The sequence below is a fragment of the Lactuca serriola genome, chromosome 7 (genome assembly GCF_051521515.1).
Source record: "Lactuca serriola cultivar US96UC23 chromosome 7, Lser_US96UC23_V15, whole genome shotgun sequence".
NCBI classification, from domain to species: Eukaryota; Viridiplantae; Streptophyta; class Magnoliopsida; order Asterales; family Asteraceae; genus Lactuca; species Lactuca serriola.
The window spans coordinates 196,224,776-196,296,864 of NC_136414.1; the positions used below are offsets into that span (position 1 = coordinate 196,224,776).

General features: G+C 35.1%; 5 protein-coding genes across 7 annotated transcripts; 3 read left to right on the forward strand and 2 right to left on the reverse strand.

Annotated features, from left to right (window-relative positions):
• Positions 1-2,765: 2,765 nt before the first annotated feature.
• HUA1 (floral homeotic protein (HUA1)) lies at positions 2,766-14,934 on the forward strand. 2 transcript variants are annotated; one of them, XM_079011124.1, is made up of 13 exons: positions 2,766-2,920; positions 3,005-3,198; positions 4,771-5,006; positions 5,872-5,925; positions 12,300-12,377; positions 12,454-12,516; positions 12,613-12,825; positions 12,923-12,960; positions 13,033-13,079; positions 13,161-13,276; positions 13,664-13,717; positions 13,809-13,949; positions 14,637-14,934. In XM_079011124.1, the coding sequence occupies exons 1-13, from the start codon at positions 2,829-2,831 to the stop codon at positions 14,775-14,777; spliced, it is 1,467 nt and encodes a 488-aa protein (XP_078867250.1). In that variant the 5' UTR covers positions 2,766-2,828; the 3' UTR covers positions 14,778-14,934. The 2 variants fall into 2 exon arrangements, with proteins under 2 accessions (XP_078867250.1, XP_078867249.1); XM_079011123.1 differs by having other exon boundaries at positions 2,770-3,198.
• A 6,135-nt stretch (positions 14,935-21,069) lies between these two features.
• Positions 21,070-28,130, forward strand: ABCD2 (ABC transporter family protein). 2 transcript variants are annotated; one of them, XM_079008841.1, is made up of 9 exons: positions 21,070-21,478; positions 21,583-21,778; positions 21,887-21,954; positions 22,192-22,518; positions 22,607-22,771; positions 22,885-23,113; positions 23,187-23,705; positions 23,779-24,020; positions 27,948-28,130. In XM_079008841.1, the coding sequence occupies exons 1-9, from the start codon at positions 21,188-21,190 to the stop codon at positions 28,005-28,007; spliced, it is 2,097 nt and encodes a 698-aa protein (XP_078864967.1). In that variant the 5' UTR covers positions 21,070-21,187; the 3' UTR covers positions 28,008-28,130. The 2 variants fall into 2 exon arrangements, with proteins under 2 accessions (XP_078864967.1, XP_078864966.1); XM_079008840.1 differs by lacking the exon at positions 27,948-28,130 and adding an exon at positions 24,117-24,405 and having other exon boundaries at positions 21,071-21,478.
• Positions 28,131-46,061: 17,931 nt separating this feature from the next.
• On the reverse strand, positions 46,062-47,873 carry LOC145063642 (Acid phosphatase/vanadium-dependent haloperoxidase-related protein). The gene is made up of 5 exons (XM_079011237.1): positions 47,544-47,873; positions 47,084-47,218; positions 46,951-46,988; positions 46,772-46,838; positions 46,062-46,527 (listed from the first exon to the last, which is right to left on the reverse strand). Exons 1-5 carry the CDS (start codon positions 47,727-47,729, stop codon positions 46,219-46,221), a joined length of 735 nt encoding a protein of 244 aa, XP_078867363.1. The 5' UTR covers positions 47,730-47,873; the 3' UTR covers positions 46,062-46,218.
• Positions 47,874-49,020: 1,147 nt separating this feature from the next.
• On the forward strand, positions 49,021-50,186 carry LOC145061419 (nitrobindin heme-binding domain protein). The gene is made up of 4 exons (XM_079008877.1): positions 49,021-49,260; positions 49,566-49,706; positions 49,792-49,860; positions 49,967-50,186. Exons 1-4 carry the CDS (start codon positions 49,099-49,101, stop codon positions 50,084-50,086), a joined length of 492 nt encoding a protein of 163 aa, XP_078865003.1. The 5' UTR covers positions 49,021-49,098; the 3' UTR covers positions 50,087-50,186.
• A 41-nt stretch (positions 50,187-50,227) lies between these two features.
• On the reverse strand, positions 50,228-54,782 carry ALDH5F1 (aldehyde dehydrogenase 5F1). Its single transcript, XM_079008876.1, has 19 exons — positions 54,428-54,782; positions 54,222-54,335; positions 54,025-54,124; positions 53,873-53,921; positions 53,700-53,787; positions 53,298-53,408; positions 53,045-53,218; positions 52,587-52,652; positions 52,428-52,505; positions 52,277-52,354; positions 51,936-52,002; positions 51,752-51,837; positions 51,537-51,569; positions 51,427-51,459; positions 51,182-51,282; positions 51,025-51,110; positions 50,830-50,936; positions 50,641-50,718; positions 50,228-50,541 (listed from the first exon to the last, which is right to left on the reverse strand). Exons 1-19 carry the CDS (start codon positions 54,557-54,559, stop codon positions 50,509-50,511), a joined length of 1,614 nt encoding a protein of 537 aa, XP_078865002.1. The 5' UTR covers positions 54,560-54,782; the 3' UTR covers positions 50,228-50,508.
• Positions 54,783-72,089: the final 17,307 nt, after the last annotated feature.

The window sequence follows — 72,089 nt, forward strand, 5'->3', positions numbered from 1 at the left end:
GTTTCCCAGAGCATACCCCACACAATCCAATAAACACATAATCATTTAACTATAAAAGCTACATATACCACATAAGCCATGTATACAACATATAGGGATGTCGTGGGCTCGTCCTCGGTGTCTTACTCCAGGATGCCATGGGCTCCCCACATGGTCTTACACCAAAGTGCCATTGGCTCTCCCATGGTCTTTAATAGGAAATCCATGGGCTCTCTACATGGTCTTACATCTGGGTGCCATGGGCTCTCCCATGGTCTTTAGTAGGAAAGCCATGGGCTCTCCACATGGTCTTACATCCAAGTGTCATGGGCTCTCCCATGGTTTTCCATACAAGCATACCACATATACAACTAGCATATTTCCTAGCACATAACCAACTATCATGTCTCATAATATAACTTCAGCTAGTGCACCATATATCATAAAATGGGTCGGCCTTGGTGCCTTCGACCCATTGGTATGGTGAGGAGACTCACTTCTCGTGAATGCTGAACTGACAAGATAAGATCATATAAGTCCCACGCACTGCTCCAACCTAACTACCTATAATCATCATGTAATTAACTTGTCACAATCCTGAAATACCATAAATACCCTCCTAGTCAACCTTGGTCAAAGTCAAGGTCAACAGTCCATGTTGACCTCAACTCGTCGAGTGCATCCAGTAACTCGCCGAGTTACCTGAGTAACCCGTCAACTCGCCAAGTTACCTAAGTAACTCGTCGAGTTCCTTAATGTCCAAAAGACCGAAAACTCATGAAGACCAAAAACCCTAATCCTTCACCGAAATCACTCAAAACCTTGAAAACGTGCAAACCCTACCCGACTCGTCAAGTTGGCTAAGGGACTCACCGAGTCCCTTCAGTCCTTTTTGTGTTCATACGTTTTTAAGCTACCCAAAGCTCTAAATTGTAGATCTACCCTCCTATGGCATGGTTTCCACATAAAGTTGCAAACTTTATGTGCATGCAAACTCTTAAATGCCAAAACCAAGCTAAGGGAGGGGTTTAAGCCAAAGGAAAGGGCCAAAGGTTGATAAATTCAGTAACTTTATAACTCTAATGACTTAGAGGAGTCCAGATTTGAACTTAGAACTCCAGATCACGCCCGATACCCGAAATGTTCCACAAATATACTAAAAATAGCCTTAAACCCAAGAAAAAGGGGATCCAATGCTAGAATGATCAAGGTAACAGCTTGTTACCTTCAAATGGAAGCCCAAACGATGTAGATGCTAGATCTACAAGTTCTTTCCCGTTCCAAACTTCTCAACCTTCACACTCCTTCAACAAAATGCACCAAAACACTCTCTTAACCTCACAAGCACAAGGAAGCAGCAAAGAACGACTAAGGTTTCTTCTATGGATAATGAAGCGGTAAGGAGGCCAAAAGAGGCGAATTAAGTCCTTTATATAGGGTGCAAACCTTAAAAATTAGGGTTTTTCCTTATAGCTCCTACTCGTCGAGTCGGGGCCTTTCGACTCGTCGAGTAGGATCTAAATCCCGCGTCCTCATAAATGATCTATACTCGACGAGTTGGAGCTCCCCAACTCGTCGAGTCATGGCATAAAACCCTAAAACTTAAAAAATTTAAATGATACTTGGAACATGTGTTACACCACCACCGCATCGTGACGAGTTTCCAAAAACAACTTAATTGATCAAGCCTTAACTCTTAACCAACAAGGCTCAAAAGCTCATATCTGATTCTTCTAAAGGTCTTAATGGATAAAGTTTCCAACTTTATCCATTAGGACACCCCAATAAGCCAAGATCTAAAACCCTAACTTAAGTCCATAAAATGCCCCAACATTCATTTCTTTTCAAGCATAGAGTAAAGAAAGCTCATATATGCTTTATAAAACCGACTAAAAGGCCATAACTGAAGTCCATTATAAATATAAGTTCATTGAGTTATCCAAAATCCCAAGATCAAACTATTAAAGAGACCAAAACACCAATATATGGACTAAAACACCATTATCTCATAAATCCAAAGATGAAATATAGAAAAACGAGGATCTTTTCAACTTACAAAGGTCCAAAAGGTAGATGAAAGTTAAGATCTTCCGATGCAAAGCTTCAATACTCAATCTTGCAAGAAACTTCATTATAAAAATCACCAAAATCACACAAAATGGATAAGAGGTTGAAAGTGGTGAAAGGGAGGCTAATGCTTGCTTCCAACGAGCTCTTGATGTGATGAAGGCTGAAAAATGACCTAAAACATGAAACCATTCCTTTTAAAAACGGTGAAAACCCTAAATTTATGGGCTTGGGCTGCACAACTCACCACGCCGTGATGACGAGTTTCACATATTTAAATCAAATTTCAAACAATCATAACTTCTTCATATTAGACTCGCTTTCAGTGATTTTTATATGCACACAAAAGTATTAACAAGCCTCACAATCCTATCCAATTAATTTTGACTTAATGAATACCGAACTTAATCTATTAATACATGCAAAGAGTCCAAAAATATAAATTTTCCCATTATACAATTTGACTCCAAATATCAACATGTATAAACTTTATTTCTTTGAAGTCCTAGACCTTACTCGATCAAATGATGGTTTGTTATTTCGAAATTAAAAACATCCCAAAACATGATATTATACTAAGTACCCGACACAAAATAAAAACAAACGAACCAAACATATTACTTTACCCAAACCATAGTCACTATTTAATATAGTTTGTTAAAAAACTAATGATTTATTTTATTTATTATTTTTTTTAAGACGTAGTCCTAATTTGGTTGGCACCTGGTAGTGACAAGATTATTGTGCGTGCATTCTAGGGTTTGTTCATTCAATCCTCTAGAATGGCGAATCAGCTGTACGGTTCCAGCTCCTACGGGTATGGGGGAGGATCCAATTCGTCCAGCATCTACACGTCCAAATCCATCGCCGAGCAGTACGTGCCTTCTGATCCCTCGTACCTTAGTTCGTCTAGGTTTTTCGGTTCAGATCCCCTGTCATCGTCTTCCAATCTGTTCAGCTATTCATCTATCAGCGACAGAGGTCCTTCCATGCTCTACAACCACAAGGACACCATCGGCACTGGTTACTCGGCGGCCGCTAGAATGACAGCGAGAGAAGCATTGTGGCCGGGACCGCCTGGAGTTGATGCAGGGGTTTCCTCAACCTCGATCGAATCTATATTAGCAGGCTATAAGCGTTCATCTACTGAAGGTATGGATCTTTTTAACTGTTTATATACATCGCTTCCGATAACCATTCTTACGCGCTCACAAGAAAAAATCCGTCTGTTTAAGTTCATATGACCCAAACATTAGTCCTGTTCCCCAGTTCCATAAACTGATGCCAACCTGTTGTTTTTAATTAAATACAAAATTCTATTGCAATCGTGTTCCACAATTTTGTAACTTTGATCACCTTATCTTGATTTTGGGGGTTTGCTAATGTACATTTAAATGGGATGAAAGAGCTTCTTGTTATCGTTGCATCTTCTGTTAGAAGCTGACTTATTGTTAATCACCCTTTCATGGTAGGATGAATGAGATATATTCTTGTAGATACTGTTTGAATGTTTAACAAGGATAAACATGATAAGTGTCATGTCAAGTACTATAATAGAATCCTATGGGTGACGAGATTATCTAAACGTGTCCACATACCTATGGTCATTTCTCTTCTGTCCCTACTACCTAATCTTATACCCTTTCCCAACCTTGACACGTTTTTAGCTTAATGTCATACATTTTATGATATTGAAGTGTAAGTGTGTAACTTCTAGAAGTATTATTTAGAAAAAAACAAAGGAGCTATGTAAGAATATAATGTATTTTAAATTTGGTCTAAAGTAGTATTTAAAGTTGGCGTCGGTTTTAATGGATGTATGCGTAGCTGTGGGTATATCTATTCAATGTATATGATTCTTAAATACTTTTGCAGTTATAAAGTAATGGATCTAATCATATTAATCTATAACTTGACCACAAATTGATGGTCTGATATGAGAATTGGGATATACATGTGGCAGTTATGGTATTTTTTTTACCAAAAAAAGGATAAGATATCATAATTTGCAAAATTAGAAACAAAAGCTAAAAGAAAAAAAAAACTAGAGGACAAAATGAATTATTCCTTTTTCAGTAGTTTGGACTCTTATAAAATCATGATAATAATCAGGTTCTAATGGTATTTATCTTACATATATAAAATCATGATATCCTACTTATGTTATTTTCTTTTTAGCGTTTTCCACCTATTGAGTGAAGATCAAATTTATGATATAATGTATTCGTTTCTATGCATATAAAATTAATTTCAAACAGTGCCTTTATATTCGCACACACCTGTTATCGTAACCTTCGAAATAAATTTGGAATTTTTTTTAACTAAATGTTAATTATTTTTATTTTTCTTTGTCGTATTAAACAGTAAATTCAGAACATAACGAACACACACCCATATATGTATATATAAAAGTATGCATGTATCCTTATGCATACATACACATATATGTGTTTATATTTATTTTGTTATGAGTCATGACAAATTTTGAGAAAATCTATAGATACTTTATTATAAATGAATCAACTGTATTTTATAAAACCAAAACCTTGACTGTGTTATTATACACTACCAAGATACATACATTACAAATTATTTCATTAACTTGGCATTTTGATTCTTTGGTAATATAAGTATATGCTAGTTTCTAATGATATATAATAAGTTATATGACATATGTTTACTTAATAACTTTTTTTCTTTATATATGTCTACTTATCTATCTAGCATTATATCATCAATCGCTTCTTGGTGCCCATAATACGCTTGGGTTTTCTAGCAACCCTTTAGTGAAGCGGCCTAGATTCGAGGCTACAACCAGTCTGCTGCCTGTGTATCCACAGAGGCCTGGAGAAAAGGACTGTGCCCATTATATGCTTACAAGAACTTGTAAGTTTGGAGATAGCTGCAAGTTTGACCATCCTATGTGGGTCCCTGAGGGTGGAATACCTGATTGGAAAGAGGTGACCTTTTATCGTTATTTTCACTATATCTATCTATCTAATTATACATACATTAATTATAAACAAACTATATTTTGCGTTTACAACGTATTTATATTTTTAATTCAATGCTGTATGCTGCTCTTATACTTACATATGTTTACACTCTACTATCTTATATTTATCTGCTGATAGTTTTATAATGTACTTACTACTTTTATCGGGAAACTTGGGATTTAAGCTAGGACTTTGTATAAATTTATACATATAAAGTAATGGGTTATTTTTATAACGAGTGATACTGGATTTTATTTATAAAATAATGGGTTATTCTGTAGTGTGGTTTATCTGGGTCAGGTTCTAATGTCCTTTACAGAAACTAAACTTACTGGCTATGTTATTATTATTATTATTATTATTATTATTATTATTATTATTATTGTCTAATATTTTATATAGGTATCTGTTTAGTATTTATGCATTCTCATGCTGTCAAGCTTTTATAAGACTTGTATAGGTGGACTTTTAGGTGCTCTTTCTAATATGGTTAGCTACCTAAATAGCCACATACTTTTGACTTTAACTTGTACAACTTTTACATTAACTCTTGTAATAATTTTAGCTTGAATAATAAGCTGAACATAACCCTTTAGTCGTTTACGTGTCAGTTTTATTTTCACTGTGTTCTTTTTGGTTAAATTTGATTGCATTGTTATTTCTTAATTGCTTATCATTGTTGGTTGAAACCCACCTTTTTACTTGTACTTGACACTATTTTGTTGATCATATGTTTTTCTTTTGTTCAAAGTAATATTTGTGTGGTATATGATCATGTTTTTTTTTTTTTTTTTTGCACATTCACATGATTTTTAGCTCTAAATGGCAGGTCCCGACTACAAGTGAAGCCCTTCCGGAGAGACCTGAAGCACCAGATTGTCCGGTATGTTGAACTTCTAGAAAGTTAACCCCATTTCCTTTTAACAGTGATCAGGAATCTTAAAACTATGATGAATAACAAGGAATTGAATGCTTGATTACTATGAACTTGAAATGGAAATAACAAAATAACAAATCAGAGAAGTTAATCAAATGATTATGACCTTCTGCCCAAGCTAATGCCTATGACTCCAAATGCAAAAGAATGAATGATCCAAACTTCTAGACTACGCTTATTTATACTAGCTTAGGGATAATACTAGATAGGGGGAAAATAGAAAGTATAAATATTACAATTAGGCCCTCCAAATTTGCCCTATGTTAATATATGACCCGTTCTTTATCAATAAAAACAGGCTTGTCCTCAAGCCTAGGGGTTGGAAAACAATGCAAACCATTTGCAACATTGACATATGGGCCTTGATTCACAGAAGATGCAGGTCCAGTATGCGGAGGAGGATTCGTCCTTTGAGTATGCATGAAGGACTCTCGTGTAAAACACCAGGATTCCCTCAGTGTTGTGTAATAGGCAACACAATATTTTTATTTTTCTTTTCACTCATCCCAAGGATTGCCTCTCTAAGTCCAGACGAAATCATCTAAATCACTTTTATTAAACTCAAAATCCTTCAAAATCTCAGTTACACAAGCCTCAGCAAAATCACTTTTTAAAGTAGTTTGAAAAAAGACTTAAGTGAGAGCTGTGATGATTGATTCTTTTTCGGTATTTTCTTCGATTTAAGACCAAAGTTAAGCATCTCTTTGCCAACAGCCACACTTGGTGAACCCTGGGAGCACTTCTCTCTCCCCAAAATACCATTTGTTTGTGTTAAACTTGAAGGCGTAAGATATTTATCCAACACTAAATCTATTTCACTACCGTCAAGAAATGGTCTTTTAACACCCTCTCTGATTTCTCCATTAAAAGAAATACCCATTAAAAGAAATACCTGATTGTTCATAGGCTTTAACTTTCTCAATAGATTGCCTTTGTGATATCATTGACACAAGAGTTTGTTGACATCCCCACACTCAAGGACAATATCTAGCGGATAAAGGTGGAATAGTATGCACTTGGATGTTGGAGATCTTTTTCAAAATCATAAACACACGGACATGATCCAAACCTTCTAACTTTGCTTTTTCCCCATCCTTCCCATTTGCAGCTTGGTGTGGTTCTTAGTTTCCAGTGTCTGTCTGAATGGTGTTAATATGTCACATTCACTTGTGCTTGTAGACAAGCATGTATAGGCTTCTTTTCTTTCAGGATGTTTTGCTTTGATCACATCAAAGAAAAAGCGTCCATTGTCCACGAGTAAAGATCTTATCTAACATTTGGGCGTATTATTTTCAAAATCAGATCCTGCACACGCCCATCTATAGAAAAAAAAGCAATGTTTGAATCACCAACACCAATTATCCTTCTTTCTTTAAGAACGGGATTCTCCCATCGTTTCTACAATATTTTGTTGGATGAGAGCTTGAACTTATTCTGTTATGTATCATCAAATGCACCTCAGAGGCCCATAAATATTGAAAAGAAGTAAATAACCATCATCTGTGATAAAACAACTCTCCCCAATGTCAATTTTAAGAAGCCCTTCTCTATAAAATCCCGTCAGAAAATCATGTTTTTAGGTGCAAGTCGTTTAGAATTCTCTAGGATGCCCGTAATACCCTTCTATATCAAGTGGTTTTGTAACGTCATTGCTTGAAAAAGTAGATTGTACCTTATAAAATATAGCAAAGTAGATTGATTTCACTTCACTGATAGATACCATGTGCTGATCTCAATAGAAGATGATAGTTTCATCTTACACCTGGGTTTATCAAAGTAGATTGAACCATCAAAGTAGATTAAAGCAGAATGAATTATCAATAGATCGCTAAGACATTGGACATACCAATAACACCCCCACGAATTGACCATATGATCGATCCGAAAGTAATCTTGATGATTGCTTTAGCGAGAGATCAGGTATGTACGTATCAAACGTTTTAATTGGAATCTGATTCAAATGGAAGTTGGGTCGTTTCTGATTAGTTGTTGGTATGGCGGGATTATACCTCCATTAAGAGTTAGAATTGGACTCATCTTTCATTCCTGTCATTTTATTGGAATGACTGGAACCACCACCTGAGAGGGATATGGCAATGACGACTTGTCTTGCTAAAGCCATTTGTGATCCTTGTGTAGTGATCCCGTCAGCATCATGTTCTTTCCCTTTGTTGTCTGACAACAATGATGATGCACTAAAGTTCCCAATTATAATTTTGTTAACCTTCGCTATGTTCTCGTTTAGTTATGAGAGATGAGAAAGAGGGTCGACGGGAATGTTAACTCCTGTATTTTTGGTTCCCTGTGGATGCATCGTCGAATCAAGTATGTGTTGTTTCCCTTCGTTTTTCTGGAACCCCAATATCATCTTCTCTAGGATTTTAGGAGACCGTTCATGAGATCCTTAATGGCGTGAATAGATCAAGTGAGATTCTTCATCTGTTTAGTTAGAACTTCAATTTTTCTAATCGTGAATATCCATTCTGGTTTGGAGATAGGTTTCCATTTTAGATTCAGTTGGTTGCACCATGATTCACGCAGGAAGAAGAGGTTTGAAGGGCAATGGAGCCAATTGATAGGAATCTTTTATTTATGATGAAGATCAGGGAATTGAATGCTTGATTACTATGAACTTGAAATGGAAATAACAAAATAGCAAATTGGAGAAGTTAATCAAATGATTATCCTTCCTACCCTAATTCAGAGAGGGTCTCAAAATACAAAAGACTGATTGATCCAAACTCCTAAGACTACATTTATTTATACTAGCTTAAGGATACTACTAGATAAGAAAATATAAATATTACAATCGGGTCCCTCCAGTTTTGCCCTATGTTAATATATGACTTGTTTTCTATCAAATAGCCTCATCGTTCTCCAAGACACAAATGTTGTCCTTAAAATATCTAATGATTTGTATGTCTATTTGTCATCTTTCTCTGAATTTTGCTAGCTTCAAAGGCACAAATCTCTTTTTTTTTTGTCTAATATCTTATACATCTCCTCGTATGTCATGGCTATAGCTATAACCGTCACTTTCTTTTCCCTTACGTATGGCCTCCGATCCTTCATGTATCTTTCTTTTGCCTATCTCTTTCATCGTCTTCACTACACTTTTAAAACTCCTTCAAGCAATTATATTTGCCTATAGTCACATAAATCGCTGGGTTAGGCGCGATCTACGCACCAATTCGCTAGTACCAAAACGCGGTACGAACGTGTTCCGGAGACGCTCGGGTTTGCGTTTCAAAGGTTGAAGTTGGCGTTTCCAAAGCGAAAAACACAAACCGTAGATGCTAAGTCTTTTATATGGAGTTACTTTCATTAGTGCTGGTGATAGTAAAAATCCAAGGGGTTCAAAAAAGTGGGTTGTAAACATTGTCATGGAACATTCACTAGCTCGTACACTCGAATTATACTCATTTTTTTGGTGCTTAACTCGGAAAAAAGCTGAAAATAAGAGGCCTCATAGTAATGAGAGACCGAGACATTTATGGAAGTTGCAAAAGAAGGTGAAAGAGGCTGAAAGATTTGGAGTCTCTAAATCCCTAAGAAGTTTTGTTTTGACAAAACCAAATTTGATCTCTAAAAAACCGATAAAGCAATCTTTTGCAATAATAAGTGCGGTTGATTTGAAAGTTGTGAGGGCTTTATGTGCAAATAGGATTCTATTTAATGTTTTGCGGAATCCTTAATTTTGTGAAATGGTAAATGCATTAAGAAAGGCACCCGAAGGTTATAAAGCGCCATCAAGTGAGAAACCAAGAGCTGTTCGACTAGATGAATGTGTTAGACTAGATGAATGTGGGAGAGATGTTGAGGACTTTGACACCGTTTAAAGATACATGGTATTCGCACGGTATTTCTATCGCATCTGAGGGTGGTCAAACATAAAACATAAACCATTGCTCGATGTTCTTGCTGTAGACAGTCGAGGTTTTATGTTCATGTATGCAATCGACTTTTCTAGAGTGGAGAAAACAGGTAAAGCAATTGATGAATTTCTAGGCCTAGTGATTGATTCTGTCGGCCCAACTAATGTTCTCTATGTTGTGATGGATAATGCCCGCCAGTTTGTAAAGCTGCGGGAAAGGAAAGCGAAAAGGTATACAAACATATTTCTTAAACTTGATTTTTAAAGATTTTGCAAATGAGTTTATTTGGTTAGAGGACATATAAAAAGGGGAAAATGATTGTCAAATATTTTTTGAATCATGGACTAGCTTTGTCCATTTATAAGGAGAATTCGAAGTTGGAGCTTTTGAAGGTTGCAAAAACCCGATTTACTTCTCACTACATTTTGTTGAAGCGGTTAATCGCTTGTAGAGAGGCCCTATCTACAACAATTGCTCGTAATTAGTGGAGTGATTAGGTGAAACATGACGATGAACACATTAGAACAATTGGACAAATTGTTGATCATATCAGAGATGATGACTTTTAGGTTGAAGCTGAAAATATTCTACATCATGAACCAATTTATCTGTTGATCAAAATTTGTGATGGTGAAGGCCCAAAAATGGGAGAAATATACGAGAAAATGGATAGTATGTTGGGGAAAATCCAAGATGTGATGAAGGAAAGTATATATGCATCGTATTTCCCTCAAGTACAACAAATTGTATTGAAAAGGTGTGAGAAAATGAGCATACCATTACATTGTTTAGGATTTGCTTTAACTCCATGATTTTACGTTACACGGTTATCTTGAAACGTTAGTACCGGGTGGAACGCGTAGAAAAGCATTAAACCTTGATAAAGAAGTTGTACAAGGTGTCATGGAAGCAAAGTATTGGTGGTCTACCTATGGCATGGAAACATCAAAGTTAGCCAGCCGAAGTGGCAAAAAAAGTATTGCCACAACCTATAAGCAACTCTTCAGCCGAAAGAAATTGGAGCACTTATTTCTATTTTCATAATGTGAAGAGAAATCGAGTGAGCTTTAAATGACAAACTTGTTTTTGTTCATTTAAATATTCGTTTGAGTTTAAGGTTTTTTGAAGAATATAAAGAAGGACCACACAAGAAGTGGGATATGGATCCCGAATCTACAAACTTAGAAGGATCAAGCTCAAGACTAAACGTTGGTCCCGAAGTGGGATATGGATCCCGTGGGACCAACGTTGGTCCCGAATCCCCGATGTACCACAATATTTGGTACATCGTCCCGAAGCGTACCGAAATGAAACCACCCCTCCCCCCTGCATCTCTCTCTCTCTAAGACTAAACGTTGGTCCCACGGGATGCTGCTTCTAACTATATCATCCAACGCATCTTGGAAATTCCTCTTTTCAAACTCACATAACGCACTATGGGGGACATAAGCACACACAACCCTTCACCACTCTTCCCATCACTACCTTGGTCACCGTATCTTCTAACTTTTACAATGTTGTCTTTTTGCTTAGGAGACAACACACACTCCATTTATCACCTACCCTAGACCACAATACCATATCTTAGTCTCCTAATACAAGTGATGTCTATATCTCTTTTCTTTAAAACCTTTGTTAGATCCAACAACTTCCTATTTTACACAACGTACATTCATGCCAGGTATATATTCTTAACCTAATATCCTCCACATTGCCACTCGCTCTACTCGTAGAAAACTAGTACATGTATAAATCAAATGGGTGAACCTACATTTTTAAATAAAATAGAAGATAATCGTATGTTAAGTAGGAATTTAAATCCAATTGTTCAAGCTAATTAATTGAATCTAGAGATGGATAAACCTACAACGATTTGTTAGCATGTATGGAATTTTTAATTGGAGAAAGAAACAAACCGTATTGATGTATAATGAAAAAGCAAGAATATATATAGTGTTTCAACATGTGAGCGGAAACTGGTAATATTATTTAATGATTTCAAAGCTGCAAGGAAATATCCTTATAAAAGGATGCTTCTATCTTTCTTTGGCAGGGGGGGGGGGGGGCAGAAGTTCCTAATTTGTTTTGTGATAAACTGATAATCATCACGTGATTGAAAGATTTCAATGAAATCGCAAGATTTACCTAATAAATTAAAATGAGTAAAAACCAACAACACTGGCCCTAAATGAATATGCATATATTGTTGGGCAATCTAAACAACTTTAATTATTGATGAAAGTGATGTATGTTAAAGATGTACAATGTTATGCAGTATATTTTGACGCCATGAGACCTTAAAATAGTCGATTATTATCATTGTGCAAAATGTATTCTTGGACCTCTTTTAGTTTTAATTCTGTTTTAGTGAATAGATAATCCATCCTGTATTGAAATATGAACAAGCATCTTAGTGGAATCCATTTGGTATTTAATGCAATGCAGTATTTCCTCAAGACTCAAAAATGCAAGTTTGGCCCCAGGTGCAAATTCAATCACCCAAAAGATAAAGCTGCTCCTTTGGTAAGTTGTGTGTGTCATTTTGATTTGCATTCATGTTCATATTATATTAATTTATATTGATTGATGCATTTTGCAGGCTGCTTTAGAAAACATTGATACTTCTGAATTACCAGAGAGACCATCTGAGCCCCCATGTGTGGTAAAATAATAATTTCTGCACTTGTAAAGACTCTTTGACTTTTTCCCATTTTACTCATCTATTTCTTTTTTTAACATGTTTATTATTTGTAAGCAGTTCTATATGAAGACTGGAAAATGTAAATTTGGCTCAACCTGCAAATTTCATCACCCAAAGGACATCATAATTACAGCAACCGAGGTAGAAGATGGTAATGGTGAAACTTTTATAGTTGGTGGTGGGACAAATGGCAATGGGAATTTGGAACTTTCAATTACCCCTTTTGCCCCTGCCATGTTGCATAACTCAAAAGGCCTCCCCATTAGACCGGTAAATACCTTTGCATACATTTCAATCATGATTCAGAAAATTTCTTACAAGCATAAATATGACGTCTTTACCCCTTGTTTCTTGATTGCTAAAATAGGGAGAAGCGGATTGTCCTTTCTACCTGAAAACTGGCAGGTTGGTAAATTTGGTTTGTTACTTTTAAGTTTCTGAATAATGCGTCCTAATTTTTTTTTTTTATATATATAGTTGCAAATATGGTGCCACCTGTCGCTATAATCATCCAGAGAGATATGGTAAGTATATAATATCAATATGGTTTCTTGAGGAAATTAAATATATCTTGCTTGATAATTGGTTTTGTATGTTTTATGCAGCAATCAATCCAGCTGGCGCCATTGTGTCAACTCCTGCTGCTCATTTGACTTTTGGTATGGTCAACCCAATTTCTGCTGTCATGCAAACTGTGGACCCACGACTTGCTCAAACAACGGTAAAGCAGAGATCATTTGTTTTTTTTCTGGTTTAGGTCCAAAACACAATTCTTTTACAATTTTGGTCCTTATGTTGTGGTTTCATAACACTTTTGGTCCCTCAATCAACTAAGACAATTTTGCCCTTGTATACTTTATCCCTTCTGTCTTTCATGGTCAAGGAGTATAATTAAACCCCTACAACAATCCATCTCTTTCCTAGAGAAGCCCTAACCAAATTCAACCAAATCCTATATAAATGAAGAACAGAAGCACAAGGACCAAAATTTTAATTTACTCTTTAAAAGAAATGAGAATAAACCAAGTTATTGGATGAAAATAAAAATAATAGTAAAATTTAGTTGGAAGTATTTCAAATTTCATTCTTTATTTAACTTTTGTTGCAGCTTGGTTTGGGTCCAACAGTCTACCCTCAGAGACCTGGTCAGATGGAGTGCGATGTGAGTATTTATATATAAATAATTTCATCTTCTATTCAATTTTTTTGTTTTATTTTTTCCTTATTTTTGTATTTTAATTTTGCTCTTGTAGTATTATATGAAAACTGGGATATGCATGTTTGGAGAGAGATGCAAATATCATCATCCTATTGACAGGTCAGCACATGCACAGTCAGCAAAAGAATCCCAACTCAGCATCAAACTTACTCTTGCTGGTCTTCCAAGGAGAGAGGTATACCTTGTTTTAGAGTAAATTACACGAATAGTCCCTATGGTTTAGGGTAATTTGCACGTTTAGTCCCTAACTTATTTTTTTAACTCGGAAGGTCCCTATTGTTTGTTTTTGTTACACGTTTGGTCCCTGTCTTACTTAAAAAGGCTATTTTTCCCTTGATTTTTTGACTTATTTAAATAAGCACACACCTCCAATCCCACCCCCTCACCTTACCGTACCTACATCACTATTTTTCCCTATTTAAATAATAGTCTTTTTACGTGAGATAGAGATCAAACGTGTAACAAAAATAAATAGTAGGGACCAAGCGCGTAACAAAAACAAACAGTAGGGACCTTCCGAGTTAAAAAAATTAGTTAGGGACCAAACGTGCAAATTACTCCAAACCATAGGGACCATTCGTGTAATTTACTCCTTGTTTTATTATTCATATTGCACTCAAATTTTTATAGAAAAAAATAACCACACCATCACAAGTGGTATTAATGGAAAAATGCATCAAGTTATATATATAATAAGATTCCTCATAATGCATATTTATAAAAAAAGTAAATACAATACTACTACCTACTTCATTTGATGATTATGACAAAAGTGTATTATTGGAAATGAAGTAAGTTGTGCATTGGATTTCTTGCGTGTGAAAAAGACATAAATGCCCTTGTTGTCTACATCATTGAACAGGGTGCAATACACTGCCCATACTACATGAAGACAGGGGCTTGCAAATATGGGGTGACATGCAGGTTTGATCATCCGACACCTGGCGAGGTTATGGCGGCTCCAACATCACAAGGACTATCCGATGATGTCAAAGAAGAATGAAATTCTGACTCTGCCCCTTTTGACTTTTCATCTTGGATGTTTTAAAATGTTTATGGTTTGATTTGATAATCACTTTTTTCTTTTTTCTTATTTTGAGAAGCTTTTAGGTTTGAATTTTAATTTATATGATCAAGAAAAATGTTACCATCTGCTAAAACTTTTGTTGATCGATGCTTGATGTTGTTTTGATGTTCAATTTTTATTTGCTTAGAATCAATGCATGATTAGATTATGTCAAAACCAGATGAGAATTAATATAGATAACATTATCATGTAAATGTTGAAAGCATGCATGTATAATGTTCTTCAAACGGGATGAGAGAATTAATCAACACACTTAACAACTAAAGCTAAGAATTATGATTGATATAATTATTGGGATTTTTTTTTTCTTTTAGAACCACATGCTATTACAAAGTTGTAATGTTTTAGAATTTTCATGTTTTTTTTTCATACACAAGTTTAAATATTAAAAATACACATAAAAACATATTGCAGTTCACTCCAAATAGTTAAACAAACACATAATAACCAAAAGCTTTACATCACATACATCAAAAAAAATAATGTATAATACAAAAAAAAAATATTTACACTTCAAAAAGCTTCATAACATTTACCATTAGTATTTAATTCAATTTAAGAGAAGTCTATTATATAGTTGTGAAAATACCATCAAAGTTTGTTACGGAAAATGTTTCATTTTTGTGTGTTTTTATTTAATTTAATCGGCTCAACCGATTTTTTAAAAACCGGCTGGTTCGTTCTAGTCAAGGAATAGATATAAAACCAATTTTAGTTGAGCTGTTTACTTCCTCGGTTCCTGATCCAAACGAAGGATTCAAACCGGTTTTTAAAATGTTGTGTTTTGGATTTAAACTCGGGAAACTCTTTTTTGGAAGTTTAATTCTTAAATGATCAACATTAAACATCCTTGATGGTGGTTGGGAAACATATTTTTTGAAGTGTCTTTATTTTCACAACATTAAATTTTATATAAATTATTCATGTAATCTGATAGATATTATTTATTTATTTATTTATTGAACATGCATTTTTGTGACAGAAAACAACTCATATTAACAATGTAATTAAAATTGCAAGCTATATGCATTTAGCACAATTTGGTACTTTTATTATTGTCAACTAATTCAATTCCATCATTTGTCATTTCTTACCTATCATATAATATGAACTAGTGACTCGTTTTATTCCAACAAAGTAATCAAATATGACCGTGAAATGATAATGTTGCATTCCATTACTCCCGGTACATTTCACTTTCTTATCATTCCATTTTCTCTAATAATTCCAAATCTAAATTTTCTCATGCTTATTACTATAACAAAGGGTTTTTCATATGAACCCAAAATACTCACACAAACACATACAAAATGACATTATTGACATAAATTAGATCTCATATAGCTACGTAACCAAGGTGTTTAAATATAAATGCCGATAAAAATGAGGTGGAGAAGATGATAAACATTTTCTCCCATCCCACATTTCTTTTGTGTGGAGAAATGGGTACTTGTTTTGCTTAATAAAATATGTTTTTTCTTCATTTTTTCCCGGAAAATAATAATTTTAACATTAAATTTTTGTTTTTGAAGGGCGACGGCATAATCTTAATTCTTATGAAATATAGCAATCGATGAGAATAAATCACAACATTAACGCCTTTTATTATTATCATTGTTTTTATAAATGTTGGCAAAGAAACATCGACATTATTCATGTTATTTCCGTAAAATCCCGACAAAGTAACACATATGTTCAAATAATAAATGCTGAAACTACCCACTAATGGAGACTAATATCAAGTTAATCATATATTTTATATGTTTTTAAGCCGAGTCTAAATTGGTTTTTTTTTATTTAAAGATTTTTTGAGCTAAGGTAGCTAATACGAAGAATGATGAGTTAGACATAAAACATAAAATGATGATCACAAACATCACATAACAAATTAAATCAAAGAAACACTTACTTGAAATCCAAGTTTGATAGGAGTAGGAGGGTTTGTCGATGAAGATAATGCCATAAATTTTCTTGTTGACTATTCTCGATTGAATGTAGTTCCTTAAAGCACCACGCCCAATAGATGGATTCAGATAACAAAATCAATGTTTTTCTTATAATCTTCAATTGTATTAGGGATAGGGAAGAAAGATAGAAAGTGAGATTATGAGAGTAAAATTTGATTGAAATCCCTTTACTTGTTTTGTTATATACATAGGAGGTGCATAGAGAAATCACCATTTAGCCTTTATTATGTTATGTCCATAAATCAAGTTATGTAAATTTTTTGTTTGTTGTGTATACATTAAAATGAAATTCGATTAAGACTAAATTACATTTTTGGTTCTTGACTTTAAATAGTTTTTTTAATCGGTCAAATAAAAAATATCTTTGTAGTTATGGTCCTTATTGAAAGTTGTAATAACGTTTTATGTCCTCTACTCATTTAAAATGACTACTTTGTCCTTTATGTTATTTTTAAATGTCTTCTTATCATTTACTTATATAATTATGTCATTACTCCATTAAACTATATGAGCCAACTATCTCAACCATATCCCTCTCTCATTGTCTTTCTGCTAATATTCTCTCCTCACATCATAGATGTGGAGGTCTCATAAGAAAAGAAGACCTTTACACATTTATTCTACAATCTCTACAAACAAACACTATACCAAATAAATAGTTCATATTTAGAATGAATAGAGAGTCGTGAGAGGACAATGATACACAATGAAAACTCGATAAATAGAAAAGGAAAGGTTTATGATTGAGACCGACAGGATTCGAGTGTATACATATATATAAGAAATCCCTACAAGCGCCCATAAAATGAAAACAGACGAGATCTCAGGCTAGAACAAACACATCTAAGAAATCTCTAAAAGCGCCCCACGTATGAGGCTTCTTCACAAGGCGAGACTACTTAATATCTTAAGTCAAAACCCTAAACTTTAAGATCCAAGCCTTATCAATGTCTTAATGAATAAAATTTCCAACTTTACTTATTAAGACATTCCAATGAAGCAAACTCTAAATTTTTTTGCTTAAAATGACCTAATTAACCTACATAACTTGCATGACTTAATGGGAAGGAAAAAGATCCCAACATTCTTAGTTTAAAAGATCCAAGGGACATTTCCAAGAGCTCAAATGGTTCTAGAGTTTCTTCATCTCCAAGATCACCAACAAAATGGACTAAAATGTGCCAAAAACAACAAATAACAAGATCTAGCAATCTAAAAAGCAAGTTAGGAACTTTATACTCACAATGTTCTAGAAATGAAGTAACTTTGATCGATCTATACTTTCTTCTTCCATCAATGACATTATGAGAACTTCAATATCTTCATTCTTTACTAAAAAAATAGTGGAATAAGCTCCCAATTCAACCACAAGCTAAAAAATGAGAGGAATAGAGATAGAGAGAGTTTAGGTTTCTGGAAACTCCCCCAAAGGGTCATAAAGGCTGAGATTGGTCGAACCCTTAAATACTCCAAAAACCCTAATAAAATGATCAACGTGTCGGAAGCGCGTTACACTTCTTAAGAGGCGCTTCCCGCTTAGATTTTTCAGCAAATACGATAAATGGCTTCCTGCTTCGCCCCATCATTTTACTTCCTTATGGACTATAAAATCATCGATTAAAGAGTGAAAAAACATAATCGAAATTCGGATGTTACACCAAGACCACAATTAGTCTTCAAATGTTGCTTCTAAGCCATATCTAGGCTAAATATACATATAGGTGCATGTATGCACATTTTATATTTCTTCATAAATTTTCAAAACAAATACAACAATAAGACTCTAATATCAATGTTTAAAATAATTGCAACTCTAAATTGTAAAAAACACAAAAAAAAGAAATGTGTGTATATGTACATTTGATGCATATTCAAATATATATATATATATATATATATATATATATATATATATATATATATATATATATATATATATATATATATATATATATATGCACATTTCAACAAAAAAAAAGTTGGTTATTTTTTTTGATTGGATCTAACTTACAAAAAAATAAGGTTTTAAATAACCATCTTTTTTATTTGATGATAACAATTGGTTTTAAGGATGTTTATTATTTGAATAAAACCGGATTGTCTAATTGGACAATTTGGTTCGAATATTCGGATTTTTAGATTGGTTATCAACACAACTGAATTATTATTTTGGATTTCAGATTGCTTTTGGTTTATAAAATAGGAATGTTAGAGTCCAAAAAAATGGAATAACAATTTATTATTTGTTTATTTTTAATAAATATCTATAATTATTTATTAATTTATTTTTTCTAATAGATTTAAAAAGTTTCACATAATAAAAAATCTTAATATGTATTTTTAAATTTTTTTTTATCTATAAAATATTAAACTATAATATATATTTGTATTGTTGTTGTTTATAAATTTTAAACAACAACTAAATAATTTTTTTTTCTTTTGTAAAACCCGAAATGAGTTATGATTCACTTGATTATTGTATTAAGGAAAAATGAATTGTAAGGGTAACGAAGTATTAGACTTGTACAAAAAATACCAATGAATTTTTTTTGTATACATATCACCAATCAACTATAGCTTTTGTACACATATGACCATTAAACTTCACATTTGTTCAAAAAATACCATTATGTTACCGGTAATAGTAGGTCACCAGCCACGTGGCATGCCATGCGGCTGCTGACGTGGATTTTATTGTATATTATGTACACATTATACCATTAAACTATTTTTTGTACACATTATACCATTAAACTTTTTTTTGTGTATATTTTACCGTTAAACTTTTTGTACACATTTTACCATTAATCTTATATAATTTATTCAAAAAATATAATTTCAAAAAATACATATTTTTACATAAAATGGGTTTTTCATCACCTATTGTGACTCCCTGATTTTGTAAGGTTTTAGGGAAACGATTTGTTTTTTACAATGATACTAAGGACTTTCTTTTACCACTACATTGTGAATTTATGTTGGTTATACATCAATTGAAACCCACAAGGTTTGAACTTGAGACTTTTATTTGGAGCGGCGAAGAAATACTCAGTTGTTCATTATTTTAGCTAATGTCTAGTAAACATATTCTTATAAGTCATTTTCTTAGGAAACTACGTTTGAGGCACACTTATAAACTCATGAAACATTTTGTACATGTTATCTTATTATAATCCCCCCTTTTCTTGATTATGGTTAGATGATTAAAAAAGTGCATTGAAATTATGTCGTTGTTTACCGATAAGAAAAATGACTTATAATGATTAGTTTACTAAAATTTAGAAAATCAGTAAAATCCATATCAGGTGATGGAAAACCTACTTTTATGTAATGATATATATTTTTTGAAATGATATTTTTTTCAATAAATTATATAACATTAATGGTAAAATATGTAAAAAAAAGTTTAATGGTAAAATGTGTACAAAAAAAAGTTTAATGTTATATTGTGTACAAAAAATAGTTTAATGGTATAATATGTACATAATAAATAGTAAAATCCACGTCAGCAGCCACATGGCATGCCATGTGGCATGCTACGTGGCTAATGACCTATTATTATCGGTAATATAATGATATTTTTTGAATACAGATGAAGTTTAATGGTCATATATATATATACAAAAACTATAGTTGATTGGTGATATATATATAAAAAAATATTCAATGATATTTTTTGTACAAGTCTAATCCTTTATTACCCTTTATATATATATATATATATATATATATATATATATATATATATATATATATATATATATAGTCCCTAGTATTAACCGATCCATGAAAGCCTATTATGGGTTCATTCCCAACTTCAATAACAGTATCAAACAATCTTCTCTAATAAATGAAGGTTTTTTTGCCACTTGTCACACTCTCATTCATTTTGCCACATGTCATTTTGTGGTTATTTTAAATTAATTTTATTCCATATGTAATTTTGTGGTTTTCCTATTTCATATGGTATTTAAATTTAATAATAAATGCATATCAATTTCATTAATGGACTTTCCTTATAATTTTAAAATTTTAAAATAAAATGTGATTAATTTGCTTTGATTATTTTATTTAAATGATTTGTTTAAATTTAAAAAAAAACATCTTAATTTTAATAATTCAATATTTTTTTCATTTTTCTTATAAATTTAAATTTCTCAAATATTTATAAATATTTAATTATTTTAAATACCCATGTAATACATGGGCTTACGACTAGTATCTTAATATTGCAAATTCATTACACGTTTAAGATGATGTGGCGTTGAAGCAAACCGTATGTTTCGATGAGTTTGTGGATAATTTGATTTCAAAACTCTAAGAAACCAAACCCTCAACAACCGCAAATCTTCAGCAGAAATGGGAGACTTGAATGCTCTCTCCCATGGCTACAACGTAACGGCAGTCACATTTAACCCTATCGGTTTCAACCATAATCGTATTTCCTTCAATAATGTCGCAATTCGTAGTTGTATCCCGTTTGAATCGCGTAAATCTACCAATATTGCTCCATTATCTGTTTGGACGCCCAAGTTTCTCGGGATGAAACGGAGGAAGAAATCCATACCTCGTTCGTCGTCTTCAACAACGTCTCCGGCAGATCCACCGGTTACTCCACCTCCTCCACAACAATCGACCAAAACAGAGGAGGTAACGCTTTATTATGATTTTCTGCTCTGTGAATGCGTGGAAGTTGTTTACAGTTTGTTCAGTAGTTTGGATCTGACACTTAGAGTTGCTCTCGTTTTTATCAGAATGTGCCAAGAAAGGGCCCCGATCTGCCCACGCTTTTCAGGAGATTCTACAAAGTTGCTGCTCCATATTGGTATTCAGATGATAAAGTTCAAGCCAGAATACAACTGGCGTCGGTGTTTGCCCTGACTTTAGGAACCACCGGCATCAGTGTTGGTTTCAATTTCCTCGGTCGCGACTTCTATAATGCCCTTTCTAGTAAGGATTGCGCACTACATTTTCATTATTCTTTAATTTCTTATTGATGAATGATGACACAGTATGTATTTGAGTATGCTAATCCATAATATCCCTAAATTGTGCTAGACAAAGATCAAGCACAGTTCACCACGCAACTTACATACTACCTTGCTGCTTTTGCTGGTGGAATTCCGGTGAGCACATTGCTGCATTCTTTTAGGTATTGCTCATCTGTCATCTTGAATTTTATTACCACTGTTGCTACCATAGGGTGTTACGCTTCTTTTGGCTCTTTGTATGTGATGTAACTCTGCATATGTTGGTGGAATTGCTGCGTTTCTATTTCATCGAATTGTATTTGATATGATTACTGTTGGTATGATTTTGTTTAGGTTTTCGTCTTACTCATACACATCTTGTGGTTTTTGCAGATTTTTGTGTTAAGAGATTATGCAAGAGAAACTCTAGCTTTAAGGTGGAGATCCTGGATGACAAACTATTACATGGAGCGCTATCTCAAGAACCAAACTTTTTACCAAATACAGTCCCAATCAATCATTGATAATCCAGATCAACGAATTGTTGATGATCTAAGTTCTTTCACAGGAACATCACTTTCATTCTCTTTAACACTCTTCAATGCCATAATAGACCTGATATCTTTCAGCAACATACTGTTTGGCATATATCCACCTCTTTTTATTGTTCTTATAGTATATTCACTTGGTGGAACAGCCATCAGCATTTTCCTTGGGAAGGTAAAGATTTCCATCCTCATAAAACCTTTAAAAAGCATCTCCCATTTTTTCTGTTCTAACTTATGATATTCATCAAATTCTGTACCAGGGTCTTGTCAACTTGAATTTCATGCAAGAGAAAATGGAAGCAGATTTTCGTTATGGTCTTGTACGTGTTCGAGAAAATGCCGAATCAATTGCATTTTATGGTGGCGAGGAAAATGAAATCAAACTCCTTTTGCAGAGGTTCCGAAGTGCTTTTGAGAATCTAACTGTATGAAAACGAAATCCCTACTATACTACTTTTGTGCTTACATTGAGATATCTGTTTTTTTTTTTTTTTCTTTTTTTAAAAAAAAAAAATGTTTCATTTATGTCATTGTGCAGCAACTGTTGATATCTTCAAGAAATCTTGAGTTTTTCACGAGTGGGTATCGCTACCTGATTCAGATTCTTCCTGCTGCTGTTGTTGCACCCATGTATTTCTCTGGAAAGATTGAATTTGGTGTCATAAATCAGTCTGTTTCCGCCTTCAATCATATTCTTGGAGATTTTTCCCTCATTGTGTTTCAATTTCAATCCATCAGTGCCTTTTCAGCTGTCATTGATCGACTAGGTACATCTATATCATTTAATTCCTCCAACATCGAGATCCAAGCCCTAAAATTTACATAATCAATCATTTGCAGGGGAATTCGATGATGTTTTGGGCTCAACAAGTTCTAATGGTACTTTGGAAGCCATGGATGAAATTCAACTAACATATTGCAACGTGAAGGATTTATCCGAGTCCATGAAAGCTTCAGACACCCAAAACTTGTTGGAACTCGAGAATTTAAGTGTACAAACTCCCACAAATAAAGCGCTTCTTATCAGAGATTTATCACTTGAAATCCACGAGAATGAACATTTACTGATAACCGGACCAAGTGGGAGTGGCAAAACCTCTTTATTAAGAGCTATTGCTGGTCTTTGGAGAACTGGAAGTGGAAAGATTACATTTTATGCTAAATACAACACAAATCTTAATCAGACCATAATAACAGATGAAAATAAAGATGATAAAAAATCAAAATACCGGGATTTTAAAGGCGTATTTTTCCTTCCCCAAAGACCATACATGGTTTTAGGAACCCTCAGACAACAGTTGCTTTATCCAACATGGCCCGATGTTTTAGATTCCACACCACACGACTCTCAGTCAAAAGGTATGCAGTCATGACATCCAAACTTGTGATTACAAACCAACACTAATAATAAAAAAAAAAATTATTTTTACAGATTCGGAGCGTGTTAGCGAACGGGCCCCACAGCCTACTACAGATGAATTGATCCGAGCTTTAGAAGATGTACATCTTGGGTACTTGGTGTCACGTTTTAGTGGTCTTGATACAACCAATGAATGGTCGAGTGTTCTTTCACTCGGTGAGCAACAACGTCTTGCATTTGCACGTTTGTTGCTTTCAAAACCAGATCTTGTTCTCTTGGATGAATCCACCAGTGCACTTGATGAACCCAACGAGGTAATTATTATCAAATACCATCCTACTTTTATTTTATTTTATTATTATATTTATAGCAACTTACTTTTAAATTCTATTTTTTTTTTTAAAATGAAGGCTCATTTGTATGAAAAAATAAATGAAGCGGGTGTGACATATATAAGTATTGGCCACAGGAGTAGCCTTACCAAATTCCATAAAAAGGCGTTACGTATCTCCCCCATGCCTCTCCACTCTAACCACCCAAATTGGTGTGTAGAATCCTTGTAACAAGTTGTTTTCAGTTTCATAAAGCTAATAATATAATAACAACATAACATTCATGCCTTTATTGATTTCATGTCATATATTTGTATAATATAATAATACATGATGATAAGGACAAGGAGAGATAAAAATTAAAACATGCATCATTGCTATACAATCAAACCATGCATTTATTTATTTAAAAGACATTAAATAGGGTTAGCAAAGGTGTTTGCTCCCAAATTATTGTTAAAGTTGCGGCATTCGTGTACTTTGATGATCATCATTTTTCACCATGTCCACCTCCAGACACCGTTTACTGTTTCAAGAGCTCCACCTTTTACACCCCAAACTTGTTGTGGAGCGTTTGCAACTGGTGGCATTACCGGTGGTGCAGCTTCTGGTGGTACAGCAATAGTTGTAGCAACTACAAACGATGTAGTTACTGGTGATTGCATACAGATTTGTTGATGAACCATTGGAAGTTGAAAACACATGCCTGCTTCAAGGGAGGGCTTCTCCTCTCCAAGAAGCTTTCTGCCACCAACAATGTCAATTCTGCAAATCAAAAACCCAAAAAACATAACAATAAAAACCTTAGCAACCATCATATAATCTAAGCCTTTTAACCTAATTTATTACTAATCAATTGCAAATTTGCATGTATATATATATATAGGGATTTATGTAGACACCAATTTAATACGACAGTTGAAATGTAACCTCATCAACCAATCTTTGCGTCCTAAATTATACGTATATATTAATAGTTCAAAATTGACAAAACCATCTACGCTCTTTTTCTTTTACTAAAATTGTTTATTTATATCCATCCATCTTCTTTCAATATTTCTCAAAACTATACCATGTTTTTGCCAACTATTTACAAAATTAAAAACATCAGTCGAAGGCCATAAAATCACCAATTGTGAAGGATATCTCATTAGGTATTTTTATAATGCAACGATTGTACATAACAACGAATCAAATAATATCCTCAGTTTATAATTTGGTTTGATATATATCCTTAATATCTTCTAGGTTGAACAAAAACCAAACTGCAAATCGAAAAATCAAACATAAAGCAAAAGTTTTTTTTTTTTTTTTTTTTTTTTTTTTTTTTTTTCTATTTTTGAAAACCGAAAATTTCGTTTATGAATTCTGTTTTTAGTATGAGAACGGAACAAAACCAATTTGTATGAAGTCTTTAAGAAAATATATTTTGTATGCATGCATGATTTATAAATGAACTCTGCGTAATAGAAATAAGGGATAAAGTTGTCAAATGGTTAGCACTTTGGACCTTCAAACTTGAGCTCTGAAGTTCGATCGTATTTTTTCCAGCCACATTCAAGCAGTCCCACATCGATCATAAAATGGAATCCACTCCCAATCTCATACATTACATAGTAGCTCATTACCTTTCAACTATGAGGAGTCCTACATCGGATATTACAATATTTGTCTTCCTCCTCCTCTATACATGGATTTATCAAAGTTAATGAAGTTAGTTTAAAGGTTTGTGGTCTAAAATTGTTAAACCCTAAAGTGAACAAAAAAAAAAGTGAAAGCCTCAGACCTGAAGCGATCGGTTTGGGTTTTGTTTTAGATTTTGAAAACCAATACTATTATGTTTGGGGTTAAAATTGACTCATGCTCACCCCAAACATGTAACACCCAAGATTTTGAAAGCCAAGAAAGTAAAGGAAACCCTAAATTTAGGAGGGACTCGACGAGTCCAAGGAGGAACTCGGCGAGTCCGAGCGGGATCCGAGTCGAGGAATAAGTGACCAACTCGGCGAGTCGGCCAAGGTGACTCGGCGAGTAAGGTCTGTGCGAGGAAAACCCTAAATCCGGGGCTTGGAGCCTATTTAATCGCCTCATTCTTCTTCCTAGTGCTCCTTTACTGTCTCTCACACCCAGAACGCCGCACCCTAAGCCTCCATTGTGCTCATTCATGCTTTTGGCCATTTTTGAGTGATTTAAAGGAAGAAGAAGTGGGAATCTTTGAAGCATCAAGGAGTGGCATTGGATCCGAAGTTTGGGGATCATTTCAAAGCATTTGAAGGTATTAAGTCGTTTCTCTCCTCCAGATTTTCCTTGGTTATGAGTTTTGGGGCTTTTAAGCCATGTTTAAGATCAATCTCGAGCTTGAGGTGCAGATTTGAGGTTGCTACCTCAGATCCATGCTTGTTTTGGTTTAGAATCCCGTAAAGTATCAGTCATGGAGTGGATTATGGAGCCTCTTGGTCTTAAACCTTAGTTTATGGTGCATTTTGCCTAGATCTCCTTCTCTACACGTAAAGTTTGCAACTTTACGTGAGGAGTAGGCTTGGGAAGGGTAGATCTACGGTTTGGAGTCCCTGCATGACTCGAAAGTCCTCTGCATGTATGTGGAACCGAATAGACTCGGCGAGTCCTTCGAGTGGACTCGGCGAGTAGCTTGAAGATGAGGAGGAACTCGACGAGTGGGATGAACAGCTCATCGAGTCGGATGAAGATGGGCATGAACTCGGCGAGTTAGATGAACAACTCGGCGAGTTGGTTGGAGATTTCCTTGTGCTCGACGAGTCTGTTCTTGGACTCGACGAGTCAGGTCGCGTGGTCCCAAACCCTTCGAGTTAAGACTCGAGTCAGCGAGTCGAGCCAGGACTCAATGAGTTGATCAGGTCGGATTCGAGAGTCAGTAGACTCGGCTAGTCAGGGGCTGACTCGGCGAGTCAAGTCGCGATTAGAAGGACTTTGAGCATAAGAACTCGGCGAGTCAATAGGTGGACTCGGCGAGTAGGGTTGACCTGGAAGGTTGACTTTGACCAGGACTTTGACCTGAACTAGGGTTGACTTGGTTGACTGTCGTGGGTCAGTTATACTAAGTGTTGCATTGATATTGATAGCTCGGGAAGCTAGTAGAGTCGGAGTTCAGTGAGTGGTCAGGCAACAGCTAGTGGGATCATCAGCAAGTTCAGCCAGTGCAGGTGAGTTTCCCTTTGTATGAATGGGTCTACGACCACAATGCCGGCCCATTTAGTTATGAGTAGAAGACCTGGGGGTTAGCCCTAGGCACAGTATGCTAGTATGATATTCGGGCGAGGTCCAATGATAGAGGGCGGGTGCCCATGAGATGGTTTATGTGATAGTTTATACTTGTTGTCTGTATGATACTTGTATGTGCCTGGTAGGGAGGTGAGTGTGGGCGAGGTCCCGTATCTCACCAATATCAGAGTGTGGATGGTGTTCCACATCTCAGTAGCAGCAGCCCAGGGGCGAGGCCCAAGTTAGGAAAGGAGTGAGAGTGGGCTGGGCCCGTATCTCACTATCAGCAAGAGTATGGACGAGGTTCCATGACTCATCAGTAGCAGGACACGGGCGGGGCCCAGAGATAGGCGAGGCCTTAGAGCAAGAGCTGTTAGCATACGTTTAGCTTATGTGATGTTATGTGATATGTGTATGTGCTGTTATATGTTAGTGGGCGGGGCCTTGTGACAGACGAGGCCTAAGTGAAACAGATCTGTATCCGAGCGGGGCTCGAAGCCAGGCGGGTTTGGAGCGGCGGGGCCGTTGTAGCGGGCGAGGCCCGAAGTAGGGGGCGAGGCCCCGGATAGCGGGCGTGCCCAGTATGTGCAGTATGTGGTTATGCATGGTATGTGGTAAAGTGGGGAACTCACTAAACTTCGTGCTTACGGTTTTCAGTTTTGTTTTCAGGTACTTCCGGTAGCGGAGGGAGGAGCTCGGGGTGATCGCATGGCACACACCATAGATTAGTCAGCCTGGGAATGTTTACTCTGATAATGAACATGTGTTTTGAAAACTTATACTCAGATTATGTTTTGGAATAATGTCTTTGCTTAAAGTAATGTTTTATTAAAAGAATTTTTTGGTCTTGAATTTTGGGACGTTACAAAACAACTCCCCTCAAGCAGATATGATATCAAGACGATCAGGTTGAATGACAAAGAACAAAAAGATAACTTCGAAACAGATTCTTACTGATAATCGAAAAAACTCCCTAACAAAAAGGAAAACAAAATACGTATAAGGCGAAGGTAAGCTTCATTCCTTAACCCTTGAAGATAAGAATTTATTAGGATAAGATTCTTAATCAGTTATCTACATAAAATTCAAAAAAATAAAGTCGTTGGAAATGAAAAAAATTAGAAAACACATTTTTGAGACCCTAGACGATCCCCAATGGCCGTAAAGCATGGCATTTCATAGCAAAGAGAAAAGTTTTCTTAATCGGCCTATTTTACATGTCGTGTACAAATTTCGTCCAATTCCGTACTATTAGACCACTTCGACATATTTATTGTTAATGTTATCATATTTTTATTCCTACTAGTTTTGACATCATCAATCAATCCATGCATCAACATTTGTTCCACCTGCGTCAGAATAGGTAGAGATCCAACTGTAATTTAGAACAAAATTGCTCGAAGATGACTTTTAGTGAAGATGTCTGCTAATTGAAGTTTTGTTGGAATAAATTGAGTGTATAACTTTCCTAATGATACAAACTCACGAGCAAGTGATAATCAATGTCAATATGCTTGGCTCGTTTATGAGATATGAGTTTGACTAAGAAATAGAGCAATCCAATTGTCGCATAGTATGGTTGGTCGATCCGGGGGTTACACATGAAGTTCACGAAGTAAGTGAGTGACCAAGACTATCTCAACAACAATGTTAGCCATTGCATGATATTCCGACTCATAGTTGGAACGAGAGATAATAGGTTATTTCTTGGTAAACTTTTCTCCAAAAGATTAAAATAACCATAAATGGACCACTTAGTTTCTAGACTCTGACTCTAATCTGAGAGTAATCAAGAATTATGGGATCGGTTAATCGACTAATCTCAAAAAGGATAAACAGAAGGAAAGCGTTTTGTGTCAAAAAATAAATAAATAAATTAAACACTGTTGTTTTCAAAACCAAAACCATTGCCAAGATTACCAATTCATGAATCCTTTCTTGTTCTTCTTCTATGTTTTCATTCACTCATTATTCAAGTTTATTGTTGGCAGTGTTCTAAAAGGCGCGCGATGGCGTGAGGCGTGACTCCGCCGTTACGAAAAGCCTCATAACGTTGCTGTTAGGTGTGGCGTGTGGCAAGGCGTGATATGGCGTGTTATGGCGCGTGTTTTTTCGTTTGAGACACAATTTTTTGCTCTTTGTTATGTCTTTTCTAATCCGAGATACAGGTATTGTGGTTTTCGTTAAATTTTTGTTACTAGCTATTGATATAACACTTCTAACAAGTGGTTATATTGAATATAAATTTATATTTATGTGGGAATATAATTTTAAATTAATACAAAATCGCCGCCTTACATCACGCCTTGAAAAACGTCATGGCTCGCCATGACTCGTTAAGCTTGAGGCTTGACCTTGCCGCCACGCCACGCCTCATGCCATTTAGAACCTTGTATATATATATATATATATATATATATATATATATATATATATATATATATATATATTATGAGGAAATAATTATTAGATTTTATTATTAGTTATTATGTAATAAAGAAAATATTATTTTTAAATAAAATATTTATGTTTATATCTTATATTTATATTGTTTGTTTATACTATTGATGTAAATTAATTAGATTAAATTACGGAAATCGTCCATATAGTTTGGTCAAAGTTGTAAGTTTGGTCCTTAACTTTTTTTTTTTGCACTCGGATCGTCTCTATGGTTTGATTTTGTTGCGTTTTTCGTCCCTTACGTACATAAAGTTAGGGACCAAACGTGCAATTTTGACCAAACCATAGGGAGGAAAAACACAACAAAATCAAACCATAGGGACGATCTGAGTGCAAAAAAAAAAACAAAACGTTAGGAACCAAACATGTAATTTTTACCAAACCATAGGGACGATTTTAGTAATTTACTCAATTAATTAGTATGAATGTCTAGTTTTAAAAAATATAAATTAATTTATATACATGGATTTAATATTTTAAAATTTTCATTTTGCTCCAAATGTAACATTATAGTATTTTAATTGTCATCGTATAATGAGTGAAATGGCAAACAAACAATAAACTCCAAATTGAATTTCTTAATTACTTTCCTTAATTCAAGTCTTGAAATTTTTGACAAGTATTAATTAATTATTTATGCATAACTGATTTGTATAAAAGACTTTGTAACTTATACCTCTTAAAATTCAAAACATGACTAATATATTTTATAATATAGTATAAGATATATATATATATATATATATATATATATATATATATATATATATATATATATATATATATATATATAGGTTCATGTGAGACGGCCTAATTTTGTGAGACCGTGAGACGCATTTTTTTTAGTTAATTCAAGTTTCGAAAATAATATTTAAAAAAAGAATTTTTTGATTTTTCCATTTATTTTGCATTTTAAAATTATTTTTAGAATATGTACAGTGTAATATTCTATTTAGAATATTTCACGTATTTTTTTTAAAAAATAGGATTTTTTTTTTAATTTTTTAATTTTTTTTAGTTAATTCAAGTTCCGAAAATAATATTTAAAAAAAGAATTTTTAGATTTTTCCATTTATTTTGCATTTTAAAATTATTTTTTAGAATATGTCAGTGTAATATTCTATTTAGAATATTTCACGTATTTTTTAAAAAAAAAAAACGGGATTTTTTTTTATTTTTATTTTTTTTAGTTAATTCATGTTCCGAAAATAATATTTAAAAAAAAGAATTTTTGGATTTTTCCATTTATTTTGCATTTTAAAATTATTTTTAGATTTGGTCTCATGGTCTCACAAAATTAGAATGTTCTCAAATTAACCTGAACCTATATATATATATATATATATATATATATATATATATATATATATATATATATATATATATATATATATATATAGGTTTAGGTTCTATGGAAAACAAAAAACCCTAAAAATCATAAAATGCATAAAAAAAATACTTAGAGATCACAAAACTTTTTTTTTAATTTTTTTTATAAAAAATCGCAGCTTTTTATAAAAATTCGCTGAAAAAAAAATAGTTTTTTTTTTTTTTAATAAAAAAAAAGTTTTTTTTTCAAATTTTTTTTTTCAGCGATTTTCTTTAAAAAACTGCGATTTTTTCTTAAAAAATGTCAAAAAAAGTTTTGTGATCTCTAGGTATTTTTTTTATGCATTTTTATGATTTTTAGGGTTTTTTTGTTTTCCAAATAACCTTTTATATATATATATATATATATATATATATATATATATATATATATATATATATATATATATATATATATGGGTAAAGTGAATATATCTAACAACCTTATATAAGCTTAGGTACCTAACCATATCATACTACATAATTTTGTATCATATTTGCATTGTAATCACCCAAAGTTCTTAAAATTCAACCTCATAACTCAATTGCTTCCAAAATCTTTGGACTTTCACCATTATCTTCCTTCAAATGACGTCTTTCTGTCGGAGACCCCCTGGTGGGCTTTATATATACTACCGTTACAAATCAAATGGTGTAGGAGGAATATTATGGTGAATGTCTGAAAATTTTGGAAGTAAATCAAGTTAAGGTTTGAAGTTTAAGAACCTTAGACGATTGCAATGGAAATATAATGCAAAACAATGTAGTATAATGTGGTTAGGTACCTAAGCTTATATAAGGTTGTTAGGTATATTCACTATATATATATATATATATATATATATATATATATATATATATATATATATATATATATATATATATATATATATATATATATATATATAAAGGAGATATAAGAATTAATAAAAACCATGCATTTTTACTTAAAAGCAAATAAGGTAAGCAAGCTATTTGCTCCCAAATCATTGAATATTTCATTCCATCGACCACCTCTCAATATATAACAAATTCAATACTCATAACTTGGTAAGTAACCTATTTAAATTAGGGAAAGGATTACCATGATAAATACAATATATTTTACATAGAATATACATGTCTATCACAATTATAACTAGCGGAATTAGTGGTGGTGGAAAGAGTGGAAGACACAGTGGTGGAAGATCAGTTTCCGGTGGAAGTGAAAAACACATGCGTGGTTCAAGGCAAGGCTTCTCCTTTTCAACAAGCTTTCTACCACCAACAAAGTCAACTGTGCAAATCGAAAAACCAAAAAATATAAAAACAAAAAGCTTAGTAACCATCATTCATGTAACCTTTTCTTGATGTTCTACTAGTGACTTGATATAAGAGATAACCAGATCATGTGTTGTACATATAGGGACTCATGTAGACCGTAATTTAACATGACAATTGAGATGTAATTACATTAAACAATCATTGCGTCCAAAATTATACATAAATATTAATTATGCCTATTCTATGTAACCAATATGATTTAACAAAACATCCAAGAATTTCTTTTTATTTTTCTTTAATAAAAATTGTTAAATGTACGCTTATACCCATTTTTTTTTTAATTGTAGTGCCATGATATATTGAATTCTACCAAAATCATCAAAAATTATGCCATATTTTTGTGACCTTTTGAAAAATCATAAACCTAATTTTTTTTTTAATTGAAGTATACACGTAATTAGTGTATTTTATTGCAAATTATTACAGGTAAGTTTGGTTGTGTAAAATTTTCTAGTTTTCCAAATAAAAAATTCTAAAGAAAACGAAAATTAGTGTGTTTTATTGCAAACTATGCCACACCCACACTCATTTTCGTTTTCTTTGGAATTTTTTTGCAAAACCCACACCCTAATCCTCATATCCATATCACTTTATATCCTTGCAAACACCCATCTCCACAAAATCATGAAAGGTGTTTGTAATCTTAATATCATAATAGTAATAAAAATTGTCTAATTTGAAAATGCAAAATCATGAAAGGTGTTTGCAATCTTAATATCATCAGAGTAATAAAAAAATGTCTAATTTGAAAATGCTTTTTTTTATGTTTATTTGTAATTATACATTAAAGTTTATGTTGATAATCTTATATTAAAACGTTGTTTTATTTTTTGCTAAAATATGTTACAACCAAAAACGTTATCTAATTTTCTAAAATGGAAATTGAAAACTCCATTAGTTTCGACCAAACATGTTTTCTAAAATTTTCTTTAAAAACTAAAAATGAAAATTCAATTCGATTTTTTAAAAATGTATTTTAGTAAGATGAAAACAGTTTTCCACAGCCACATTCTAAACTATTATATTTTTAAGAAAAGAAAACAATCTTTTTGTCTGTAGTTTTTCTACAATTATTTGTTAGCGAATCATAACTCGAATATGAAAGATTATAGCAATTCATTTCATACGCGCTTTTATTCTAACTATTAACTAAGTTTGTGTATTTTACATCCTCTCTAATAATTGACGGTTTTTTTGTCACTTGTCAATCTCTTATGAGTTTTGACACTTGTCATTTTGTAGTATTTTTGAACTAAATATTACCCATTTGTCCATTTTTGGTTTGTTTCAATTTTTAAAATTAAAATCATATATTTATATATGTAAAGTACTAAATATAATATATATGAAATTAAATTGCTATGAATATGTTTCTGCATTTCTTATTTTAAGCAGTAAATGTTTTTAATTTCATATATATTATATTTAAAATAAAAAATGAAGAAACATATTCATTGTAATTTAATTTCATATATATTATATTTAATACTTTATATGTATAAATATATGATTTTAATTTTAAAAATTGAAAGAAACCAGAAATCGACAAATGGATAATATTTATTTCAAAAATACCATAAAATGATACGTGCCAAAACTCATGAGAGATTGACAAGTGGAAAAAAAAAATATTCATTTATTAGAGACGATATTTACTGATTACATCTTAATGTTTAATTTTTTTAAAATTAACCTATATAATATACGGGTTTCACACCTAATTTATATATTATAGTGAAATAAACGTCACAAAAACAAATATAAATGTATTGTCGCATATCAAACATCACAATATGAATTTCGTTGATATGTCATCTATCATAACTCGTAAATACTTTTCAAAGTACTAACATGTTGGTTAAATGTTCAACAAAAATCATTGTTTTATCTTCTGTTTACTAAATAAAGTATGTATGATTAAATTAATATATTCCTTTATAACTTTATGAGTAAATTACAAATCTGGCCCTGAGTATATTGTTCTGTTTTTCAGGTTTAGCCAAAACAAAATAATCATTTAAAACAGGAAAAGGTGAATCGGACCCGAAAGTTTATAGGGCTCTACATGCGACTCTGCCTATCATCGGTGATAGTCAATTGACTTATTCTTTTACATAGCATCCTTAATAAAAAAGATCATTAAGCAATCAGTAGTTGCAAATAAATTCTGAGTTCCTATATACCCATAGGTTTTCGGGTTGTTGTTTTATTAAGCAATCACACAGACAAAATTAAACCCATGATTTTCCTAAAACTAAACCATTACGTTTTCAAAATCAAAACCGTTACCACATTTTAGTTCATGAATCTTGTTCTTGTTTTTCTTTATTGTCTTTATTCATCATCATCCCTAATAAATAAAGAACTTTTTGCCACATTTCTTCTTTTTTTTCGTTTGGACACATGACATTTTCTAGAATTTTTGAATTTTCTATTTTCCACATGTCATTTTATTGTATTTTTCATTTTATTAAATTAAAATTCAACATTTAATATATAAGGTAATATATATGTATGATATTTATTAGAAAGGGTTTAGGTTTATATATATAATGTATTCAATACATTAAATCCTCATTAATTTTAATAATTCAAAAATTTTCTTATTTTTCTTATAAATTCAAACTTTTCAAATTGTTAAAATTTCATATTTAATTTTTTTTAAAATAAACCCATGTAATACATGAGTCTTACACTTAACATATTATGTAAGAATATTTGTGTTAGTTCATAAGTCTTGCTTCCTTTTGCTATTTTATGTTCTTTAGTTTACATTGAACCATAACTCATTATTAGTTTTGTATGGATAATCCATATCTGTTTGTACCGATGCTGTTGGAGATCTAAAATATTTATGACTTGTTAACAATGGTGGCAAGCTTATAGTTTGAGTTGATAAAGAGTAAATAAATATAGATGTTACCATGGATGGAGATATTGCAAATGCCTTTATTGATTTCATGGTATATATATACTAAATAAGAAGATATAAACATGCATAGTTGATACAAAGTCAAACTATGCATTTTTACTTAAGAGTAGATCGGGACTTAGCAACCTGTTTGCTCCCCTCTTATTCTATAAAGTTGCCTTTACATTATAAGATCATTTGTCACCATCGATGCTGCTGCTGCTACCACCGCCACCGCCGCCACTGTTGCCGCCTCCTCCACCACCACCGCCGTTGCCGCCTCCTCCACCACCACCGCCGTTTCCGCCTCCTCCACCACCGCCATTGCCTCCGCCGCCGCCGTTACCGCCGCCGCCACCTCCTCCATTTCCGCCACCACCACCGCCGCCTCCGTTTCCGCCACCACCACCGCCACCGCCTCCGTTGGTTCCATTAGTTCCATCATCGCCACTGCTGTTGCTACCGACGCCTTTGTTGATAACATTGTTAACATTGTTAATAATTACGGGAGGATCAGTTCTCCGTCCAAGAGAAGTCTTCTCATCTCCATCAAACTTTCTACCATCAACAATATCAATCGTGCAAATTAAAAAACCAAAAAATACAAATACAAAAAGCAGCTTAGGAGCCATATCATATAGAGTATAGAGTATAGACAATTCTTAATGTTCTACTATTGACTTGAAATAACATGTATATATAGGGATTTGAGTAGACACTAATTTAAGAGGACACTTGAAATATAATTACAGCTAGCCAATCTTTGCGTCCAAACTATACATAAATATTGATATTATACGACCTATATCAAACAAATTTCTCTTTATTTTTCTTTTACTAAAAATGTTAATTATATCCGTATTTTTTCTATTATTGTAATCAAATGATGTCATGATATATCATTTTTTACCAAAGTCACAAAAACTGTACCATATATTTGTGACCCAAAGAAAAATAAAAAACCTACAATGAAAAATGAACAAACCATGCGGCAAAGCTACTTATTGATTCATTATTGATTTAACTATTCTTGTAATTTACAAAATAATTCACTAGTTTGAACTAATGAAAGAACATGAAGATTTAGGAGTTGTTTGATATGTCTCTTACTGAATCTAGTAAGAGACTGTGTCTAACTCGGTCAGTCAGACTGTTTGATACCCCTTATAGAAACCTTTAACTCATTTCATTTTGACCCATCTGATACGTCTCTTACGGTTAAATTTAGGGATGTGCCTTACTCAGTCAGACATCGACTCAATCAACAAATATTAAACAACCATTGCACTCTTCATAGTCTAACCAAATGAAATTATACTTCGCTCGTCCTTTTATAAGAAAAAAAATCATTTAAATACATGAAGAAATCAAGCATACGTCTATACCATGTCCTTACTTGATGAGTCTCAAGGTGATATGATATGGAACACAAATAGCACTGATCTCGTATTCAATAACAAGCTACTAATTTATAGCCATTACATCTAACGGTAACAAAAGAAGAAATAGAAAACAGGAGCTAAGAACGGAACAAGCTAGACTCAAACGAAAAACCAAGACTGAACAGATAAGCTCCAAAATTCAATGACCAGGTTACGAGGCCCAAACATAAAATTAAACTGGACTAAAAAAACGCTAGCCCAAAAACTGATGGGATTTATAGGATATAAAAATTAAATATGAGCGGAAAAACACTTAATCCTTAAGTTCACATACAACCTAGATTGGATTTATGTTTTCTCTATTGATAACAATTATCTATGAACATTAAGAAACCCTAAAGGAAGGCTATGAAAATCGAAATTCATATTAGATTATTCCCATCACCACTTACTTGAAAGAAGCTTGCATATGCAAGGGTTTTGGTTCAACCCTCACAGGATCAGCTTTAAAATGGCTTCTTAACGTTCCTCCTTACTCTATTACCTAGTTTTCTCACTTAGTTAATTTATTTAACAATCAATTTTCTTGTAGCAGAACATTTGAAAAAATCATTAGTGATCTCTACTAAGTGGTCTAGGGTCCTAAGGAATCCCTTAGGACTTTTGTGAACAAGTTTGGTAGGGAAGCTCTGAGTATCCCCAACATCGACATAGCGACTGCAGTTGAAGCCTTTAAAATGGGCTTAAAGAAGGATTTTCCTTTCTATGAAGACCTCGTAATGACTCCATGCAAAAGGATGGACGAAGTTAAAAACAGAACATTAAGGTTCATAAGGCCTGAAGAAGACAAGGAGTAGGGATGTCAAAAAGTCCCGTGGGGGTCTCGTCCCGTATGGGGGTATTTGTTGAAAAAAATCGGGGGCGGGGGCGGGGGCAAGGTTAATCCCCGTTTTAATTTTGGGGGCGGGGGCTGGTAGTCCCGTCCCAAAACCCCCGTGGGGCCCCTGTTAATAAATTATATAAATTGACATATATTAATTATATAAATATAATAAATAATAAAATGATTTTTACAAACAAAAATTCAATAAAAAACATGTTTTTAAGTTGTTTGTAACATGTAAAATTATGTTATAAATATCTATTTATTACCCAAAAAAATAGTTTCTTTTAGCCCAAACAAGAACTTCTTTTAGCCCAAATAAGGTAACCCAAAATCAATTGGGGGCGGGGGCGGGGAGCGTAAGGTGAATTCGGGGGCGGGGGCGGGGGTGGAAAGGATGGAGATTCCGGGGGCGGGGGCGGGGGCGGGGGAACGGGAAAATTTTGGGGGCGGGGGTGGGGGATGCAATCCCCGTCCCGTTTGCCCCCGTTGACATCCCTAACAAGGAGATCCAAAAGAGGAGCAACCCTCCAAGCTCATATGATCGCCCTAATAGGAAGGTCGACTCTTCTGCCCAAAGATCCTATAAGTTAAAACCATATTCCAAACCTGACCATCATAGGGTTAATGCCCTTGAAGAGGAAGGAGAGGAAAAAGGCTTTACTAAAATTACTGACTATTGTTTCTCTATGGATATTTCAGGTGTAATATTTGCTATGTAGGATCTTGGAGACAAAACAAGATGGCAAAGAAAAGGTGAAAATCCCACCACTTGGAAAGACAAATCCAAATGGTGGGCATACCATGAAGACTTTGGTCATATCATAGTTGATTGCATAGCTCTCAGGAAGGAAATCAGCTAGCTCTTAGGCAAAAGGATACCTTAAGGAAATCCTTGGACTTTGCCTCGATGATCAACTCCTCCATCTTCGCGGCGTGCTCTTCCTTCTTTCTCAGATTTCTCCTTGCTCAGCAGCTCTACCTCCTGAGAAGATCCTCAATGGTTGCCTTCCACTCCTTCTCCCGTTCCTTTAGGGCTCGCTCAGCCCCCTCAGCCCAGATCCTTAGATCGGCTAAAGACTGGGAGACATGAGCAGAAATCTGAAACAAGCGTGGCACCAATAAAAGAAAATATGATGCAGAAACTAAAATCACACGAATACTTACGGCTTGGGAAAAGGAAATCAACTTTTGAAGTGCCTCATCATCCAGTGGCGTAGCCACATAAAGGAAAATTCACACACACACACACACACACACACACACACACATATATATATATATATATATATATATATATATATATATATCTTGTTCATACTTTGTAAATTATTAGGCCAACCCTTATTTAAAACTTTAAATCCCATGTCTCGTTCATACATTGTAATTATTTGGCATACCCTAAAATAAAATCCTAGCTACGCCACTGTCCTCAGCACCGAGATTCTCCGAGATCAAATCTGTGGCTTTTGCGGTCTTCCTCTTTTGAGAGCCTGGGGTCTTCACAGCAAGATCAATTTGAGATCTCTTGAGAGGAAGAGGAAAGGTAATTTTTTCCTTCTTGGCTACAATCAGGTCGTTGGACATATCTGTTGGATTAGTGTCTAAGCCCGTAACTATATTTGGTAAGTATTTGACCCGGTTGTGCATGGTCCTTTTGCGTTGCCTTCACCATAGCAACTTGACAGGGTGATTTATGGAGAGAGAGAATATATTATGGTTTATTAATATATTATAAGAATAATATATTAAAAGAGAAATCATATTATTTAATTAATATTAGTCATAAATTAATTAGGAATTAATTTGGTGACTAAAAGAGATTAATTGAATAAAGGGGACTTAAACTGTCAAATGTGTGATAGTTGAATTTTGGGTTGGGAAACCCAATGGATCAAAGGGGTGAACGAAATTATGATGGGAGCCCATCATATTTTCTTCCATGGCCTTTATTCTAGGTTGCTTAGGGTTTAAGCTGTCCATTAGGGTTTTGACTGAAACTCTAGCTGCTCACAGTATAAATTGGACCCTATGTATGAAATTTTCGGCCACTAGTTTTCTGAGAACCCTAGAGCCGATTTTGTGTGCCTCCTCCCACTCTCAAATACTACCCTCTTGCTTGTTGGTGTTTGTAAGTCATTAGAGGAGTTACACTTGTGACTCTAAGCTCAAGGAAGAAGAAAGATCAAGAGTTCTTGAAGAGGTAATCATCTAGTTCTCATTTGTTACATTAGTTTTGTAATATGTATGCTAGATCTAGGGTTATAAATCTTGGATGAATTGCATGTACAATAGAGAAACCTAGATCCAAGTATTAGGGTTTGCATGTGCACATAGGAAAGTTCTTTTGTGTAAAACCCATCAATATCGTCTTCGAGATCAGACAAACCGAATCGGGCATTGGAGCGAGTAACCTTGGATCATACGCATCACACAGGATCCTCATTAGTTTAGGATCGTTGTCGATTCAAAAATTTTACATGCAAAATAAGAACTCTTACCGGTAGCCATTAAAGTAGTGGTGGAAGAACCTTGTTGGGGACTAGAGCAATCAAATTTGGAAGACCTATCAGTTATAGAAAGAGCGAGGAACTTCTCTTTCTTCTCTTCGGTATCCTTGGCAACGGGAATGAACTCTTCAAACTTGAAAGCTGCAAAATATCAAACAAAATAATGAAATGTGAATTCTAGGATCCTCGATACAAGGATAAATAACCTAGGTCTTCGACAGGGAATCCCCACCAAGGATAAAATCACGTCTCACAAAAAAGTATTTTTCCTTCCAAGCTCCGTCATTGTGTTTTGTTTTCAGAATGAGAGGGGATTTATGGGATTTGAATCTGAGAAGAAAACGAGAACTTTCAAAGGTAGTAAGATCATACACATGAGCCAACTTAGCTAAGCCTATGTTTAGGTCTTTGGAATGGTTCAATCTGTCAATCCAACACAAGATCTTCCAAACAATAGGCATGGCTTGGAAGTAGGAGATTTTAGTAACCTCAAAGAACTTTGAGATGATTCTAGAAAAGGGGCACCTCAAACCCAAAGAAAAGGGGTATTCGGGGAAGCAGACCCAAGAGGAAGAAACGAAATCGGGTTGATACTTCGAGTTGAAAGGTTTGAAAACAGCAGCATTGGAAAAAGCGCTAGCTGGTCGATATCATCCTCATCAAAAAAACAGATCTCTTCATAAGACAGGATCTTTTGATTAACAAAGTCATCCTTAGAAGGAGTGAGAATGTTCTTATGAGCAAGGGTTATTTTCTTGCCTATGGTCAGAGAAAAGAAAACTAAGGAGAAAAGTGAGAGGTATACCTTCAAGGATGACCGATAAACCCTTGGATGAAAGCTAGAAGATGCGGGGAAGAATATCTCTAATCGATTGCCTCTGTTTAAGTTGGTAACAGAGGAGAGAGAAAGGTTGATTTGATCGGTTAATGATGGACATTGAACGGATAAATTCTATTTGTTAGGGTTTAAAATTCAAATCCTTTATCTCCTTTATTTTTTAAAATTATACCTTTAAATATTGGGTAACTAACCTCAATATTTTGCAGGAATAATTTAGGGGCAATTTTTAGGGCCAGGATCCCGAAATTACATTCAGGATCCTTAAACATACTTCAGGATCTTGATTATTATCATTTATTTTCCTAACATTTATAACAGGTATACACTTCTTTATTTTTCTCACATGTGCAGAATAGTCAGCTAAAGACTTATTCTCAACGAATAATCATCTTGACCATGCAAAAGACCCGGAATACCAAGTCAAATAACGTCTATAAGCTCAGAGGATCCTGGAATTATCGGACTTCTTGTTATTAGTATTAGACTATAAATAACACTTGTATTCATCACACAACGGACACGATTAGCTCATCTACGATACTTGTACTTACATTTCCCACATTCATCTCTGTAATCAACATTTTAGATCAATAAAATCATCAAGGCAGGTGATCATTATCACCTCCCAAAGTTTTATGTCGGAGATCCTAGCAAGGATCAAGGGCTTTCCTTGTAAAACACTTGTGTCACTTTGATCATCATTTTGTACCTATTTATTCTGAACATCACAGTCTTTCATACAATTTGGTTGAGCTTCACTTGTGTAATTTTTAACCAATATATATATATATATATATATATATATATATATATATATATATATATATATATATATTTCTTCTAAAGGTTTTCCTACTTTTCAAACCAAATCTTACCTCTTCTAAAACCTCGGGATCCTGACTATTTCAAAATCCTGATCAAGTAACTTTTTATCTCTAAGGATCCTAAAAAGTTTTTGTAAATTCTAAACTCATTAGGATCCTGATCATTTAAGAACCCTTAGAAAAACCTGTTTTAACCCTATTTCTACAACTAAATCAACCATGCAAGATAAGAGATAAACCAAAGCATCAGTATTAAAAGGGGTTACCCTCCAACCCAACAAAAAAGAAAATATTGTTTTACAGAACAAAAATTAAAATTGTTTGTAAATTTTATCAAACATTATTCGAGGTTTGATCACCCCGGCTAGGATATACTCTGTCTCTTTCTTCTCTTCTTATCTACAGGATCCTGGCCATCATTTACAAGCTTGCCAGTCAACTTAGCCAGGGTTTCACGCCAACCGGCCACATTTTAGGATTCTGCATTCTCCACATCCTCTGCCAGCTTGATCTTTGCATCCCATATTGCCTTAACAACACTGCTCTTAACCTTCGTAATCACCTCCTCAATCTCCAACACATGCTCCTCCTCTTTATCATCTTCCTTTGTACTTAGTTTCTCCATCCTCTTCAGAATCTCCTTGTTGATCCCCTCTTGCTCCTTCAAGATATGCTCCGCCCGGTCAAGATTAACCTTCATATATTCAGTGACTCAAGAAACATGATCAACAACCTATAAAGGACCTCGATAAGTGAATTTAAATCAAACAGAAAAAAACACAAAGATCCTTATAGCTTGCGAAAAAGAGATCATCTTCCTTAGCACCTCGTCCACCCCAAGGCTCTGCAAATACAAGGTCTCAGCCGACTTCCTCTTTCTGGATTCTGGAGTCTTAACGGTCAGATCTATCGAGGTTCTCTTCGGTGGAAGAGAAGATGAGGTCTTTTATTTCTTGACCACAAGTTGGTCGTCGGACATGGGGGAGTCGATATCAACAAAGGTGAACCAAGCACTAGAGTGTGTATCCTTGGATTCTAAACATAACAAAGGAACTCAATAATTTTAGGATCCTTAATGAAAAATAAAAAATAGACACGCAAAGGATCTTTACATGTCGACATGGGGAAGTAGCAAATGTACTCTCTTGAAAGGTAGGTTGTTCGAACCTGAAGGATCTTTTAGTCTCAGGCAAAGCAAGGAAACTCCCAATCTTCTCCTCGATATCTTTAGCAGGGACAGGATCCTCAAACTTGAAAGATGCATCAAAACAAATAAAACAAGGAAGTTTGAATTTCAGATCCTCGATGAAATAAAATAAAATCCTACCCTTTCTAACCCAATTTCATGGCAGAGATCACCGTAGGGGATGGATTCACATTTCACAATGAAATAATTCTCTTTCCAAGAATCATCGTTTTGTTTCAATTTCAAAATAAGATGTGATTTATTTATTTTAACTTTGAGCAGGAAATGAGAAGACCCAAAAGTTTGGAGATGATAAACATGGGCCAAATCAACTAATCCCATGCGTAGATCCTTAGATTGATTCAATTGATCAACCTAAAACAAGATCCTCCAGATCACAGGCATATTTTGGATTGAAGAAAACCCAAGTAGGAGAGACAAATTCAGGTTGGGCCTTAGCATCAAAAGGCTTGAAAATGACGCCGGTAGGAAGAGATCTGATCGATTTCAAGGACTCAATGTCGTTATCATCAAAAGAGCAAGTCCCCTCGTAAGACAAGATCTTTTGATCGAGGAAATCCTTGTCGGGAAAAGCAAGGATGCTCAAGCAAAAATGGAGTGCCTTTTTACCCATGATCATCAAACAAGAAACATGAGAAGAAAGGAACAAGAAATTTACCTTCAAAATAACCGTTAACACTTGAAAGAGAGCTAAAAGAAGTAATAGAATATTCATAACCATTAACCCCTATTTATGTGGATCGTAGAGGATAAAGATGAGATTTGACAACATAATCATATCTTTTGAACGAATACAATTCTATCAATTAGAGTTTGAATTTCAAATCAGTTATTTCTAATTAATTAAATTATACACTTTAAATACTTGAAATTAATTCAAATATTTTGTAGGTATAATTTGGGGGAAATTGTTAGGGCCAAGATCCTCAATGACACACAACAGGAACAATCTTTTGATACCTTACGGACCTAGAGCTAGGCAAACACTTGTAATCATATTTCTATCATCATCTTTGTAATTTACATTCAAATCAATAAGATCATACAAGAGGGGTGATCATTATCACCTCTCAAGGTTTTATGTTGGAGATCCTAGCAAGGATCAATGGCTTTCCTTGTAAAGCACTCGTGTTATTTTTATCTCAATTCAATACTCACATTATTCACAACACTGCAGCCTCTCATACACCTTGATTGATATCCACTTAGTAGATTTTTGACCAAAACACTATCCTTGGTTGCTTTTCTATTTAGTGTCACTATTGAAACTATTAATTAATCATTGACATTAATTTGGTAGAAAAGGAAAATCGATGAAAGGCATGTGCCTCAACATGTGTCATGTAACATTATGTACTCTTGTCTGCAAGTCGAGATTATTGCTTATTAAGATCTTTAGGAGATTTTTTTTGCAAGTTGAGATTGTTTTGTCAACTGCCTATGTACGTGTGTTTTTAATGTATATGTGTGTTACTCACCGTGTTTCAATGAAGATGTGTAGCCACATATAAGAGGGTGTTGTTGGTGGTGAGAGGTGGTGATGTTGTTTCCTGGGGTGGGGATGCGGTGGTGAAAGTATGGCAAGGGTGAGACGAAGGAATCAAGAGGGGTATGAGCAGGGTTGGATGGTGCGTGGGTTTGTTTTGTGGACCCATTTTTACTCTAAATTTTATAAATGTTAAAATAAATGTATAATATAAATTAAAAAGGTAAAACAATAATTTCAAGTTTGACGGTAACCATATCCACAAACAAAGTATGCCAAAATACCTATACCCGCAATTTTGAAAATGTCTAGATTGTATCTAAAGAAAAAAAAAATCCAAATTTGATAAATAGTTCACTCATCTTCAACTTTTCATTTTTTTGAAATTGTTTACAACTGAAATCAATTTTACTCTCTTCTTTTTAGGCAAGTTATACAACACAACCTACGAGATAATCCACAATAGCAAGAAGATTTGGGTTTCATTCTTATGAAGTATCATTTGATCTAAAAGTTCTAGTGTCCCTCTAAACCTTAAGAATTATCATATATCTTTTGAAAGACTGTTGTTGTTGCTACTATTGTATTTCAAGCTTGACGAATAAATAGTCTGATGATTAGTATTGTGAACTAATATCGAATCATTAACATATCAAAAGAAAACAGTCAGACAAATAATATTGAGAATTAAATGTCAATTCATCGTCTGATAATAAATTATGTTATTATTATTATTATTATTTAATTACCAAGTTTCATCCAATTAGATCGACCATTCACGATAAGATCTAATTATAAGAAAGGTAGAATGAGACCGTCCCATTTCCAGAAAAATTAAAAGATAGAACATAAAAAATTGAAACCAACATGAAGATCACATATTCTTGACTTGTAAAACTGCATGCATATGAGAACTCATGTCCGTAAAGTTTTTTACGTCAGTCAATCAAACAGTTGTAAGCTTCCTTATAAAACCCATGACTTATTGTGGATTATTGTTGTTTCTAACGACTATAGAAAAATCGATAAACGCAAAGAGAATACTTAAAAAACCAGAATTTGAAATAGTCTTCTTGTTGAATTCGCAAATAAGAGAAAGAGAGATAGGAGACAAGATTAAATCTTGATTTTTGATGCGGAATAAATCAGACAAGAGAGGTCCTATTTATACCCCACCCCCAATGTGGGACAAAGGAAACTAGCCAACTTGCTAGTTCCTTTATAATTTCCAACAATCTTTCACCAAATTGGAAATTTTCCTTTCACTGTGACAAATAACATCAATTGGGTGTCACTCATTCAAATACATATAGTGCCTTCACGGAAGCTTAATCTCCATTAAAGCTTTTGTTTCAAGTCGAATGTCTTAATTTGGGGCTCAATCAAAGTCAATGCTAGTATTTATTGACATTAAAATTTTGTTTTCACTTGCATCCTGGTGTTGTGTTTTCTTGTTAGTGTTCAACTTCCACCTATGTAGGAATACATGATCAATTTGTTTTTTTTATTAATGTTAAAGCTTAAAGTAAACTATGTATGATGTACAATGAATACCAATCCAGTCCAGTTTTGACCCATGTAACAAACGAAACCCAATTATAGCTCATAATTTCAATTACTATCACTAAAAGTGGTAACTACAACTTTAGTATATTTTAAATGTTCCAATAAATCGTATGAAATAATCCAAGAAAAAACTCATGTGTACCTCAAATACTCAGCAAAGTGTATCATAATTCATTAATTCATAAGGAGTAGACAATTAAGCTCCCAAGTAAACCCAACAAAGCACCAGCAGCCACTTCAATTTCAGTGTGACCGATTGCTTCTTTGAGTAAACCAGAAATAGCACCATTTTCTATTTTATCAGGTGTTACAACAAGTGTTGTCTCTTTATGCCACTCTGGCGATTTACAACTGTTTGTTTCCTCAAACTTTGGAGATTTACTAGATTCTGGATTTGACAATGGTTTTATAGATGAAGGTTCAAATTGGTTTCTGTTTAATACTTTGTTTAATGTTCTTGCATGAACTCCAACTTCCCTTCTAACGCCCTACAAAATCATAAATTTCTATGTTAAGATTGCTTTCTTCATCTTCAATCTTTAGAGAGTGTTTGGGGTGTTTTTTTTCATTTCATCATGGAATTATTTTGAACAATTTTACTTTTTATAAATAGGATTTAGCCTCGATGACATTTTACTATTTGTTTGAAAACATCATGACGCAATCTTTAAAGTAGCTGATTTGTTTTGTGGACATGGAAGCATCATTCATATGGAATAGGTAGAAACATACCTGAGCATCATACATGGTAAGACAAGCATACACAACTGCTATTCCAAAAATTGAATCCGAGAAGCCCCTGAAATTTAACAAATATATACCAGTGTATCAAATTCTAGATACTGTTTTCCCATATTAAAGTTTAACACTGTTTATACATAATTGAAAATGCTATATGGTGTTTTTTCAACCTTTCTAGACCAAGGGACATTGCAGAAGCCACAGCTGCCTGCCCATTATAGAATATTAGAAAAGTAAGTGATGAAGCAGCATAAGCAATATATATGTAATAAAGCAAAAACATGGTTTTGAAAGAGATGTTACAGAAGAATGGGTTGAAGGAAACCCTCCAGCCTGAAGTGCAACTTTTGGGTCAAAATCTCTTCGATATAAAATGGAAGCAGTGAAAGGTTTTGTCAACTGTCCAACTGCAGCACATGCAGCTGCTGCTATCAGCACCTATAGACACACAATCAGAAGGAAGCTAAATTAATGATGAAAAAAAAAAAACGATCCTGAGATAAACTATGGGGAATGGTGATATCTTATGGTATGAGTCTGAATGAAAAGCCTATAACAGTTGAATCAGGTTTTATATTTCGCAACTGAACTTGTGATCTTTCCAAATATGATTTCCTTCCTACCAATACCTATGTTTGCATACTCTAAACAGCTTGGAAATATAACAGTTGCATTGTTGATTACCTTCCGAATCATTTATGAATCAATTAGGAATAAAAATGTATGGTGATAAATTCAGATAAGAATCAAAACGGATAAAAACCTTATTGTGAGCTATTTCAGCGATTACATCCGTTCCAATTTTGAGAGACGAAAGTGTTGAAGAAACTTTGAGTTTTCTCCTTCTCGAGTAGATACAATTAGTTTCGCAATCGATTCTGTTGCTTTGACTTATGGAGTGTAATAATAGGGAAGAAGTGGAAGAAAAGTTCCAATTGTGAAGCAACATGATCGATTCTCTGTATGTATCTGTAATTCGTTTATCTCACCAGTTTTCGGTGAAACTAATAACAATTCTGTATGTTGATCTCTAGCAGTGTCGTTGCTCCAGAAAGTCCGGCCGGCGCATTTGATATTTATTAGTAGACAGTTCGCGGAATTGGGGAAGAAGAGGATATTATTGGTGTGGCGATTCCAAATGCTAACAACTAACTAATTTGTCCATTGTTACTTTCTTGGGCCACAATTGGTTTTTCTTTTTAGTTACTTTTATTGGGCCCATATCCCACATTAGTCATAATTTTCTCAAAGCTTTCATGTTCATCTACAAAAATTCCATAATTTTTGCAAAGCCATGTGCGAAAATTTGAGTGGACTTCAAATTTTATTTTATTTTACTTTTATGATTTTTGTAAGTCAACACGTGTGAAAATTTAGGTTGACTATGACATTTTGTTTTTCAGATTTTTGTCGGTTGTTCTTATGATTAGGAATTTAGGATAACACAAATAATATGAATACTGTTAACAAGTTCGTCCATAAAAATGTTTTTTTTTCAATCTTTGTTTTTGAGATTTTTATAGGACACCATTGTGATTGGGAGAACCAAAATGGTATGATAATTATTATGAAGTTTGTACGTGAAAGTTATGGAATTTCATTTTATAATTTTTACTGAATAACCTACTTTAGAGCTAAAAATATATCGTCCAAATTGGGAGTGTAATATGTCAATAGAAATACATTGTTACAAAGAATACAATGATAAAAAAAATCACTTCAAGTTTGTATGTGATATTTATGAATGATCAAATTTGAGTTTTTTTATATATTTTTCACTGGCTACCTTATTTTAAAGTTAAAAAAATTGGATTAGCTCATATCCAAATTTGAAGTGTAATATATTTATACAAAATCATTGTTACAAAAAACACAATTGGAAAAATCCCACCTCAAATAGAACTCATATGAAATTAACACCACCTCAAATAGAACTCATATGAAATTAACAAAGAACACAATGAAAAAAAAAAAAAAACTCATCTCAAATACAACTCGTACTAAAGAACTACGAAGGTTTGAAGTGTGAAAAATAAATAAATAAATAAAGTTTACAGTTAACTACCGAAATCTATATTTTTCGCCCACTTGCAAAAATTATTACTGTTTTGATTATTTTTATTATTTTATGGCTATTATATCATGGTAATTTTGTTTAAAAAAAATAGCTACTAGGATTATTTTTTATTATTTTTTTTAAAAGATCATTTCACATTTGTTGATTAACCCGAAGAAAAGAAAAGGAAAGAAGGCATTTCTTGAGAAGGACGGCCAAACGGATAGACGACTGGACGGAGGAGCGCGTCAAAATTTGGAAGATGGACGGCGGAGCGGGGAAGAGGGAGAGGGTGGTGCATCCGGCAATCGAGCCTCTGTCGTATCTTCTCGGAACTTGGAGAGGTGAAGGAGAAGGCGGTTTCCCCACCATATCCTCCTTCGCTTATGGCGAAGAGCTCAACTTCACTCATCCTGGAAACAAAGTACGTACCTCTATCTGTTCTCTAGGCTTATCGCACAATAAAATTATTTTTTACTGAAATCAGACATTCATTGTTCCAAATTGATAATCGATTTCAACATACTCCGATGCGTTTACACGTTTTAGCAAACTGTCGATATCGTGATTGCTTGTTGCTATAATCCTCATTACGTAATTTCAGAAGATATGAAGTATATAAATAAGCAGAACCCTAATTTGGCAATAGATACTGTATGTAGTTTGGATCTTATATTAGTAGTTTGTTTATCTAATTTTGTTGAGTTTGTGAACATAATGTGGGAGAAGCCTGTAATAGCTTATTCTCAAAAGACATGGAAATTGAGTTCTGGAGAGCCTATGCATGCTGAGAGTGGGTACTGGAGGCCAAAGCCTGATGGAACCATTGAAGTTGTTATTGCTCAGAGTACTGGTCTCGTTGAACTTCAGGTTGTTTCTTCATATTATCTGTCAATAATCAATCCTTATTTCTCTTTAGATGCATTATATATAAACTTGATTGTTTGTTTTGCAGAAAGGAACATATGATGCAGAAAAGAAAGTTGTGAAGCTTCAAAGTGAGCTTGTAGGAAATGCTTCTAAGGTATAATCTCAGTAGCATATATAGCAACTTTTTAGTGTTTTTTTTTTTTTTTTTTTTTTTTTTTGTTATATATATAATTATTTAACAAAAATATGAATGTGGACAGGTGAAAGAGATATCTCGGGTTTTTACTATGGTTGATGAAGAGTTATCATATGTGGTTGGAATGGCCACCAGTTTAACCACTCATCAGCCACATCTCAAAGCATCACTCAAGAAGATCTAATCTTGTTTTCCACTTCAATTCTATTTATATGTACAAGATCACAATCATTCAGTCATGTCCGGATCAAACCAGTTTTTTAACTTGCATTATGTCATAATAACTCGACCATGTGACACTAAAATCACCATGCACAAGCCAACACACCAAATAAACCACTCCCTTCATTTATTAGATAATCATATCAACAGAAGGAAAGACAAACATAAATTTTACACTTCTAACAACACCTAAATACAACTGTCCATGTCAGACCATGGCACACGATTTATTCAAAAAAAAAATGACATTTGACCTTACTTTGACTGTTTCTCCTATCAGTACTTACTCTTTTTCATTTGTCTATTTTCTCTTCTTCATAAGTTAACACATTAAGCAAAACGACATCAAAGTCGCTAATTTACAAGACATGTAGGCAGCCTGAATCAGCCCATGTTTCCCATACAGATGTATTTTATCTGCAAAAAAAATTTATTTTTAGTTACCTTTCCAAAAAAAATATATATATCGGTTTGATCTGTTGGAGATTTAAAAAAGAAAAAAAAAATCAGGCTTACTTCAAGATAATCGTCCATTCCATATTTGGAACCTTCGCGCCCTAGACCCGACTGCTTAAAACCTCCAAATGGAGCCACCTGAAAATGAAATGAAATTCATCCAGACAACAAAAAGAAAACATCTGAATAACAATCTTTTTCTCTACCAATTCAAGACACATGAATCCATTCCATTCCATTCAGTCATACCTCTGTAGACACCAATCCTTCGTTAACTCCAACAATACCATATTCAAGAGCTTCAGACACACGCCACGATCGCTTGATACTGTTTGTGAATATGTAAGCAGCTAATCCTGCAATGCAAATTTATATATAAAATACATTCACTTATTGACTAAATAATGAAATTGCATGATTAAAGCAGTAGTAGCTGATAAAAACCTGCATTAGTATCATTAGCAATCTTTATAGCTTCTTCTTCCGTTTTAAACTTTAAAACAGGTGCAACAGGTCCAAATACTTCCTGACTGTAACAATAAAAAAGATTCAAATACTACTCAAACCCACATCAAAAAAAAAAAAGTTTGAGGTAGATTACCTTGCTATGAGCATGTCGTTCTTGACATCTCCTATAACTGTAGGCTCATAAAAGGTCATCCCAAGGCTATGCCTTTTACCACCTAGTAGAACTTTAGCTCCCTATAAATAAATCAAATCAAACAATATTTGCATATACATATACATTAGTGATTGATTTAATGCAGAAAGAACGACTTAATACATAAAGTCAAAAATGTATAATATAATATTGACAACAGTTGGTGTTGTGAATGGTGATCAAACCTTTGAGACAGCATCTTGAACGAATGAATCAACCTGCAAGTTAACATTCATTTAGGAAACATAATAGCAAGTGATTAAATCGATTAATCAAATAATTAACAAAAGTTAACCTTTTGTACAGCAGCCTCATTAATTAGTGGGCCCTGCAAAACAATATTCAGACACTAATTACAATCTTTAAATTAAAGAAAGAGGGTGTTCGGATGTGTGTTATTATGGTAGTTATTGCAACTTCAAGAACTAAAATAAGAATTAGAATCAGTCAAGCTGCTCTAAGTTTAGGGGTAATTAGGTAATTTTTACATTTATCTAAATAATTCATTACCTGGGCCACACCTTCTGATAAACCATTGCCAACTTTAAGGTCTTGAACAGCATTTGAGAATGCTTTTGTGAATTTCTCATATATGCCTACAAGAACCATAAATATTCATAACACCAATTACATTCAAATTACAAAGTAAAAAAAAAAGTGTGACATGGATAATGGTTTATTATTATATTTATACCTTCTTGCACAAGTATTCTATTTGCACATACACATGTTTGTCCACTGTTACGGAATTTGGTTGCCAACTGTAAATACAAAATCAATAAGCAATTAGCATTTAACACTAATTTAAAGAAATAATAATATTTTTTAGTCTAAATTACAGTTTTTGTCTCCATGCTTTTTTAAAAATTACAAATGTTGTCCTCAGAAAGAACTTTTAACATTTTTCATCCCCAAAATGAAGTTCAAGTTCATCCCATTTGATTTCCTACTCTAACCTTTACACTTATTATTGATATTTATAATGTGGTTATAACAATTATAAAATATAAACTCTTAAAAATGCGAGTCACTTACGCTCCCTTTAATAGCCACTTCCAGGTCAGCATCATCAAAGACTATGCAAGGTGCATTACCACCAAGTTCAAGAGATACCTACAAAAGTCACAATTTTTTTTTCAAGAAAAGTATTAATAAATTGTAAAAACATGAAATGCAGTATAATTACCTTTTTGACAGTTTCAGCTGCACCAGACATTAATTTCTTTCCAACAGCTGTTGAACCAGTAAATGTTATTTTCCTTACCTAAATTAATTTCAAAAAAAAAATTATATATCTTTGAAAATAAAACAAATCAGGACTTTTGTCTGATAAAATGTAAAAAACCTGTGGGCTCGCAACTAACGTATTTCCAATTTTAGGAGCATCTCCCATAACTACATTCAAGACCCCCTGTGATGATTTAGAGAAACGAAATATATTTAATTTTATATGACAAATGATTAAAAAAATAGAAAAATCAAAAGTGAAGTAAGACACAACATGCTATCTGATCATGAAACTCAACATCATTAACATTTTAAAGGCAAATGCAATAAATAGACTTTTGCATGATAGTATCCTACTTTCATTTCTACATTACAGACTCTGAAAAATCTACCAAATTATAACAATGTCATCCAATTTTCACTGTTATAGTTGGGTAGAGTCTTTTTTAAAGTATAATGTGCTAACAAGAAAAAAAAAAGGTTTAAAGTCCAATGCTATTATTAGTCAGATATCCGTAATACATCTTGATAAAAAGAAAATAGAAAGTAGAAAGAGTTTATAAAGTAAAAACATACGGGTGGGATTCCTGATTGAAGGGCAAGTTCAGCTGCTGCTAAAGCAGTCAATGGTGTGAGCTCAGAGGGCTTAATGACCACAGTACAACCACAGGCAAGAGCGGGGCCCACCTTCCGTGCAATCATTGCCAAAGGGAAATTCCATGGAGTAATTGCAGCAACCACACCAACAGGCTGCAAATTATTACAGGAATCATCATGTTTCTATACATATATTAATAACAAGGGTATTTTGGTCTTTTAATATAATCACCTGCTTTATAACAAACAGACGGCGATCAGACAGTGTTGCTGGAATTACATCACCATAAATACGCTTCGCCTCCTCTGCAAAGAACTCAATGAAACTAGCTCCATATCCAACCTGCAAACAAAAAAAAAAGTGTCTTAGGGGTTGTTTCTTTTTGACTTGATGGACTTAATAGTTAAGCACTTAATCTAGACAGCTATAGATAGCTGTTTCTTTTTACTTGATCTGAACAGAATGCCTAAATGGATCCTATCTACCCTTTCTTTTTTCCTCTCAACTCATTGATGAATATTATGAAGAAAAAGAATTGGAATGTAAAGGGCAAAATGGTCATTTACTTTCGGTTGGTTTATATTCGGTCTAGAAAAGAAACAGACAGACCTTAAGTATACAAAATCCCCTTACCTCCCCAATGGCTTCTTTTAGAGGCTTTCCTTGCTCTAAAGTTATAAGTTGTGCTAGCGCTTCTTTATGTTCATGCAACAGGTTATACCTTGAATTATGTCATACAGAAAAAAAATATGAATATTATATATCATGAAGAAATATGATTTAACTTTGATATTGAAATTTAGTACCAGTTACGCAGGCGATTGCTTCTGTCATTAGCAGTAAGTTTGCTCCAATCTACACAACAAATGATCATTTAATAATCTATGAACACTCTCATGAAACAAATCGATAATTCTTATCGTTATTTTGATAATTTAGTGAGAATTTGATTTCATACGGCTAAAAGCATCGTAGGCTGAAGATATCGCATCTTTGGTTTCCCTTTCGCCCATACATGCAACAGAAGCTATAACATCACCACTAGCAGGGTTGTTAACCTGCCACAATTAATGAAAATTAAATTGTGATTTCTGTTAGGAAGTTCATATGGATTGGAGTGATCTTCGGCAACCATGATGTGTAAAAGTTCAATACCTCGATTGTCTTCCCATCATAAGCATCAATCCATTTTCCTCCGATTAGACCTTTGGTTCGCCATAATCCAGAACTCTTGAGCCGATCAACAATACTTTCTGTTTCCGTGCTCATCTGACCCATCCGAAAACTCCATTTAGTGAATTCATGAATCTATCCAAAACCCTAATAAAAATTAATAACGATAAGAGTAATCGGTAATGCACCTGGCGACGATGAAGATGCGTGGGGGAGTAGCTGTTGCAAAGTGATGAGTGTGAGAGTGAGATTGAAGAGTGGTAAAATTTGATCCCGCTGCAGCTACGATGAATTGTTCGTGCAAACATCGTCGTTATCATGGTGTCTGCCTTCTAAAAACGAAACCCCCTCTTCTACCTCCACGTATTTAGCACCTTTGTACAAATGGCAAAAGATTCAACTTCCAGCACACCACTTGTTGTTTCTCTCAACACCAGTTTGATTGAAATCCCTTTCGTCACAAAAGGCTATTCGAGGATCAAATTTCTACGGATAATGAAGCTTAGATCTAGTCGATGGCTATTTAAATTTTAAACTATCAGTCGACATGAGATTCATACAACAACATTTAAACATAAATAAATCTATTTTTTATTATATATTGTGGATGACGATGTGATATTGAATATATATAAAAGTTATAAAAACTTTTATAAAAAGGAGATATTTAATATGATTCTGCGAACTTATGTCATTCGTGCCAATTTTTAAAATTTTTGAACTTGAATTTATAAAAAAAAAAAAAAAAAAAAAAAAAAAAAAAAAAAGTTACTTGAAATATAGGCTTAAAGTTCTAAATTTAAACAAAAAGCTTTTAATTCAGAAACTATTTCAACCAACGTTTATAAAATTTTAACGGCTATGAAGTATGGCATTACACCTTCTTTCGATTTAAGGAACTTGTATTATGAAAGACAGAAAAGAAATAAAAACTATAACACCAAAAAATTTCAAGTCAATTTAAAACTTTTGAAAACATTTAAAACCAACGGTTATTACAGATTTGTTTTCAAAATACTCTATTTCAGAGTTTTTCCCAGAACTATAAACAAAACATGAGGAGTTGTACGATCATGTTTTCGCCTTGTCACGATCCCCGGATGTACCTGAAACAATAAACTGACACTGTAAGCCCAATAACTTACTGAGTTTCCCCCAAAATACTCATACTTCCACAACCAACAGGTTCAAATTCCAACATGTTATGGGTCCAATCATCATCGGGATGGAATGCCCCATGCCCACAACAATTAGGTTGGAATGCCCAGGTCTATTGGCCTCCGCACAAAGCAGATAAGTCTTAACCGCCAAACATACATGTGCACATATATATATATATATATATATATATATATATATATATAACAGATAATCACATAACAGTCTATAGACAACAACTGATCTAACAGATCATACCACATAACACATAATATCATCCTATCTACCAGGATACCGATATAACAGATCATACCACATACTACCTAATATTATCCTGCCCTCTAGGATACCGATCTAACATGTCATACTAGCATAACATAACCAGATAACAATCCAAAGGGCCGGTCTTGGTGCCTTAGACCTTGAGTATAGTGAGGAAAACTCACCTCGCAAATAGTGTTGAAGTACTGCAAATCTCTGACTGTTGTCTCACCGGGAATCCCAAACTATCACACAATAAATGCTAAGTTAATACCCATCATGAACTTCTTGACTAAATGTCTCCACCATGCTCATAAATTCCCAAAATACCCTAGAAGTCCAATAGTCAACCCTTGGTCAAAGTCAAAGTCAACTATCAAGGTCAACAGTCCATGTTGACCTCAACTCGTCGAGTACCCTCAGTTACTCGTTGAGTTCCTTGCATACCTCGTCAACTCGCCGAGTCACTGGAGTGACTCGTCGAGTTCCAAAGATTTGCGGCCGCAAACTCCTTGGCCAACTCGTCAAGTTCCCTTGCAACTTGCCAAGTCCATACGTGTCCAAAGGTTGGGAAAACCCTAGCCGACTCGTCGAGTCCACGACAGTCTTCATCGGACTCGCTGAGTCGACCATGCGACTCGTCGAGTCCATTCAGTCCTTCATCCATACATATGCTTTTTAAGTCATGCTAAGGCTCCGAATTGTAGATCAAGTTTCCCAAGGCATGTTTATCACGTAAGGTTGCAAACTTTACGTGCATGCAAAGCTCTACAGTCTTAAAATGACAAAACTAAGCTTGTAAAGAAGTCACACACTTGAGGGAAGGTTCATGCTTGACAAAGCTAACAACTTTATGGACTTAGAGACCAAAAAGAGCTCAAATCTGAAGTTGGAACTTCAGATCTTAGCTCAAACATAAGAAAAGCTTCCAAAAATCCACCCAAATGAGATCTAAGATTAAATGAGGCCAAGATGACAGCTTAATACCTTCAAAAGGGTGCCCACTGAAGTAGATCTCTGATTCTCATGAGTTCCTTGCTTCTAATCCCTTGTTCCCCAAGCTTTTCTCACTAAAATCCTTATTCAAGGCTTAACAAACCAATGTAGCATACACACACACGAATTAGGGTTTTAGAATGACAAGAGGTTGTAAAGGGGAGGCTGGAGAGGCCAATGATCCTTTAAATAGGGTGCAAAACCCCGGAAATTAGGGTTTCATCCGCCAACTCCTACTCGGCGAGTCCCTTTTTGGACTCGGCGAGTAGGTCACTTAAACACGTGGACCAACCCGCTGCTACTCGACGAGTAGGGCAACCAACTTGTCGAGTAGACCTTGAAATCAAGAAAAAACTTATATCAAAATCAATACCTGGGAATCGGGGCATTACAATTCTCCCCCACTTGAACTATACTTCGTCCTCGAAGTCTGCTGCGGTGAACAACTCCGGATAGTGCTCCCACATCTCTGCCTCCAGCTCCTACGTCCACTCGGATCCCCTCCGATGCTCCCACTGTACCTTTACCAAAGGTATCTCCTTGTTCTGCATAACTTTCATCTTCCTCACCAGTATGGCCACAGGCCTCTCCACGTAATTCAGGCGCTCATCTACCTGAATATCATCCAACAACACCACTGCCTCCTGATCCATAATGCACTTTCGCAATTGCAAAATGTGGAAAGTGATGTGGATTTGACTAAGCTCCTCCAGTAGCTCTAGCCTGTATGCAACCTTGCCAACACTGGCAATGACCCTGAACGGCCCAATGTAACGGAGACCCAATTTTCCCCTCTTCCTGAAGTCGATCACACCCTTCCAGGGTGAGACCTTCAGGAGTACCATATCACCCACCTGAAACTCTAACTCAGATCGGCGTCTGTCGGCGTAACTCTTCTGCCGACCCTGAGCAGTCTGCAGTCGCTGCCTAATCTGTTGAATCTTCTTAGCAGTCTGCAAGACTACCTCTGTTCGTCCCATCACCCTGTGTCCGACCTCACCCCTAACAAACCAGGGTGCGACATCTCCGCCCATACAACAGCTCGAAATGTGGGGCGCCAATGTTGGAATGATAGTTGTTGTTGTAGGCAAACTCTGCAAGGGGTAGGTGGGAATCCCATCTCCCACCGAAGTCAATGACACACGCCCTCAACATATCCTCGAGGGTTTGAATGGTCTGCTCGCTCTGACCGTTGGTCTGCGGATGAAATGTTGTGCTAAAGTGCAACCGCGTGCCTAGTTCCTTGTGGAACTTCTTCCAGAAATAGGAGGTGAATTTGAAATCCCGATCGGAGACAGTGGAGGCTGGAACCCCATGGCGAGCAACGATCTCGCGGACGTACATGTCGGCCATCTTCTCGTCCGACGAACTCTCCCGTATTGCCAAAAAATAGGCAATCTTGGTCAATCGATCTGCGATGACCCATATAGCATCAAATCCTTTCGTCGTCCTCGAAAACTTGGTAATGAAGTTCATCGTGACATGTTCCCATTTCCACATGGGAACCTTTAAAGGCTGCAGCATACCATGCGGCCTCTGATGCTCGGCCTTGACCATCCTGCAGGTCAAGCACCTCTCGACATACCAAGCGATTTCTCGCTTCATACATGGCCATCATTAACTCAAACTCATGTCTCGATACATCTTGGTGTCCCTCGGTTGAATAGATAAATGAGACTTATGAGCCTCCTCCATGACTGTCTGTCTGACCCCACCAGACATCGGAACCCATACCCGACCGCATCGGGTCAATAATCCCCAGATATCCTGCATAACCCGGGTGTTCTCACCCTTGATCCTCTCCAACTTCCAGTTCTCCGGTCACATGCTCTCAACCCGAGCATCCATAATCAAGCTCACAAGTGGAGAATCCACCGCTATCCTCATACATACCGCTGGGGTGGAAGACCCAGCTGACTTGCGGCTCAAAGCGTCCGCCAACATATTCACTTTACCGGGGTGGTAAAGGATCTCGCATTCATAGTCCTTGACTACATCGAGCCACTTGTACTGCCTTATGTTCAGGTTCGGTTGATCCATGATGTGTCTCAAGCTCTTGTGATCCATGCATATGGTACAACGGACCCCATAAAGGTAATGTCTCCATATCTTGAGAGCGAAAACCACTACTCCCAACTCCAAATCACGAGTAGCATACCTCGTCTCGTGCGGCTTCAGCTGCCGCGACGCGTAAGCTATCACTTGTCCTCTCTGCATGAGGACCGTGCCCCAAACCTGTGATGGATGCATCACAGAACACCACAAAATCCTCTACTCCCTCCGGGAGTGTCAATACTGGAGCCTCGCACAAACGCTGACGGAGAGTCCCAAACGCCCTCTGCTGCTCCGAGCCCCACTGGAAATCCACCCCCTTCATCGTCAGACGAGTAAGGGGTACTGCATTCTTAGAGAAATCCCAAATGAATCTCTGGTAGTACCATGCTAATCCCAGAAAACTCATGATGTCCGAAGGAGACCTCCGCACCTCCCACTGCATGACTGCCTCGATTTTGGTCGGGTCGACCAAAATTCCCTCCTGGTTAACGAGATGTTCGAGGAATTGGACCTCTCGCAACCAAAACTCACACTTCGAGAACTTGGCATACAACCGTTCTCATCTCAGAACTCCCAACAACTCCCTGAAGTGCTCCTCATGCTGCTCTCGGGTCTTGGAATACACCAATATATCATCAATAAACATTATGACCGAGCGATCAAGCATCGGTCTGTAGACCCGATTCATCAGGTCCATGAATATTGTTGGTGCGTTGGTGATCCCAAACGACATCACCACGAACTCATAATGACGATATCGTGTTCAAAACACGGTCTTCTCCACATCCTCCTCTTTGACCCGGACCTGATGATACCCCGACCTCAAATCGATCTTGGAGAACCAAGATGCACCCTGCAATTGATCGAATAGATCATCTATCCTGTGGAGTGGATAACGGTTCTTCACCATCAACTTGTTCAACTCCCTATAATCAATGCACATCCGGTGCGAACCGTCCTTCTTCCTAACGAAAAGGATCGGTGCTCCCCATGGAGAGCTGCTAGGTCGAATGACCTGCTTGCCCAACAGTTCCTACTGCTATGAAGACAACTCCTGCATCTCAGGTGCCGCCAACCGGTACGGCGCCTTAGCGATAGGAGCCGCACCCGACACCAGGTTGATCCGAAGCTCGACCTGCTCTCTGGAGGTATTCCTGGCAACTCCTCCGGGAACACGTCGACAAACTCCCTAACCACCGGAACCTCTGAAAACTGACGTCTGATCTCCGACATGTGTATTCACCACATACACTAGATAACCTGCAAACCCGTGCTGAATATACTGCCGACCCCTGGCAACTGAACAAAAACATGATCCCACTCTGGGGCCCTCGCCATATACAACCAGCTCTCCCCTACTTGGGGTTCGAACTACCACCCACTGACCCTCACAATCTATCATGGCACCGAACTGACTAATCCAATCCATCCCTACAATCACAAACATCTCCCCCATGGGAATCGGTATCAAGTCTATCGGAAAGGATACTCCGAAAATCTCCAACTCACATCCCCGGTAGACCGAAGAAGCAGAAACCCCGTGTTCATTGGCGATGGAGACTCGCAACGGACACTCTAGCTCACCTACTGGCACACTGAACTCCCTACTGAAAGTCTGAGATACAAACAACCGACTCGCCCCCGAGTCAAATAAAACCAATGCAGACAAGGAGTTCACTAAATACATATATAATCACAGGTACAACAGATAAGCATATAACATATATAATAAATGAGATAAAAGATAGAAACATACCAGCAACCACATCCGGTGCTGCCCTGGCCTCCTCAGCCGTAAGCTGGAAGGCACGCCCCTGAGCCTTCGGAGGCTCTGCCTTAATTAGCCTCCCATCTGCAATCCTCAATTGTCACACCCCAAAACCGGAACGGCGGAAATGTTATGGGGTGGATGACGTCATGTCAAGTATCACAACATATGCAGTATAGTAATCAAAGTACAACAACTATTGCATTAATAGTAATAGTTTTACGTAAGTTACATTTAATGGAGACATCAAAGTAATACAGAGACTAATATAGTTGCAGCTTGGTTCTAGGTTGGCTTCACAAAAGCTCCCAGGTGTACCTATCTACTGCTGACCTGAGAATACAAGTTATTTTGAAAGCGAGTATCAGCATTTTTATAAATGCTGGTGAGTTCATAAACATTTAGTGTCATTTGTATAAGTAAGTATTTTATTCAAAATAACTTTGTGAAAAGTAGTAGTTTAGAATCTACAGTGTATTAGCGTCCTTTCCAGAAAATCCTATATTTTCTAAATAAAAGCAGTCTTCTACTAAGAATCGACAGAGTTATGTTGTAAAAAGTAATTTTCCCTTAAACACTATCATTACCAAAATACGGTATTTGACTTTAAAGAGAGTAGGAGAATATCACTAGTAGAATACTAGGGGAAAATAACATATGCCTCAGCAGAAATACTGTTGACTAAGGCAAAAGAAATCATAGACTCCAGGAGAGTATCGAATGAATGATACGCCTGGCTCAGTCTAACAAAAGGAAACACAGACCCTAGACGGTATCAAATGTACGATACGGCTAGCAAGGTCTAAAACAAAGAAACACATACCCCAGACAATATCAAATGAAAGATATAGCTAGCAAGGTCTAAAACAAAGGGAAAATCCTAAGTGAGTTGTTTCAAGAATACAATGTTAGATTCTCGTTACCTTAAGGCCATGAATTATAAGGTAAACATGGAGATACTCGTAACCATAGTGATTGACACTAGAGTACTTGACGCCCTGCAAGCGTCGGAATAAATGTGACATTTGTCACCCCTTGGCTTGGTAGGCCGTGGACTGTAGCTAGCAGTCAGGGTGCGGGAGTGTCAGTCCCGTATAGATCTATACACACAATGCCCGCTCTCCCTACAGGAGACTCTGGTTACCAACTCGACAACGGGGAGATCCGTGTCTTGAAGATGCATCTCGTATTCTGAATTCTGTTAGAGGCGCTGGAGAGATGATATAAACTCGCGTATGAACTGACCCTTGTGGAATTCTCGTACTAGAAAGAGTAAATAGAGGCTCCTAACTATTCCTATAATAGTTACTAGTGTCTCTGATCTATGAATGATGAATGGAAGGATGCCCTTGCTACCCAAGGGAAATGAACTGGTGATGTAAACCTTTATGTCTATACATGTATACATGATATATAATTAATGTTTAAACGACCTTCGGACGGATATCCGATACCCACCAGACCACATCCAAACGAGGAAAAGGAAATAGGGAGAACTAGCCTTCCTAGGTCCTTTAAACATTATTTATATAATTATACAAGTACAGGCATGCATTTAACGAAGTAGAAGCATTTAAGCATGGAAGAAAACTTTGACGAAAACTTTGGAAAACCTTTACACTTAAGAAAATCGTGACTTGATATCCTTTTGTAAAATAAGTTTGAAGACCTTTGGAAATCCTTGAAAATCTTTCATAAACAAGTTTTGAATATAACTTTGATAAAACAATATAAGTAAAGAAAAACCTTTGTTTAAAATACTACTGTAACTGGTTTTGAAGTAAAACATACAGCGCGAGAGACAATTTGAGAAAAGATTCAAACAAGTAAAGACGTTTTGGAAAACCATTTATAGTATTATACTTTGTAAAACAGTTGAAAGTGTGATAAATCCTTGTGCATGCGGGTTATTAATCACATATGATTGATATGATAACTGGCATGTTTTAACTTGTATTCCCCCCTATAAAAGCATGTAAAAACATTTAAAAGGTTAATTCAGTGGTATGAACTCACCTGTTGTAAGTGGATCGAATGGAGGTGGCGGTTGGGTGCTCGGTGTCAAGTAAAGACTTGAACACACTTAGTGACCTAATAACATATGATGACATATGTTTACATAGAATTAGTAATTATAATACTAATTAAACACATATACGCATCCTAAAATGCGGAAAACACCTAGTTAGGGAGTTTACTCTTCAAGAGTAAACTCTTTATAGAGTTTACGGTCCTAAGACCATATCCCCATGAGTTTACAGCCGTAAACTCATGGGTGGTGTGTTCTTTGATGCATTAAGGTCTTATAACACTTGTGGAACTAGGCTAGGTTCAATTCTAGGTCATAGGAAGGGCTTAAGGCCTCATATGGACCATTTTAGGGAGTTTACGGTTCATGACCACTCCTTGAGGAGTTTACGGTTCATGACCACTCCTTGAGGAGTTTACGGCCGTAAAAACATGAGTTTACGGTCATAAACTCATGTTAGCCCATTCCTTTTGTTGTTTGGTGGTTCTAACTCATGCATGCAAGGTTCTAGTCACTTATAAGAGCATAGGAAAGTGTAAAAGGCACTTAAACACCTTGGAAAGGTGTTTACGGTCTATGAAGGTGTTCTTGGGGAGTTTATGTTGGGTTTTGAGCATTCTAACACTCCTATGGTGTACATTCAACCCTATAAACCTTGGATCTATGTTTTCTCTATTATACATGCAAATAAGAACTTTCCAAGGCTTTAATCCTAACTAGCATATTATGAGTTCTTATACTACAAAGTACTAGTTAGATGACATACCTTTTGATGTAGCTTGATATCTTCAAGCTTTAAGATCTTAGCCCCAATAGTGTGGAAGCATCAAATGGAATCACAAATCACCATAACACCTTGGAAGACTTTAGAGAATATGGATACTTGGTTCTCTCTAGTGAAATCAGCTAGCCCTTCTTAGTGTACCACACTAGTGCCAATTTCACCAACCAAGGACATCTTTATATAGTATGGAGACTAGGGTTAAACCCATGACCTTTCATTTCATATGATCCATGAGTTAAACACTCCATGGACTATCAATGAAAGCTTAGCCCAACCTAAATGAACTTGGCCCATTCCATATATATAAGAGTCCATATTTAATTAGTTCATTTTAATCACTTAATTAATTCTAAATTAAGTCTTGATCAATACTAATTAAATAATATGGTTCCATATTAATATATTAGAACTTATAATATATTAATATAAATCATAAATATACTATTCTCAAAAGACTATCCATATAAATTGTGCCGGTGAAGTGCAACCCAAATGGACCATGTCGGGTCGGGTCAAGTACATACCAAATATAGTTATGGACTTATACATTAATCCAACAGTCTCCCACTTGGATAAGTCTAAAACTATTATTGAGTATGACTTCAAAACCTAACTGGAAATCGTAGCTCTTAAAGCCGCTGTCGAACTCTGATTTTGTCAACGAACTTGTCCATTAGATAAGGGATCATGTATTCCTCCATTCTAGATATCATATGGACTGAGACATGGATTATAATCATTCTCTCTGTCCATTTGTTGTTTCCCGATTTCCGATTCATGAAGACTGACTGATTGAACAAATCAAATCAGTCCTGGCTTGGCCAAGCACTCACATGTGTCATCATTAAATCATCTAGGGGCCCATAGATATCGCTTTTATCCCGAAGGTAAAAGGAATGGATAAACTTCGACTCATATGGCTTGTTCTGCTACTTGTTGAATCATACACAAAGGCACGTTTTATAACACCGAGTTACCGAATGCGTTTTCGTGCAATCAATGTACAACCAACTCATAGTAACAACTCATATCTCTAGGTTTGAAGAATATAAGATATTATCGTCTCATGATCACTCGTGATAAAATCCATGAAGTGATTCCAATGAGCGCGGGTTGAATCCAATACTCAGAACTTATGAGCACTCATGAGTGTTGTAGCCCTTTGTCCAACATCTTAGACCTCTACAAGCCAACCCATGACAGTCTTAATTCATATCTACTTCCAACATATGACCGACTGTGGATGGTTTGAATAACTTAGTCATTTCGGAAGAATAACCTAGTTTATTCTGGAAGTCAAAACATGCAAAATGAAACACAAGAATAATTGAATCTAATATGGTATCAAACCCTATGAATATAAATAAACACTTTTATTTATCACCATACTGATTACTCTTTATTCATTGTTTCAGTTTTATCAACTTTACACTTGAATTAAAAACCCTAGTTGTCCCATGCTCCAAGCATGTACATTATGTTTTTCTTAAACAATAGCTTTGCCATACACCAAGTATGCACTCTATGTTTGTCTATGATCCTTACTTTGTGAACTCGATCAATTGAACATAACTCCAATGATTCTCATTTCACAGTCCCAATTCCTTACTGCAAATGCAAGAGTTCCAACTTCATGCCATTTACTGAAATCTGTTAGATTCTAAACTTCTATGCATTGATCCTCTTGTAATGATTATGCACAAATTCATAAAGACTTGGCAACAATCATTACAGAGTATTCCAAAGGAGATCAACTCCTTGGAAACATCCTTCTTGCATTAAGTTTCCTAATCTTACAGATTGAATACTTTCTAACTTTGAAACATTTCCATATTCCATTTTGACTATCACTTCTGAACAGGAGTTGGCTCCTTACAGATTATGTCAATATGGTCCTTCCAGAATTAACACTATATTTCCAGCTGTCCTTGAGCAACCAATCTTTGGTAAACCTTAGATTGTCCTCGACAATTGCTTAATCATTTTAGTCATATCCAATTCTAGACCTTTTCCCTTCTTAATGCCCCAGGCATTTGGAAATTTTTTGAAAGGATGAATATACCACATGTAATCGATCATATATCCGAAGCATATGGGACACGATTAATGGACCCATATAGAGAATTTCCTTATGTTGAGCCATTCCAACATAAAATTCATATATATATCCTTGACTAAATGATTAAAACCTCACGATCTAAGCTTATAGATTTGAGATGAAGTATAATTTCCTCTCCCTTAATTATAGCAAAACAACTTTTTCCCAATTGAAACCTTTTGTTTTCTATAATTAACATTGCTAACTTGCAATCTTTATCATAATTATCATGCTCCCACTAACATGATGATTAATAACATAACACTTATGCTCCCACTAGCTTTGACATGTACCCAGAAATCTACTGGACTTCTAGAAATCAATACTTTATCGACTTTCTTACCAAAGTTCAGATTTCTGATACTAGATTGCCTTGATAAGACTTTATCAAAATCATACACCTCTCTTAGATAGCTCACAAGTGTGTCTAAACAATTTCAGAACTATGAAAAGGGATGTCATAATCATAGTCTAAATTGTTTAGACCTTTTGCCATTTCTCATAAGTCAATGTTAGTGTGTCGGTTAACCACGCACGCTCCACTAACGACTTTGAGAACTGCAAATATCACAATTGCTATCTACTTAAAATCTACTTAGTGAAAGAGTTTCCTTACCATCATTTTCATGAGTCGAAGAGAAACCTTATGACACTTAGATTTTATGGTGTAAGTGTTCCTATCCATGTGAATTTGTCAAAACCGTAATCACAAGGACTAGGTTGGTGACAAATCCTAACTCATATGGATTGAACTTGTGCAATCTTAACTTCTTGCCACCTGGCAGATCAAGGGCCTTCCATTGCTTCCAAGTTGTTTTGCAACCAATTGAGAACTCTAAGAACTCATATGCAAAGCCAACTTTAACTGGAATGGGCACTGAAATGTCAACACGATAGGTTATAAACCTCTAGTTGTGTGCTAGTGATGAAATACATGTTTTTTTTTGTTCTTGATTACTTCTTGAAACCCTTTCAGGATCTTTTAGACTCCCACTGTCTCCTTGACCTATAAGACTTTCTTGTCAAATATTCAAGAGATAGTGTGGATTCTAATCAAGACAGACACTTCACACAATTTGCCTTAGTTGGTCTTTGTTTTATCCAAAACATCACAACTTACCAATTTCAAATGTACAAGAGTAGAAAACTTTTACTCTTACATTTGACAAGTGTTTTAAACCTTCTTTAAGACATGTCACTCAAGTTACAATCTTGGAGTATGACTCTAATAATTGTTTTTTTTTGGAACGAAGTATGAATCATCTTCTTGATTTAACCACTTCAACATTTCATAGTTCCTCTTCTTAGCTATAAGAAGGCACTTAGAGGATGAATTGTGATAAGGTCTCTAAATCAGTAAGATGATCATAAAAACTGATACTAAAGTACTCTCCCATCTTTTTAGATTTGAGAAACTTTTATCCTTCTGCCTAATTTGATTCTTCTTATTCGCTCTGCCTTACATTGGAACCTTTTCCAATGTCTCAGAATTACACTTAAGCTTGTAAGTATAACCATATTTACTGAGCTTTAGTAAATTATGACGAATAATCTTATCGATCTTTTGTGGTGGACTTGACTAGTGCACCAGAATGTGTACTCGATCCCTTAGTCCTTCACTTGACTCACACATCCATGTGAACAAGTAATTAGTCTTAATTTTCCAATACTTGAAAGTTCTAATTCATCATGCTATACAACTTGCATGATTCCAAGTTCCGGTCCAATTAAAACTTGGGTGATGAGAATCTTTCCTTATTTGGTAAATTTAGACATTACCACAAATGAAAGAATCAATTTCATATTTCCACACTTGCTATTAATGGAATCATATAAGCAACAAATTTTTCTTCAAATGTCATTGTAAGGATATTTTTAAAATAAATAAAATCATCATTTTTCCTTTTATTTTAAAAACTTTGCGGAAAAACTATCCTTACAATCCATATGAAAACTTCTTGTTATCTATTCCTAAGCAATATCTCATAACTCCTAAGAAGTAGCTCAAGAATCCAATCTTCAAACTACGCGATAGAAATCCATCTACGCGATCAGATTCAGCATATTCTTTCTTTAAGTTTCTTTACTTTTCTTTGATTCTTAAAACATCACCATGTGACACAGTCACATCATGTATCAAGAATTTCAGAATAGAAACTTAGCAGAGTTAGATAGTGGACTTTACCTGAAGTAGAGTCAAACTTATTGACTTTAACACCCTTAAGTAAATTGGCAGATTCGCAACCAATGCCCCTTCCTTTGGCAATATAACCATATGGACCCTTTGGTAATAGTACACGGGACTATCACAGACTTAGCTTTTCTCTTTACCATTTGGTCAACCCAGTTGACTATGGTCGATCCCTTTCCACTGGGAAGAGAGAGCTTTACTGGATATCCAATGTCATCATTGTCAATGTCCATAAAGTTTTAGGAAGATGATCTTAGCAAATAGATAAGATCATTAAGGGTCTTGTCATAGTCTGTTTCATATGAGTTCCAAAGAAACTCACTATGTGACTTAGAAATTGATTGAACCACTAATTTTCTTAAGACTTTGACACCCAACTCTCTCGGCTTGTCAGCATGTGACTTCATCTCCAAGATGTGATCACACCTAGACCTTGCCTTGCCAATAGGGCTTGAGTGACCTTGAACTTGTGGGTTAGGGAGAATAATTGTAGGAGGTGGAGGAAGTGAAGTTCCAAGATATTTGGGAAGATCATAGATGTCTGAACTTGACATCTTTTGGGAGATATTCAAGATAGTTGATTTAAAGTCCTTAATATAACACCCAATATGAAATATTAAGGCTAAGACCCAACAAACTATTTTATAACTTAGAAGAGGGATGCCGTAATCCAAGCTATAATAAATTTGAAGGTAGGTGAATGACGATTCACCAATTTCCACCAAGATAAACAAAATGTATAATTAGGTTTTAATTGGATTTGAAACTCCTAGATCTTTTGAGATTCATTGAACTGTTCAATGGCATGTTTCAATCTCGAGTGTGCCCTTCAGGTTTTGTGACTGGGATGCCGAGGATCACAAAACAAGGTGTGAAGTAACCATGCAAATTACTTGGTACCCTTAAGTGTTTACCCCTCAATCGATGTGCCGGTTAACCACACACGCTCCATCGATACTATGATAAACATTAAGTTACCCTTTGCCTACCTTGTTAAATACGAGTTAGTGTGCCGGTTAACCACACACGCTCCACTAACCGACTTAAACAAAGTGCAAAGTGTAATTTCATGGATTAGCACCTTATTCACATTTTCCTAAGTAACTAAGATTGGGTATTATTAAGAGTTTAGTTACTTAGTATTTATCATTAATACTTTTAATGAAGGGAGAATTATAGTCCTGTCAAACCCGTTCGGCTAACGACCCTCCACCAGTCAAGCAAGCGGTGGGTGAGAGTGGACACCCATGAAGTTGCCATTTTATAGGCAACAACCTTATACCCACCTTATAGACCGGCTTCGTGAATGAGGCGTACTAGCGGTAAGACTTATAATATTATAAAGTATAAGGGTTGAATTTTAACTTTTAAAATTCTAAGGGCTAACTTGGAATTAAAGTATTCATAAGTGAAAACTTTTCAAATTCCAAAACTTGAGGGCAAGTTTTGTAACTTTCAAAACTTTTCTATTCCATAACTTATGTGTTTAAAGTAGTTTTAATTAAAAAAAACTCTTCAAGTTCCATAACTTGAGGACAAGTTATGGAAGACTTTAAACTAATAAAAGAATTAATTTTTCTTTATTTTATAACTTATGGAATTAATTAAGGTTACATTTTTTTTATTTATTATTTAATGAAGAGACTCTTGGTTCTCCATAACTTGAGGACAAGTTATGGAGTCATAAAACCATTTAATAAGGAAAGACTCTTCATTTTATTTTATTTTTGTAACCTAAGGCATTTTTTATGAGTTTTTAAGATTCATAAATGTGACTTTTCATATAACTTGAGGACAAGTTACAAAAACACATTTTATGAACAACGTTTAGATTAATTTGGATTGAAAACTATTAACACATATTTTTCATTAATCTAAAAAATAACTCATAAAACAAGGTAACACAAAAAAAAACTTTTGGATTCCATAACTTATGGGGTTTAATGTTTCTTTTATGATGAAACTTTTCATGTTCCATAACTTAAGAACAAGTTATGGAATTCTTTAAAACATTAAGACCAAGTTTTGTAACTCCATAAAAAACTTTGAATCAATTTTTTTTAAAACCTTTTCATATCCATAACTTATGGAGGTTTAAAAAAACTCTTTAGATCAAACTTTTAAAACTAATAAAATAATCATATAATTTTATCTTTTACTAAATTTGACCTAATCCAACTCATATAGAAAATGATTCAAATTTTACAAATAATTAGTTTTTCACAAAAACAAGTAATTATCTTAAAATTTGACAAACGTCATGTTTTTTTTTCTTTTTTTTTTTCAACTTTGAAAATAAAACATTTGCATTAATATAACAGAAAACAACTCATGGATCTGATACCACTGTTGGGTTTTGAGCATTCTAACACTCCTATGGTGTACATGCAACCCTATAAACCTTGGATCTATGTTTTCTCTATTATACATGCAAATAAGAACTTTCCAAGGCTTTAATCCTAACTAGCATATTATGAGTTCTTATACTACAAAGTACTAGTTAGATGACATACCTTTTGATGTAGCTTGATATCTTCAAGCTTTAAGAGCTTAGCCCCAATAGCGTGGAAGCATCAAATGGAATCACAAATCACCATAACACCTTGGAAGACTTTAGAGAATATGGATACTTGGTTCTCTCTAGTGAAATCAGCTAGCCCTTCTTAGTGTACCACACTAGTGCCAATTTCACCAACCAATGACATCTTTATATAGTATGGAGACTAGGGTTAAACCCATGACCTTTCATTTCATATGATCCATGGGTTAAACACTCCATGGACTATCCATGAAAGCTTAGCCCAACCTAAATGAACTTGGCCCATTCCATATATATAAGAGTCCATATTTAATTAGTTCATTTTGATCACTTAATTAATTCTAAATTAAGTCTTGATCAATACTAATTAAATAATATGATTCCATATTAATATATTAGAACTTATAATATATTAATATAAATCATAAATATACTATTCTCAAAAGACTATCCATATAAATTGTGTCGGTGAAGTGCAACCCAAATGGACCATGCCGGGTCGGGTCAAGTACATACCAAATATAGTTATGGACTTAGACATTAATCCAACAGTTTACTACCTTAAACACATGATTTTATGGTAGTAAACTCATGTTTGTCCATGAATCCTATGTTTTGGTGCATCAAACGAAGGATTACAAGGCTTTAGGTACTCATGGAAGCTTTTGGAGGTGTTTGAGGGGTAGCTTAACACCTAAATAAGTGTTTATGGTCCTTGAAGATGGGTTTACGGTCTAAGGATGTTCTTAGACCATAAACTCATGTTTACTCCCCATTTGCTACGATTTTGGTGTTCTAAGTCCTTTCGTGCAAGCCTCTAAGTCATTGCTAAGCATTAGAAGTGGTTTGGAAGGGTTTTTGGGCACCAAAACACTCTTTCAAGGTGTTTACAGTTTTGGGATGCTCCCAAGACCGTAAACTCTTGTTCTTGGGGTTTTTGGATGTTTAAGCCACGAATTTGTGAGCTAGATGAGAAAAACAACAAGCTAGGAAGGTTAACTTACCGATTTGAAGCTCGAAGGGGCGATTTTTGACCAAAACCCGATTTGTAGAGAGAGAAAGTGTCTAAGGTGGGGAAAAAGTTGGGCCCACTCAACCCTTATATAGGGTGGAGTTTATGGCCTGGTTGGGGGTTCACCCAACACTAACCGCGAACGAGGTTTTTCACGACTACCGTTAAACACGAAAATTTTAAAATTATACCTCCTAAATTTTGGTTCGCTTGATGAATATTATTTAAAATATTCCAATGGGTTTAAATCCGGTCAAAAATATTTTGGGATAAATTTTGCTAATTTTTGACGTGCTTAATTTCGACGTTAAAACTAACGGAAATTTTGGGTTGTCACATCAATGTAGTCGGCGCTGGAGCCTGCGCCGGCTTGGCGGCTAGCAGAGGACATTAAGCCTTCATATGACCCACCTGATCATAATAGTAACAAAGTCTGACTCCGGTAGTCGGAGTCGGCTGCCTGCAATCCCTGGCCAGATGGCCCTACTTGCCACATCGATGGCATCCACTCCCTGATCGACACGTCCCTGAATGAGCCTTTTTGCACTTCCCAAAAGTGCGACCTGGTTGTCCCCCAATCCTAGTATCAGCGGTCTTAGACCGCTTCGGCGTCGGCTGCGACTGCATCGGGGCCTGCCGCTGCTCCCTCAACTACAACTAGATCTCCAACTCACGCCGCCTAGCGGCCTACTGCAACTCCAGAAGAGTATCGCATCGTTGGGTAGACACAAACTAACGGATGTCGGTCTTGAGCATGCTCAGATAACGAGTCATCTGAGCCTGCTCGGAAGCAAACTCTGGGCAAAACATCGCCCTCTCTGTAAACATCCGGGTGATCTTCGTCACAGACTCCCCATCCTGTCTCAAACTCAAAAACTCATACGACAACCGTTCCTGCTCAACCCGTGGAATGTATTGGGCGCAAAACATATCCCTGAACTGCTCCTAAGTAACATCAG

Excerpts from the sequence above, each read along its gene's own strand:
- HUA1 (XM_079011123.1), top strand. The coding sequence starts at position 2,829 with ATGGCGAATCAGCTGTACGGTTCCAGCTCCTACGGGTATGGGGGAGGA. Across the intron at positions 13,718-13,808 it reads CTGGTCAGATGGAGTGCGAT|TATTATATGAAAACTGGGAT; the intron begins GTGAGTATTTAT and ends TTGCTCTTGTAG. Across the intron at positions 13,950-14,636 it reads CTGGTCTTCCAAGGAGAGAG|GGTGCAATACACTGCCCATA; the intron begins GTATACCTTGTT and ends ATCATTGAACAG.
- ABCD2 (XM_079008840.1), top strand. The coding sequence starts at position 21,188 with ATGGGAGACTTGAATGCTCTCTCCCATGGCTACAACGTAACGGCAGTC. Across the intron at positions 21,479-21,582 it reads AATCGACCAAAACAGAGGAG|AATGTGCCAAGAAAGGGCCC; the intron begins GTAACGCTTTAT and ends CGTTTTTATCAG. Across the intron at positions 23,706-23,778 it reads ACACGACTCTCAGTCAAAAG|ATTCGGAGCGTGTTAGCGAA; the intron begins GTATGCAGTCAT and ends TTATTTTTACAG.
- LOC145063642 (XM_079011237.1), bottom strand. The coding sequence starts at position 47,729 with ATGTTGCTTCACAATTGGAACTTTTCTTCCACTTCTTCCCTATTATTA. Across the intron at positions 46,839-46,950 it reads ATGTCCCTTGGTCTAGAAAG|GGGCTTCTCGGATTCAATTT; the intron begins GTTGAAAAAACA and ends GTTAAATTTCAG. Across the intron at positions 46,528-46,771 it reads TTACCATGTATGATGCTCAG|GGCGTTAGAAGGGAAGTTGG; the intron begins GTATGTTTCTAC and ends ATGATTTTGTAG.
- LOC145061419 (XM_079008877.1), top strand. The coding sequence starts at position 49,099 with ATGGACGGCGGAGCGGGGAAGAGGGAGAGGGTGGTGCATCCGGCAATC. Across the intron at positions 49,261-49,565 it reads TCACTCATCCTGGAAACAAA|CCTGTAATAGCTTATTCTCA; the intron begins GTACGTACCTCT and ends ATGTGGGAGAAG. Across the intron at positions 49,861-49,966 it reads TTGTAGGAAATGCTTCTAAG|GTGAAAGAGATATCTCGGGT; the intron begins GTATAATCTCAG and ends GAATGTGGACAG.
- ALDH5F1 (XM_079008876.1), bottom strand. The coding sequence starts at position 54,559 with ATGATAACGACGATGTTTGCACGAACAATTCATCGTAGCTGCAGCGGG. Across the intron at positions 51,570-51,751 it reads TATCAGAAGGTGTGGCCCAG|GGCCCACTAATTAATGAGGC; the intron begins GTAATGAATTAT and ends ATTGTTTTGCAG. Across the intron at positions 50,937-51,024 it reads TGCTAATGATACTAATGCAG|GATTAGCTGCTTACATATTC; the intron begins GTTTTTATCAGC and ends TTTGCATTGCAG.